Source organism: Phalacrocorax aristotelis, chromosome 11, assembly GCF_949628215.1.
Source record: "Phalacrocorax aristotelis chromosome 11, bGulAri2.1, whole genome shotgun sequence".
NCBI lineage: Eukaryota > Metazoa > Chordata > Aves > Suliformes > Phalacrocoracidae > Phalacrocorax > Phalacrocorax aristotelis.
The window spans coordinates 264,657-335,165 of record NC_134286.1 but is presented as its reverse complement, the minus strand read 5'-3'; the positions used below and the strand labels follow the sequence as shown (position 1 = coordinate 335,165).

The following is a 70,509-nucleotide window of genomic DNA, read 5'->3' as shown; positions in this document are numbered from 1 at the left end:
TTTTCTCCTAATGCTCAATTTTACCTTCGCTGTGACCCTCCAAAGACGTTCTGTAAAACTTTGAAAGTGCCTCTGATCTCTCACAGCAGCCAGCTTCATTTCTGACTACTATTAGACAGCAGATTTAAACTGAAGTCATTGAAAAATATGTGCCTTTGTGATTTCCCCCCCCAATTTACTGCTAAGATAAGTAATCAGGGTTCTGAGTCCTTCCTTTACAAGATGAGGGTTTCTCAGGGACCTTATGCATACAGTTTACCTATAAAAAATCTGTTCGTTTCATGAGGGGAAACCAAGACAACGAATTCTGATACAGGAAGGTTAAAAAAAATATGTAAAAATAATAGCATCAATGGCCTCTGCAAGGATATTAGGCCTGTTTGTCCTGGTATTTCTCTTATGCTTTGGGCAGGTGAGGCAGCGAGCGAGCCAGCGCCGGTTCCTGCTCGTCACACCTGCGCGGTGCCCGGCTGCTCAGGCTCCCAGCATTGCGGGGGAAGGCTTGAATCTTCGCCCTGCCAAACACCTCTTCGGGAGACAAACGGCATCCTGGAAAGGCTCCTGGTCCTGACAGCAAAGTTCCTTCCTAAACCGTGCGTTAACATACGTCCAAGTCTATCACTTGAGCTTAAAGTAAGTCGACGGATTCTGTCTTGCAAATCTGTGCAAAGGCTCTGATTTCGAAGGAGCCGCTCGGTGTGTGTCGAGGTGGGCCGAGAATAGAAGGGGTCACATCCTCACGGTGAAGGTGCAGGCTGTTGGGCTGCTGATCGACATCTTCTTACTGCCCTTTTATGGCGGTTTCACGTGATACTTTTTTTTTTTTTTTTTTTGCTTTTTCTAAGGGGATTTGCTTTGTTTGTTGGTTAACTGACTGTGGGCGAGGGTGAGGATGGCGTGGAGGTTTTGGCCTGGCAGGGCGTTGCTCTGAGCTATCCGATGCTGTGGATGCCTCAGGTCCCAGGCTCACGAAGGCACGATGTCCTGGCACGGACAGGCAGGGCGGGGAGCAGAGAGGAGCACAGGATAGCAGAACGCAGGGAGAAGGCTGTGGGAAGCTTTAATTACCTCGTTGTCCCAGGAGGTCCCAAGCGCCCCAGATACTAATTGCTAATAAATGTTCATGCTGAGTAGCTTTTATTTTTCCAGTGAGATGGAATAACAGGAAAAATATGTGAAAGTCCCTGGACTTCAAGAGTGTGTTTTTCTTTCATTTATATTTACCTAATTACGCTGTCACAGACCGCTGAAAATTATACCCTCACCCCCTTCCCCCACCTCAAAAATGACCCAATAAACAGAGCAGCGACTCCAACCACGCCGGACAACACGGGGAGGTGGGAGGGATGGTTCTGGCAAGCCGGCACCTCAGAGCGGGGACCCTGGGGTTGCATCCAGCCCCAGAGCTCACAGTCCGATGCCCCTTACCGTAAGCAGTGCTGTGCTCCCCAGGCTGCCCAGTTAAGCTATGGAATGAGGGGGTCAGGCTTCAGGTCATCAGAGGAGGGAGAGGTCGGGGACAATGTCGATCACCGGGTTTGTACCTCCGCGGTGCAGGCTCTCGGTGGGGCGCCAGGCAGCCCAGTCACACGAATGTTTCTTACTCGACGAGAGCATGAGAGAAAGGAGATGTGGAGCTGGTTGTTGCCTGCACCGCGCAGGATTCTGTAGAACCAGGAGAGAAGAGAGCAGGACTCGGAGCAGAGCTCTCCATCGCAGGGCTGTGGTCCCTAAGACGAGACCGCACAGTTTTTCAGGTGAGAATGGAAGTGGCCTGATTTTGGCTTGTTTAAATTACTGCTATCTTCACAGCGACTCTAGCAAGGCCTGGTTTACAGTGATCCTAAACCAACGACGTAACTGTAATTACAGCCTAAACTAATCAGCAGGGGAAATGGCTGTTTGTTTATCGTCATGTCTGCAGAACCCATTTTTAGTGTGTTGTGCCGAGACAATAAACTCCAGAACACGGATCTGCTGGGATCTTCTCCACCGGCTGGCTCGGCTGTGGTGATTGAGCTCCGCCAGACGCCGGCGCTGTGTCCGCCGGGGACTTCTGCCTGTAGGCAGACGCTGTGATCTGAAGGAGATGCACGCGATGCTCTAGCACGCTTCAGTTTTCAGATCCGAATGGAAAAGCAGGGGCACGATCTGGCATATCCCGCCTCCTGAGAGAAACGTGTCTTCTTCCAGAACACCTCGCTAGAGTGAGCTGGTTGAACAATGCGCTCAAGTAAGCCCTGTCCCCTCCCAGAGGGATACGGGGATCTCCTGGAGCTGGGCATGCTCTCTCACAGGGTGAGGATGGGGGATGCAGAATATGCCATGCTCCAGTTTGATTTTCCTCCTAGTTTGCAAAGAACATGACAGGGCAAGCCTCTGGTTTTACAGAGACCTGGATGATGGGAAAAACGCAAAAACCCAATCTTGACCGGGGTTTTCCTCTCTTAATTGGGTACAAAATACTGGTTTCACTCCTGCATAGTGTGGATGAATCACAGTTCCAGCCCAGGAGATCGGTTTCCACGCACGAACATAGCCTAAGGTCTCAGGATTTCCTCCCTTTATTGCAGTTCTGGCCAATTTTGTTCTTGAGATAGAAACCGATGGAGAAAGGAAATGTTAAATTTGTGTGGGAGGTGACTAGGGCCTGTTCAGAGCTGGGCTGAGGGTTTTGCAGGCAAAGCCATAATTGCGGTGCCAGTGATAACAAGAGAGCATAAGCACATCACGCTGGCTTCAAACCCAGGCACAAATTAAGCTTGTTTCTAAAAGAGCTCCATTTCATCTGCTCTGTGGCCTTTATCTTGCCAAGACCAGGATGATTGCAGCCCACCTCGATGCTGCATGTATTCCCTTTTTGCTGCGGCGGGTTTCACGTGGGTGACAGCTACCGAAGTGGCCGTGCAGGCGGGCTGGAAAGGGTGTTGCAGGTTCTGCCACGTTGCCGGTGCAGCTCTGGCTTGTCCTGAGAAGGGCCTTTCATTTGGCGAGCTGGGAACAGAGCGGTCTCCTCCTGTTCAGGCTGAGGTATGCAGTTTGCTCTTCTGGTTTGAGATAAGTAGGCATCTGCCTCCATACCTGCATGGTTTTCTTCAATGCAGCTAAGAATTTGTTACGAGCATTGCAGGGTTTTCCCTCCCCGCAGCTGGGTGGGGCAGGGACCGCAGTGGTTCTGCAGGCGACCGCGGGCGGTGGTACCCACTGCATCGCGCTGGTGCAAAGCACCGCCTCGCCCAGCCGGCGCGGGGGAGCCCTCCCTGGCCCCGTAGGGTAGGCACAGCCAGCCAGGCGAGCCACCGCGTCACCCCCCAGCACCGCGCGGATGCTCAAACGCTCCCTCGGTGCTTTTCAAGCGCGTTGAACGGGCAGTTGAGGGTCACCTGGCTGCAGGGCGCCGCTGCTCCGGGGATGCTCTGCACAGCTCTGCTGAAATGGCCTCGTCTGTCGGGAGAGCTCTCCTGGTGAGCCTTCCCAGTGCCACCTGGGGCTTTGCACAGCGGTCAGGGCTGAGATGGAGCCCCTCCAGGGCGGAGCTGACGGCCCCCTGAGCTGCGAGCCAGCCCCTCACCTCTTCCCTCTTCTTTGGGAGCCATTATTGCCAAGGAAATGTGCTGCCCCTCAGCCACGGGTGCTTGGATACCGTCGGCACATCCATGTTATATTGCACGGTTTAAATAACATTTAAATCAGCAGAGTGTGTGGTACGGTAACCACAACTGTGTATATCACATAGGTCTATAAATATAAATGTGTGTACATATATATATAAAGAGAGAGAGAATAGACTCGGTGAGGAAGAGTACAAGCTGCAGCAGGATCACAGTTAAAATCCAGTATATTGAAATCGATTTAAACCACAAAGCGCAACAGGAGGCATTATAAATACAACAGGAGGCATTATAAATACAACAGTTAGCTCTCACAGCCCGTTTTGAGCAGAGCTTTAGGAAACCTTGCCCGGGTTTCTTTATGCCTGTGTGCCGTGCAGCTTAGGAGACGTATATTCATCTCCGAAAAGCCTCGGTATTTTTCCCACGTGCTGCCTAGCACTGCCAGGGCTCAGCGCCGCAGAAGCAGGCCTGGCACCGTATTGGATTACTAAAGCATTCCAGCCCCATTCTCACCCAAAGAAATGGTCTGGTTCCTTGAAAAATTAAAACCACTTTATTTTATTTCTCCTCTTACTGATCCCGCCCCCACCCCCCACCCCCACCTGGCTGGGCTCTGCCACGGGGACATGCGGGTTTGCAATATTGCTGCCAATTATCCGTGCTCGGTAATGACACAATAGGCAAATTACACGTCTCCCTGCCTAATGAATTGGGATTGATGGCGGCGGTGAGCTACCAGCGCCAAAGCGGCAAGAACCCGTCAGGGTTACCGGAGCACTGCTGTTCCCAGGACGGCACAGCGGGGCAGTGACCTGCGGCCCTTCGGGTAACCCTGCGACACCTGACGTCATTTTTCAGGCGCGTACAGTTTCCGAGACCTCATTCCTCTCCACCCTCCTCTCCCTTCCCCTTCCCCTCCCCACCAAACCCCACGTTCCTGCTTCAGCGCTCCTCTACATGAAGGTGCTGCACAGATTTTGCTGCAGAGCTATTAAGTTCTTTTAGTTTCCCTGTGGATCCTATTAGCCAAAGAATTTGCTCCTTTTTCAGGGCTCTTTTTTATTATTTTAAATGAATACGCTTCAAAATATGTACATATAGACTTTTGCTTTGAGATGGAGTTTCGGAGCCGGGGCTACGCACGCAGACTTCTGCCTCTTTCTACCTCAAACATTTTTTTTTATACATACATGTATGAAAAACCAGTTACTGCATTAAACTCCCTCTGCGCACCGACTTCAATGAGCAGGCTGCTCCGGGCGGATTCAGCGCCGCGGCTCTTTCCCCAGCGTTACGCGCCGTTTCGCGCCGATTCTCCCGTACCTGCCGTTCCTCCCCAGCCCCTCGGCGGAGCTGCCGGGGCTCTGCAGAGGCGCGAGGGTGGCTGGCTTGGCCGGCTGCCTCCTCTTGCAGCCCAGGGGCTTGAGCAGAGCCGAGCCTGCTCGGAGCAAGCCTGGCGTGCGCAGCCCTGCCTCGTCGCCGGACGGACCCCTTCCCCTGCTGAGGGGCCAAACACGCCAATCTCTGAGGCACCATCTGTAAAGCATCAATGGATTGATTTCCGCGGCTCTTACGTCCCGGCCCACGTGTGGGGGCTCTCGTGGGTGTCGGGTGAGCTCCACGCAAACCCCAGCGTCCTTCTGCCGCGCGACCTGTGCCGTGCGATCCGGTCCCTCTCCCGTCTTCCACCGACAGCCCTGGGCGTCTTTACACCCTCTCTCCCCATCGCACCTCTCCGTTCCCCACCCTCTCACGTGTCCCATGTCCTCTGCAGCCCCTGCTCCTCTCCCACGCCTCCCTTCGTGGTCTGCCGAGGCTTTGTGGCACAAGGAGGGCTTTGCGCTCAGGCTGACTGCTGCTGCCCATCCATCCACAAGAAGGGTTTGGTTGTGGTGGCTTCACAAAGCTCTCTTTCATTTTCGAGCGGCAGAGGGAGGCTGCACTTGTGGATCTGTCTGGCAAGCCGCTCCAGAAGGCGTTTGTAAGAGGCAGACACGTTGCCAAGAATCTCATTATACATCCTGATTCACGGCGTGGTCCAGCCCTGAGAAGGATGCTCTCCAAACAGCCACCCCATAAACCGCACGCCGGGATCTCGGAGCTGAAAGAGATGCTTCTGTGAGGCTGGAGGGGATGCCAGGGACCTCAGGGCCCCGTGAGGACCCTCCCGCTCATTAGCCAGGCTCATAAATCTCTGGGGGAAGAAAACCCGCTGCCCAAAGAGGGCAGAGAAGAGGCCTGGGAGGGATGCGGGAGGAGGACGGAGAATCCGCGCCAGGCTTTGCGCAGCACTCGGAGCGGGCTGGGAGAGGGCTGCAGGAGTTCAGCCAAGGCAGACACCCAGGCAGGGCAGCCATCATCAGGAAAACTCACAGCTCAGTCTCTCTGTCTTGATTTAAAGAATTTCCACACGGCGAAGGGCTCAAGTGCAGAACTGCGCTCTCATGAACGCAGGTACTGGCAGCCTGACCGGGTCCACTAAGGGGTTAATGTCAGGTTACAGAGATCCATCTCCGTTTCAGTGATTCATTAATAATTTTGTGGTGAAACAAAGCAAAACCATCCAAATTTGGTGACAATTTTCCCACAGTCGTACGCTGCTCTGATTCATTTTCGTCCACAGATTTGAGTGGTAACGGCCTGACCACAGAACATTTCCTGGGGATTAATCATGGCTGGGAAAGGGCTGCGATGCTGAGCTGTGCTCCAGGTGCCCCCAGATTCTCCTTCTTTGTGAAGAATTAGCCGGTGATGAGGTCACTCCTGCTCTGACTTTGCTGGTGCAGTTATAAACCAATACATGCTAATCAACAGCAGCGTTCAGACATCAAGGTGCCATGCTCGCAGCGAAAGCCCGTCTCCTGCCCAGGCCCAGGCTGTCTCTGCTCCTGCCCCGTCGTGCCCGGCCAGGTGCTGCTTGCAGAGTGGGTACGCCCCGGGCACCGGCAGGCATGGGCCTCCTCGGGGAAGCCCCTCACTCGCTCCACTTTGTTCCCTCCCTCTCTTTCTGCTCTGCAACGCCTGGGCACCGAGGTGACCGACAGATTGATGCATGATCAGGTGTTCTTTCTTTCTGAAGCCTGGAGAATATCCCCTGCTTTCAGACACTCCACTTTTCTTCCAATGAATGAGTCAAGCCTGGAAAATCGAGTCCCAGGACATCATTCGAGCAAATGCCTTTTTTCCATGCACGAACAAGAAATTCCTGGTGAGAGCTGGTGTGGGAAGGGGTGACTCCCCTCGCCTGGCTGCCGTGCTGGGGAGCGGGCTGGGCTGGTGCCGGGGCGATGCCGGCTTCTGTAGGAGCCCCCCGCAATGCTCCCAGCACAGGAGCGAAGGTGCTCAGGGCTGGGGCCTCCATCCCTGCTTGCTGGAGCCAGCGGGGATGGGTTTTCCCCCAGCACGGGCACTGGGGAAGGTCTGGGGCCGGTCTGCGTGGGCTGAGTGAGATGGAGGAAGGTGTTTGGGCTCTGTTTCCTCGATGCTGCAAGCTGTGAGATCTCCCTCCACACCTCGCAGGCCTGCTTGCTTTCAGAGACCCTGCGAGGTGGTCTCTCTCTCCTGCGAGGCTGGCTGAGCACCACCGCTGGCTCCCCAGCCCGTCCCCACGCCCCTCCTGAGCTTCACCTGGACAGGCAGCTGGGGCCCCGTGTTCCAGCTGCAAAGCAAAACACATTTCTCCAGCTCAGGGAAATATTCATCCAGGTTCCAGTCCAGTTCATAAAGGAAAGAGCAGCCACTGGCAAAAGAGCTCTCCATCGCTCCTGGGCACTGCGGGACCCCTCGCTGGACGCTCGCAGCTGCCGGGTGGGCACAGGTGTGCTGGGGGTATCGGGCAGCCTTATACGCACAGGTTTGCCATGCTGCCCTTTTCTGCCTCGGGCTGGATGCAACATGCAGAAGTAGCCCGAGAAAGGGAGCCTGCGGGGTATTTCTGAGCTTCTTTCAGGCTCGTATTATAATTTACAAATGCCAGGGGGGAAAAAAGTGGATTTCTGCAGGTTTCCAGCCTGCCGCGGCGCGAGCACCAGCCGCCGCAGACAATGGCCCCATCGCCGCTTTGGCTGAGGCCGGCGCTGGTTGGGGTTCCCCACTGCTGTTCCCATTCCCTGTGCCACATGTCTGCAGCTGGCTGCCGGCCACCGTGTCTGCAGGGAATGAATGCAGCTGAGTTTCCTACCCCGGCTCTGCCAAATATCTCGGGGAAGGGGGGAGCCGACAGATTCCCCCCCTCCTCGCCCTCCAGACCAAGAGCTGACCCTGCCCATCTGCTGCGGGAGCGTGCAGGCCGCGAGATGGAGGAGGCTTTTTGGGGTGTAATTGCTCAGTTTTCCTGCCTGTTTTACCCTGTTTTGCACAGTCACCAATTAAACGTCTGCCTTTCGAAGACTCCTTTTTGTTGCCTGGAAGACTCCCCAATGCTGTGTCCCCTTTTTCATTTCCTCCGGTGGTGGGGGTGCCTCTGATCGCCCTTCCGATTTCCAAGGCATCCCAGCGCACCGGTACGTGCATCTGCCTCTTGTGCCGTGTTCTTGAAGTTGATATTCCATCTCCCTGCATGATCAAATCTTTTATTTCTGGTTAAAGTTGTTGAAGAAACAGTTTCCTGCCTGGTGAAAATTCAGATTTAAAAAAAAATATATAAACCTGCATTGGGCTAAAAAGTAAAAGTATCCTTTTCACTGACCTACATAAAGGGAAACAGCACCGCTACAGGTTGGGCCCAACTTTTCATCTCTGCTGCCACCTTCGCCTTTCCTCTTTCCACTTTTTTGTTATGATTGGCATATTTTTGGAAACGTAAATCCGTGTTAAGTGGGAAGATGAAGACATTTTCCTTTTCAGAGTATCAAAACAAAATCCTCCTGGTAAATTCAAAGGCCATTTTTCCCCCCCCCCCCCCAACTTTTGTAACTGAAATGTCCCATCAAAACCCATCCCATCCTAGGGAAGGAAGGAATAAATGAATAACTCAATAAATAAATAAATGTTCCTGTTTTAATCAAGCAAGGACAGGAATCATTATTAAATTCCCGGATAGCATCACATCACTCAGGGTATCAATAATTGACACCTCGGCAGACAGCACCCTCCTGCTTTGCACATTCTTAATAGCACAAACTTCTCTGCAAACAATAGGACTAAAAGGGAAAGAGGAAAGGGCAAATTAAAAAAGCATGCTGTGAGCCTAAAGTAAAGGCTTGACACTGTCAGCGCAGCCCATATGGAAAAAATAGACCTTTTCCATGGCATGGCAACATGTTTCTGCATAAAAGGGATTGCACACACATGTAAAATATATGTGCAGATGAGGAAAGTGCACGTGTAATAGATACTGCATCACTGCAGTGCCAGGTAGTTTCAAGATTACGAAAGCTGGGCAATTCGGTGCGGGTATTTTATAGACTGTTGCTTCAAATAGCTCAAATATATTGTGTAAGAGAAGATAGCCAAGGCAGTAATGTTTGCAGCCAGTCTTGTTAAGGTAATGAGGAGGGTAACCGAACCTGTAGGCTTTGAGGGGCGAGTCGTTTGTCAGGGGGTCAGAAAGGGGTGTATTTTCCAGGGATGCCTGGCACGGCGGCCAGGTGAGGGACGGGGTGGGGGTGCTTGGCTCCGGCGCAGGCTGCATCGAGCAGTGGGGCCATCGGAGCTGTCCACCCACCGTCCCGGCTCGGATGGTCAGCCTTGCAAAGCCCTTCCCCAGTCCCCAGCAGCAACCTGGAGCAAGCACTTGGAGGGAGGAGAAGTAAAACCTAAGGGGCTCGGAGCCTGGGGATGGAGCGGGGTGAGGAAGCCTCTCCCAAGCCTTCACAGCGCCCGTCCCATCGCCAGCTCTCCCCGACAGGTTTCTTGACCCAGGTGACCACAAGGCAGCGTTCGCAACTTCTGGGTTTAATATACGTATTTATAGTACATGTGCATTTATTTAACAGGTCTGGCCCAAACAGCCGGCGTTTGCCAAAAAGAGACAATCATCCTTCATTTCACAGCTGTGACATCATCAGGTCATATTTCACGGATATGATGTCACTACTGCGCAATACGACTTTTTATTTTCAAAAGGTTTTTATTAATGCTGAGGTTTTTGGTTTTTTTTTTCCTCTGGTCTGGCCAGAACATCTGGAGCCGGGAAACTTCAGAGTCCAGAAATATTCACAAGATGTAGCAGACAGAATTACAACCCACAATATTTCTTTGAGCGAAAGAGAACAGATAACAATGTGGGGAACCAGTAGTCACAACCAACTGCTAAAAATCAAAGCCCAGTGGAGCGCGGGAGGGAGGCAGGGGGTGCGCGGGGCTGAGGACGGATCCCCACCATTGATGCACAGGTTGCGTGACCCACCTGGCTGCGGGAGCAGGGCGGGACACCTGGCCGGGGAGGGGACACCGCAGAGCCCCGCGGGCACCTGGCGCAATGGCAGAGCACGACTGTCCCTCTGCTCTTCCAGAATAAAGGCATGTTTCCTCCCCTACAGCTGCACAGGTAGTGGAGAAACCCAGAGAAGCCGGGAAGGAGGGAGGGGAAAGGATGCTGGGGGGAGAGGGTCCCCTGGGCAGGCAGAAAGAATTGGGGAGGTGGGACAAAAGCCTCGGCGAAGGCGCCGTGGGTGAGGGCAGGGGTTTGGCTGCAGGGCATGGAGGCAGCTCCCGCGGTGCTCAGGCGCAGGGTGTGGGGGTCCATCCTTCGGGGCTCTGGTACCCTCGCCGGGAGCCGGGTTCCGCACCCCGGGCTCCGCGGCGGCGGCAGGGAGCACGTGCCTTCCTCCCGCAGGGCCTCCCATCTGCAGCGAAAGTTGTGGGACGTGCGGAGCTGAAACAAGGTGGCAAAAGGACTTGGGTGACTATTCATCTGGAAGCTCTAATTAATATATTCCAGCTGCATCCCTTTTCGGGTTCCCTTTCCAGCAGCGCTCGTGCAAGCAAGCACAAAGAGTCCCAGACAATAGATGTTAAATGCTTTTTCCATAAGCCTTCGCAGCAGAAGCCGGAATGCACAAACGTTACTGTCAGGGGAAAATACCACGTAAGTGATGTGACCAGCCCGTCTCAGACTCCAAGCAGTGGGTCACCTACCACGTGCCAATCCCGATAAATGTCATTGCCTAATTCTGAACAATAAATAACGGCCTGGAAATGGCAGCCTTAGTGCCACTCCACTCCGTTTCGCCTTGCCAGCAGACAGGCTTGCTGTAAACCGTTTGGCCAGCTGCACCAGAGCTCTTCAAGCATTGCTGCGTGGGTAGATGGTTGCCACCTTGCTAAATACCCCGGGAGCTACAGGGGATGCGCAGAAAACCCACCCGCAGGAGGACTCGGTGCCTCCTCCGAGGGAGCCAGGGCAGCTCAGGTGGCTGCTGCCGGGGAGAGGAGAGAAAGGTTGCAGAATTAAGACTGACAAGCTGACGAGATAAACTGGTCAGATAAAAGGATGACAGAAATAATTTTACACAGCATTACTGTGAAAAGCTAATTTATACACAGATGAGTCCATGACAGACTCAGTGGAGGGTGGCAGACGAGCGGGGAATGAAGAGCACTTCATTTATTCTCTGAAACAGGAGGGGGAGTATGAGGAGCTGGCTGCCTGGGACATCTCCTCGCTGTCTCTCTTTCTATTTCAAAGTTATCAAACTTTATCTGGTTCCTTTTCTGCAAGTTAGCAAGGCCAGAAGAGAAAGAAAAACACCGAATCCATCAATGTTCCTGCCTTTTTTTGAGGCCAACGGGTAAGAAGTCAGGATGATTTTTGCAAAACAGAGCCTTGATTTTCTCCTGCAAAAACCAGGAAAACCACTGAGTTTTCGTACCTCGTGGAGCTTTTGCTCTGCTTTTAAATCGAGCCCAAGTTGTCATTTCTCCCTTTTCAGCTTTTTTCAGCTTGGTTGGATCACTGGGAATTGAATGAGTCTCCTTCTGGTGGTGTTCAGGCATCGCTGCTGCCACTTTGGGGCTCAACAAAGAAATCCTCGCCCCATTTCTCCACTCGCTGTCCCCGCTGCCCTCCCCGTCCCCAGCAGTGCAATGCCCCATCAGGCAGGAGCCTGCGAGGTGCCCGGGGCAGGCAGAAGCCAGCCCCTCGCTGGAGGTGGCTGCAGGGAAGGTGCAAACCCCGTGTCCTACATCCACCATGTGCACCAGGACAGGTCCCCCCTGGGCACGGTGGGGTCTGTGGACCTGCCCGAGCATCCCTGCCCCGAAGACACCCGCTGCCTGCAGCCGTTTGGGGCAGCCCCTGCTCCCCCGTGTCTGGGTGCCCGCTTGCAGGGCTGGAAGCAGCGGGATGCAGGCACCGGCATGGGCAGGTGCTGGCAGAATAGGCAGTAAATGATGGGGGAGGGATTTTCACTTCATATTTTATGCAAAACTGACACTTTCAGCCCAAGGAGAAAAGCTGTGTCCCGCCCTCCCCTACAACACAGACAAGGGGAGAGCGGGCAGGATCCTTCCCAGGGGAGAAATCTGCTGCAGGCAGGAGGAGCGCACCGTCCGTCCGTCCGTCCGTCCGTCCTCCTGCCGTGGCCGGCCCAGCAGCCGCGGGGAGCGCCTGGCAGGGAGAGCCGCTCTCCTGCACCCTGCTCGCTTTCCTTGGCCATGGCAAAACACGCTGGCTGTTCCGCAGCTGCCAGAACAATAGTAATAATACTAATAAACCCCCTTCACGCTGAATACTGCGGGCTGTTGGCAGGTCCTTCTCACGCAATTAGCATTTCTCCTCAAGCAGGGGGTTCACAGATTGCACATGCTGCTTAGTGTTTTGCAGAACAGACTGAAACCAATATGGCCCTCCCTGTACCATCAGCTAAAAGTGGCTTCCCACCAGGACGGGCACAGCACGGCTTCCACCAGCCCAGCCGGAGGGAGAAGCCCCCCCCAAAACCACAGCCCACCGGGCTCCCCCGAGCCCAGCCCGTTGCAGCAGCGGCGGCCAGGGAGGAGCTCTCTCATCTCCCCAAAATACACACACGTCTTACAGCAGCCAGCTCACGTGTGGGTAGCACACAGAGGGGGACAACTCCTGCCGGAGAGTCCCATGCAGCGCGGGGGCACCGTCCCCAGCACGCGGACACGGCTGGACTACACGCAAGCTGCTCTGCCTGGTTGCAGTAAGGACATTTGGCAGGACTGGCTTCTCTCCCTTTTAGGGACGAAGATGGCCTTGCAGGCAGCAGCAAAAAGGCAAAGCAGGGCGGGGGGGGAACACTGCCCCTCCTTTGGTTAGGGTCCGGGACAGACCCTTCCCTTGCTCAGGGAAAAAAGGAATGAATATTGGTGGGGTGCAGGGTTTGAAAGAAGGCTCGTGGCTTACAGAGAGCTCAGGGGTCAGGTCCCTGTGCACAACAGCCCGCGTTTGGAGAGGGCAGGGTGGATCTCCGCAGGCTGCTGCTGCTTATAATATTACTGCTCATCAGCCTGACGATGACAAGTAATCCTACGCAGACTCTGAGCCTGCTGCAAATGCCAATTCAAACAGGTAAACCATGCTGGGGGTCTGTATCGGTGCCTTTGACTGCCCAGCTGCAACCGGCTCGGCACACGCACGCAGTTAGCACGCCTCAGCTGATGCGTGGTGACTTGTTAAACCAGAATAACCCAAAGTCACACCGCATCCTCAAAGTGACACTTGAAAGGAGCCTTAAACTCGTGTCTCCCTGTGTAGGCTGCACTTGTAAATCTCACAGTGGATGCTGGACTCACATCCATGCCCTTAAACCAATATAAGCCCATCCAGACAATAGCATGCACCATGATTAATTGCCTTGCTTTAAAACTCCTATTTATAGACAAGAGCTACAAGCACCGTGCCAGTGATAACATGGTCAGCACGGCTCCTCCTCTGGCAGCTCGGCAAAGCTCAGCAGCTAATGCCATCAGCCTCAGGCCGTCCCCGGGGGCTGCGGAGCAGCGTCAGCTGGGTGCCCACACCAGGGTGTTACCTTGGCTCCTCGCCCCACCTCACCCACGGCCCAGCGGGTACCACAGCAGCCTCCCTGGGGCTCGGCGGGGGCTGCCGGGCTGCCGTGTTAGATCACCGCAGGGCTAGGGAGCATTAGCAGGAGCTCGGTGCCTCTTGGAAGCTGGGAACAGGACCCAAGGGCACGTGTGATCCTTGAGCTGGCATCACCCCGGAGCCGACACCGGAGTCCGGCAGTGGTTGATTTCCCGGGAGGCTCAAGTGCCAGCCGCGGGCTTCTCTGGGGTTTGCCTCGAGTCAGTGCTCAGGAGACGTGCTTGCAGAGATGCTAGAGTCCTATTACAGATCCCGATTGCAGCAAGCAGCTGGGTGTGCTGTTTGGGAACAATATGTTTGGGTAGCAGTGCTCCTCATCAAACAGGTTTCTACCCTACAAACATTTTTCTTTACCCTACATTTTTCTTTAAAACAAAAAAGAGGAACACGAAAGAAATCCGTTCCACCCTTTGCTTTTATTTTCTCGAAAGCCCCAGATCTTATCAACAAAGCCTCCTTCCCTTCTGATGGCCTGTGGGATGCTGAGTGACAGCACGGGGGATGAAAAGGACAGGTCCCTTTGAATGCCAGCAGCTGAGACGCACCACAGTCAATCCCAAGTTGATTTATACAACATGGGTTTCTTCCTCCTTTCCCACTGGGCTGGGTCCCGCTCCCGTGGACTGCGCTGGCGGGTGCCCACGGCATGTGGATGCCAACATGAACCTGCATTCCCGGCCGAGGACGTGGGCGGGCAGCCCGTGCCAAGGGAGGGCAGAGGGGTACCGCTGCCGGAGAGCATCCTGCACCCCCACTCTGCCCGCTCCTCCCCTCTGCCTGTCCCAGCACCGGGGCAGGGCTGACGGCGGGGAGGGGAGCGGCGGCTGCTTCACCGTGTGGGACTGGCCAAGGTGGTGCAGAGAAATACCTGGCAGACCCATCTGCCTGCGGGTTTGTCTCCAGCAGCTCCTGCCAGCAACCTCCCACCCCTTCCTGGGCAGCCGAGGTCAGGCAGCAGGCAGGTCTCCTGGCTGGGGGGCTGCCGAGCCTCCCCCAAAGCTGCATTTCCACCCTGTGGGCTTGCGGTGAATAAATATCCTGTGTTTATGCTGTTTGGCTTCAGTGGGATATGAACGTGTTCGGTGGGGAGCGATCCCCCCCCGCACACACACACACAGACAGAGGCTGGGGAGAGCCGAGGGGGAGGGAGCATTTACACACGCACGCAAAACAATCCCTGTTTGTCTCCGAAGACAGACCCCACTGTTGGGTTTCCTGGGGTCACGCAGCTGCATGAACATGTGGAAAAGAAATGTATCTCTCCTAAGCACTGGACATACATGTAATTCAATATATTGCTCCCATGTGCAAGAAATCCACCAAACTGGCCCCATTTCAAATCACAGGGAAATACAGAGTATCAGGGATGGAGGCAAATCCACTCCTAATTCCATTCTTTATTTTATTTTAATTGGGTTGGACTGCAAGAGGCAATAGAGGTTGCATGGGGGTCTCGGGATGCCCAGCTCACCGGGGCGGGGGGACGCAGGCACTGCGGGGTGGGGAGCTCCCACCGTCCCTTCCAGCTGCCGGTGCTCGTGGCCGCACCTCGCCGATGGGGCAAAGCCATGTCTGACCCGCCAGCGAGGTGCCACGGGGACTGCCAGGTCCTGAGACAAGCTCTCCTGGACCCCAGAGCGGGGGTGCCCGCAAGCCCCTGCCTGCATCCTGCCCGTCAGAAAACTGGGGTTCACCCTGGCTTTTGGCATGGGCTCTCCCTCGAGCACTAGGTAGCCTTTCCCCAGGATTTGGGTCCCTGGATCACCTTCCTCCTGCAGATCTGCACCCCAACACCTCCACTTCGCACCTGCGGCTCCCTCGGAGGAGGCTGGGCCGGTCTTGCCAAGCCGGGAGGAAAGCCTATTTGACTTCCACAAACAAAGCATGAGGACGTGAACTGCAGTTACCTCATCTGAGCCTTAAATGGATTTTTCCATTAAGAGAGGATTTTTTTTGTCTTGTTTTATTGAAAAGGAATTTGCAGTAATTAGCTCTTATGGGGGATTTCACTGTTCTCCCTCCTCCTCTAAAGCATAAAACACTTATTACTACACATTGTTTAAGCGATGTCCACTCCCTGAGATTTTTCTTTCCTCGTGCGATGATCAAGCCCTGCCTTTGGACTTCAAGGCCCTAAATCTTCCTGCAGACCTGAGCTGTGCCGTGGTCCCCTCTGGCTGGATCTGCATTTATCTTTCCCCCGCAGCCCTCCAAGCAGCTGGAAACAAGAGAGCTTGTAAAATGAGACTTTTGGTTTTTTTCATTTCCCTCTGCTTTGTCAGATTATTGTTGGTAGGAACTTTCCGTACCCACTTCCACAGTCACCGGGAAAGCAGCTGCCCATCACTGAGCCACAGAGGGGGAATCTTCCCTATGGATGTCTACTCCTCCCACTGCCTTCGCCTTTGTTAGGCTGGCCTATATTTAGACTGTTGAGCTTCGTCTTCCTCCTTGGAGAGTGGGCTGGGAGCGAAGCAACCCATCCCTGCCCGCGGCTCCCGCTGCCCATGCCGCAGAGGGGAGGCAGGCGCTGGCACAGGCGGGACAGCCCCTGCCTGGGGACGAGAGGGGCTGGGGACAGCACCGCACCGAGCAGGAGCGCTGGGGCTCGGGGCATGCGGCCGAGCCACCTCCTGGGGCTGGGCCAGCAGCAGATTTGGAGGGTAGAAGTGAAGGGCTTGGATCCCTGCACCCTCCAGAGGGGGTCTCGCAGGAGGAACCCCCGGGCAGGGGACAAGGGCTGGCCCCAGCATCCCTGGGAGACCGCGGGCTGTGCCGCCCCGTGCCCCGCCGGATGGTACCGCTCGTGGGGAGTCAGGACAGCAGAAACACCCTTCGGGGGCTGCTGGAAAGACACGGCAGAGGGACAGTCCTGGTTTTAACTCCGCGTATGTTTCCATAACTCTTCAGGTGCTCTTCCCCTTGTCTTAATTAATTTAAAATAAGAGGCCTCGGGACACTCGGCATAAAAGGGCTCCCTCCTCTTGCTCCAGCTCCCACGGCAATTTGCCAGCTCAGCGTCTTGCCCAGGGTTGCCATGAGCTGGTACCAAAACCCGCGCTGGAAGGAAGAAGCTGGTGGTGCTGGCTCTGGCCGCAGCCGCAGATATTTATCCTTTACAACCCACAGCCAAGAGGACAGGGGACACCACGTACACGCACCCTGCGAGCATGGCTGTCTGGGACCCTGCTGGAGGCTGGTGACAGCGCCTGTCCCTGCAGCTGGGCATGAATGGGGTGCCCAGGCCTCGGCTATACATTCACACCCTCACGGGCACCATCTCTGCATATCCAGCTCGTGCCCAGCAAGAGCCAAACCTTGCCTGTCTCTTGCCAGCAGCCTCTGGGACCCGCAGCTGACCACCCAGCCCACACCAGCATCCCCTGAGGAGACCTGTCCTCCTGGAACCCCCCGCTAGGACCCACCAGGCTGTCCCTCCTGCTCCGGGATGGCAACAGTCCCCCGCTCACCATGCTGCCCTGCCAGCAAAATTTCCCTGATATCCAGCCTACGTTTTCCTTTTCTATTTCCATGCCTCTATATCGCTCCTTACAGCCCCTTGGCCTAACCTAAACAGCTCCCCGCCCTCCTCGGCATTTCGGCTCTTCGGAGACCCGCAGATGGTTCTCGCATCGCCGCCGCTATCGGCTGGCCGCGCGAGATGTGGCTGAGTTGTTACTGCAGTTGGGTGTAGCATGTGTTAGCTTCGTTTGAGCGCAAAGATGAAAAACACTATGTGCTGTGAGCGCTTATTGTTGCTATTATGCAGCCCTTTTAAACTTGCCATATAAATCATGCCCTCCAGCTCCTTGACTATGTTCCTGGTTCTCCTCTGAACTCTCTCCAATCCATCAGCATCGTTCCAGGAACGAGTGCAGTATCACAGGTGCAGCTGGGGGAGCCTTTCGCCAAAAGCCTCTCGTCCTCCGCAGGTCCCAGCACGACGGCCGGGCCCAGCGGTGCCCGCGCAGCCCGAGGGGGACGCGGGGACCTTGCCGGGGGTGACGCCGCGGCTGTGGAGGCACCCGGCCCCACGCATGCACCACGCCTGCAAAATGACCGTGTTGCCAGAGCGATTTCAGACAATGCTTTGACGTTAACAGCTTCTCTGGTTGCACTGTCATTTCCCATTAGAGGCCTTGGTAACTAGCACTTCATGAGGCTTTGCAGAATAATTTGTATGTTTAATACACCTCGAAAGCCCGTGTTGGGCTGCAATTAAGGCAGGGGGGAGGGAGCAGAGAGAAGAGGAAAAGCCTACCTCCCGCTGGTTGCAAAGAACCTGCTGCTTTCTGCAGAGGGCTGCTTCGACTGAGGATGCCAGGGAAGCTGGAATTAGAGGCAAAAGCATAATTTGTCATTTGCAAGTGTAAGCCAAACCCTGGGCTGGTGAGAAGAGAAATGAGAGACCTGGGAGCTCCTCGTGGGAAATTGCCATTTAAAGAGCTGAGCTGGCCTGGCCTGCCGGCCGCTGCGGAGCCAGGCTGGTGGCCGAGACCCGGGGACACGGGCCCTGGCGGGGTGGCGAGAGGGGAACAAGCAGCTGGGCAGAGCCGTCGCGCAGGTCACTGCGGAGGGGATGCTGCGGCCTGGGCTGAAAACCAGCTCTGGGCTCCGTACGGGGAATAGGAAATCCGTTTTTCTGTGCACCATTAGGCAGCTTTCCTTTGCCTCTCTTTTGCTTTTGCTACATGCACATGCTAGAGAAAATAAACAATGTTAGAGAAAATTAAGCGGTTAGGCAAAGACCAGTCCGTCCCCACTCCAGCCCTCGCAGGAGCCAGGTTTCAGAGGCGCGCACCGGCGTTTATTAACTCTTCCCATCAGCAAATATAAAACCACCCAGCGACCGTCGCAGGGAGCCCACAGAGCTCTCCTTATGTCAGTAAACACAAGCATTGCTTCACGTGAGGAATTATGAACTGCTGGGAGTAGAGAAGTCTTGAGTGAATTATGCAGTGTGATTTATTCTCTGAGCTGCCCATGGAAGGGAGTTTCCACTCGTTTCAGCTCACGCAGGACCGGGGCCTTGGCTCGAAGGTGGCAAATGCTGAGCACGTCGCCGTGGGCAGAACCAGGCCCACGTCTCCTCCCCCGGCGAGCGTCACACGTGGACCTGCCAGATGTCCGCGGTGCAGGAGCGTGGGGAGGACAGGGGCCGGCATCTTTGGTGACGGGGATGCTGCAGCTCACCCGTGCACCAGGCAGGGGGGATTACTGCAGGAATAAAGCCGAATCCCCATTGTAAAATAGTGAAGATTAAATATTTTAAAAACCTAATCAAAAATAGCGACGTGTGGGAGCCAGGCATCCTCAGAAGCTGTCAGAAATATTCCCTCTTTCCTTAGGGGCTGCATCAGAGGGTGCCAGCTCCTTCCTCAGCAGCCTCGTTTAACTGTGTGGGAATTTGCCGTAGGCAGAGCTGGGACACAGTTGTTTCAGGAGCACATGAGCCGTCTTGCAGAGTCCATCAGGAAGCCCATCAGCAGCTCAGGTGGCTCCTGAGCAGCATTGACATGAGACTGTTTAAAGTCACGTTGCCACCAAGCCCTGCAAAACCATCCCAGCTTTTCCCCCTGCTCCTTCCAGCCCTTCCAGGCTCCCCGGGGAAAGGTAACACTGCCGTTACCTCCGTAATGTGCTTGTCCAAGTTAACCCGGGACTCATCAGGCAGAGGTGTGGCGCTCCTTGCCGTGGTCCTGTGCGACCCGAGGTGCTGCCCCACGCCTGCTTTCGCTCGGTGCCCCCTGCTCAGCCGGGCCTCCAGCTTTGCGCGTGAGCAGGCGCTGCTCGATGGGACCGGCGGGGGTGAACCCCGGTTCGGTGTAGGCTGCACCACGGGAAATTTGGATGAATGTTTTAACATGCTCAACGTCCATCGTGCCCCACATCTTGAACTCAGCAGCTGGGTGTAGAGGACTTAGTTTCCACAGTTCATGTTTTCTTTTGCTTTGCGGTGGATGACAGTAAACGGGGCGCCTTTGCTGAGTCCGTGCCACCTCCCCTTTCCACTGCAGCTGCCCAAGAAACACAGCTCTCTTTACTGGGGCCATATTTTACTGACGCAGGCATGAACCCCCTTTGTTGCCAAATTCCCAGCTCAGCTTTCCAAGCCTTTTTCAGAAGATGATGGGGACCCAAGTACCCCAGTCCCAGCTAGTCCTGCCTCCCCCCCTTGCTGCAGGAGCTCTCCCTGTGCTCCTCCTGAGGCCTTTCCCAGCAGAGCCTCCTCCTCCAGCCCAGGAGTCCTCACCAGATCATGCCTAGATGATTTTTTTTCCTGTGCTCTACTTATGTTTGTTCCTCCCAGTTAATCTCCCAGGGTTGCCCCCCACAAATCCCCCAAGCTGATTTATGCCCTTCATATACTTGTAGATAGTTATCATATCTTGCCATGGATGCCGGCGAGCCCAGCTAGGCAGATTTAGCTCTTTTAATCTCTCTTCATAAGTCAACCCCTTCAGCCGCTTAATCATTTCTGTTGTTCTCCTCCAAATTCCCAACGAGATGGTTTGTCTTGCAAGCACCTGATGCATGGTCATATATTTACCAAAACTTCAGCAGCTTAACACAGAAATAACACTGCACGGAGGTTGTTTACTCACCTGCAACCCAAAGAGTCGTTAAGCTCCTGACGAAATGCCAAGCGGCTCCGCGTGCTGCTGGCGTGGGTCAGAGCCCGTGCCCGGAGTGCTGGGGATGGCTCGGCTGAACAGTGTGGAGGCGGGATGGGGGTCGGATGGCTTTTGTGGGGGACATCTATGAAAGGGGACCTGCCCCAGGCTCTGCCAAAAAAACCTTCCAAGGCCAAAAAAGCTCCATCACTGCAAACACCCACGTCACCCGTGGCGGCAAGGGGGTGCCCCTTGGCATGGCACGCAGGCGGATGGATGGCACAGCCCAGCCAGGTGACGGCCACCCAAACGCCCAGCCCCGTGCCGCGCTCGCTGGGTTTGGTCACTCTTTCCTAGGACAGCCCGTGATGAGATGCGACGGGGAGCTGCTTTCCAATTGCTTCTCTGGCACAGCTTTATTGCGTTTCTTTTAGAAGTGGGAGGTCTGCGGGTAGTGTGTGAAGGCTGGGAAAAGCCACCTGGCTGAGGGGCCCATTGGAGAGGAGCAGGGCATATGGAAAAGGTTCAGGCAGGCTTTGATCCTGGCCGAGTCGTTCGGAGCAGGACAGGCGGGCGGTGGGAGTAGCCAGAGCGGGGAGGGAGCACGGACGGGCTCTGTCCTCGCTCCAAAACATCAGAAAACATATTTAAGGCTTCACGATCAAAATATTCCTGCTGGCCCTGAATTCCCTGGTTAGCAAACATGCTCATGGATGAGTGTACAGCCCAGGGGCCACAGGCCGTGGGCTGACAGCACGTGTACCTGCTATTTTAATGGAAAAGCCTTCACCATTTTTCCCAGCCTCCCAAATGCAGAGACAAAGCCACTGCCACTCTTCAGACCAGGTCACAGGCACCCAGGCTGTGGGGCTGGGGGAAGAGTGTGCATCTCCCAGCACGTTACCGTATCGGAGCCTGGCTGGGTGGCAGAGTTTACATTTTTTAGTAACGTTCCCCTCCTTCTTCCTTCCCTGTTCCCTGATATTTATTATTTCCCCTCATAATGCCTTTTTCATCGTGAGATAAACAACTCTCCCACTCCCCCTAACTGGAAACAATAGCTGCCCAGCCTGCCAGCCTCCACCGACGGCCTTGCTAAAGCCGAGGGCTCGGTTTTGATAAGCTCCTGTTACAGCCAATGCACTCTGCTCCCTGTGCAAAGCGGCTGGTTTCGTGTCCCTGGGGATGCGGAGGGGAGTCGAGGAGGGCGCCCGAGCCCCCCAGGCTGCTTGAGCCCCCCTGGCTGCCCCACGCCGGGGCAGGAGCACCGTCTGCACAGGGGCTGGGCTGCACCCACCATGGAGCATCCTCAGTGCCGCCCTTCCTGGGGTCTCAGCTCTGCGCTCCCAAATCCACCCCTGCTTTGGAGAGACAAATGATAAGAAAAGGAGTTAAAAAACCTTCCAGTCCAGAAGACCTGCTGGGTTTGCTGTAAAAGCTGTTAGTGGTGGGTAATCTCCTCTTTTCCTGGGAGGCCAGAGCGCATTAGGATGAAAACCCTCCTGGAGTAAGGTGTGTCCAGGTGTAATCTGGTAAATCATGTACCACAGCCCTTCAAATGTGCTCCTCAGCACTCAGGTCTCCAGAGCTCTGCAAAGATCATTCGGTGGGGGAGCGATGGAGGTCTGGGGACGAGGAGCGGTGTGTCCCACCACCGCCAGCACGCGCTGGAGCTTCTGGCCCCAGCCTGTCCTTGGGACCAGGCTGCACGCCCGGGACTGGGACCAGCCGTTGGACGTCACCGTGCCAGAGCAGAGGCCCTGCGGCTCGAGGGCCCAGTGGGGGATGGAGAGGAGCCCTGGCATGGTGCACGCTGGGCTACCACCAGCACCCGTCCTCCTGCTTGGCTGCAGCCACCTTAGACAGGAACAGGCGGCCCCGAGCAGATCCCCTGCAAATCTCGCTGCTGGCTGTTTCGTTTCAGCTGCCGAGCTGTAAGCCTGGTTGTCCCCCTTCCAAACATCGGTTCAAAAGGTGTTGCTCTCCCGAGGGCAGGGGAGAACAGCCACAACAGAAGCCTGACATCGCGGCTGGACCCGGGCTGTGCGGGTGATGCGCCGGGTCGAGGGCTGTGCCGCCCCCAGCACAGCGATCCGGACCCCCCAGCGCCTGGGGTTCGCAGCCAGGGCTTCCTAGGCAAGTGGCCAAACTCCAGCGGGAACCCAATCCAGCTCCTCCTTCCCCCAGAGCCGGCAGCAGCAGGCAAGCCTTGCCCGCCTGCCCCCAGACCCCGTGTGCCGACCCTTGGAGAGCCCAGCGGGGGCTCAGGAACCTGCTCCTTCCCGACACCGAACAGCCCCCACTTCCCCAACCCCTCCGTCTAAAGGAAACTCTATCTCTGCAAACACTTGCTCCCTTTATATCTTTCTCCTTTTTTTTTATGGGGAGGCCTTGGAGGAGAAGGAATGGGAGGGGGCTGGCACTTCCCCCCTCCGCCTTGTCTCTCCAAAATAAAGGGATGCAGCTGGTGAGGCAGCAGTTTCTGGAGCAGTATGGATGGGGTGAGAAAGTCATTACCTGCCTTGGGTTTCACTGTGGGAATGGCTGCACCTTTCACTGGGAAACGCTTGTGTCTGGGGGGACTTGAGAGGGGGAAGCGTGGGGGAGGTGGGGGCAAAGGGGCAAAAAAAGGTCGGCAAACCGAAAAGGGAAGGGAGAAAAAGGAAGGGATTTCTTTTTTTCTTTTTTTTTTTTGCATGTAGACATGTAGAGTCTGAAATAAATTACCTGTCTCCAAAAACAGTGCATTAGGGGGAATAATCGATTGAACACGCCACAAACTCTTATTTTATGGCTCTGTAAGCCTGACTGGTGCTGGGGAAGTGGGGGAAGAGAGAAGCTGTAATACACAACAGAGGGGACACTTCAGGGGTGTATTTTTTTTTGTCTTGCCTTTTTTCTTTTCTTTCTTCTTTTTGTTCCTCTCCCCTCGCATTTTGTGGCCTTTTTTTTTTTCGTTTCACTTTTTTTAATCTCCCTTTGGGGACTTTCCCCTTTGTTCTGTTGTGGGGAAGAAAACTGGATTGTGTTTCTCCTGCTCCTGACTAAAAGAAATGACATCAGCCCGATGTGTCTAAGCATCTCTTCCCTTCTGCAGTCCTTACCCTTCCCTTCCCCAAACTGCTTAGTAATTTAGAGGTTAATAGGGATTATTATTTTCTTTCCCTTATTTGTGATTTTGAAGGATGGAAGCTTGGCACGGTGCTGGCAGAAGGGAAGCAGCGGGATGCACCCGTCTGCAAAGCACCGGCTGGTTTCCTCCCCCCGGCTTGCAGTGGTCCTCGTGGAGCATCCCGACCCCTCACTATGGCTTCTCTGGGACCCCCGGACACCAGCCCATCCACAGGGATGGCTTTCCTGCATCCCTTCGCACTGGGGCTACAGACTGCACCTGGAGCTTTCCCTGGTGAGATGGCAACGAGACGGGGTCCTCAGACAGTTTGAGGGCCTGGATTCAGCATCCCCCATCCCAAGAGCCACGCGGACGCCTCACCGGCATGTGGGCGAGGAGCCCCTGGCAGCCCCGAGACCCTCCAGGCTCTCAAAGTGGCCAGAGCCAGTGGAGCAAGCGCAGGGCCGAGGCAGAGAGACGTGAGAACAAAGGGGCAGAAATTAAAAGACGATTTCCAGAGCCCAAAATAAATATGTGGAAAAAAAGAGCAAGAACGCGGCAGCAACTGGGGGGAACGTGAGGATTTCTGACAAGTTCCCAGCCTAATAGTGACATTCGCCAGGAGGGTCATTAACTCCCCCAATGGAAGGAGACATTCAGCTTTTTCAGAAGCCCCTGGGTCATTTCCTCGGGGTTTTCTGCCTCCCTGATGCTCCGTTCCAGCGACCCGCGGGGCCGGGTTCACAGCCGGCTCGGTCCTGAGGGGGTACAAGCTGCAGGAGCAGATATCCACACTCCTTTGCGGTTTCCCCCATGATTTCCAAGCCCTCTAACAGCCACCTGAGGCTGAAGAGCAGGGACCTGAGAAAGCAGTGATGGACCCTCTGAATCACCACAATCCTGCAGAATTCGCAGCTGCACAAGTGCTAAACGCAACTCTCAGGAGCCAAGGCTGAGGGAAGGACTCCAGCCTCGGGGAGAAGCAGGTCTGGAGCGAGCTTGCTGCCGCTCTCCGTAGCAAGCAGCGAGCTGCACCGAGCAAGCCCTGTGTGAAAGCGATTTCTTCTGCGGTCAGAGCACGGTTCTTCCCAGTTTGCTCAGACCAATGGGCACGAAGTGACCAGATTTCGGGGGAACCAAATGTCAGGCAACTTCTAGTTATTCAGCTCAACGTGGATTTAGGGCCACACTCTCTCCCAGTCGGGAAAGTCCCTCCTGCTGCCTGTGCAGCGCAGGGGAGGCAGAAGCCCTCGGCCCCCCCGAGGGGACCGCAGCCAGGCAGCTCGCCAACCTTGGCAATGTCTTCCAAATGCCCTAAATCTCACTAGAAGAACTCGACCATCTTTTCGGGGCCCAAAACTCAAGGTCACGTTGCGTACCTGGAGCCAGACACGCCAAGCGCAGGTGAGTCAGCAGCTCTGGGAAGATCCCGTGCCTTACCCGAAGGTGCTCTGCAGGAGACATCATTAACCTTAAGGATTCAGCCGACTCAACTGCCTGCTTGTGTTGTCCATAATTAAAGTTGCGCTGAGAAAATAAATCTTGTTCCCCACTAATATGATGGAGGAGAGTGTTAAATTATAGCTCGGTTTATCAAATGATTGCCCAATGCAACTACCTTCTTTAATAACTTATGATAAAACATGTCATAAAATGATTTGGGAATTAATACCTACTGGATGATGCTGTGACAAACTGCTATAATATGTTTCGCTACAGGAAGGTGCACGTTCTTGTTTTATTTAAAGAAGCTGCAAGTGGATTTAGTGTTCATGTAAATAAGGGGCTGATTGACAGGCAAGGGCTGAAGAGAGCCCGTGGGTGGAAGAAGAGAACTGCCCTCGCAGCTTTGCCAGCATTACTTTCCGATGCTCCCCACTCCCAAGCTTTTCCGCCGGTGCCTGATGAATACCTGCACCATTTCTGCCCCGTTACATCCCTTCCTCCCGCTTTCCCCCTTCGCCCTCTCCTGCACACCTCCCCCCGATAACCTCTGGGACGGCAGCATCTGAGTCCAGCCCCCCCAGCTCCAGGCAGCTGGGCTCCGGGATTGACCTACTTCATCCTGAAGTCACGTTAATAGCTGGAGGTGGGCACCGTGGTTTCCACCTCATCCTCACTTGGAAGCGTTTACAGTGGTTTGAGGATCCTCGCGAAAATGCCACTGTCGGGAAATGCCAAAGACACCAAATGGAAATCGAGAGAGGAGAACAAATAAAAAAAAAAAAAAGAAGAAAAAACATCCTGTAAAAATATCACTCTGTTACACGGGTCACATTTGATTATCTCCTATGAAAATTGAGCTCTCAGCAGGAGATGTAAATTTTTCACAGTGCAAATCTGCTGTCAGACTCCGCAGGGATTTCCCCAGAGGAGCTCTCATCGCAAGCCCCCTCCTACTCCTTCCTAAACCCATCGGCAGCACCCCAGGGCTCCGCAAAGGCGCTTACAGCCACCCCACGCCCTCCCTGGTACCCAGCACCGAGGTGGCACCTCCTGGCAGGAAGAGCAGGGCAAAGCCCCGTCCTGGCAGAGGCAGCGTCCAGGCAGCCCACCCGGCACGGGGCAGCGGGCAGCACGCTCTCCTGAGCAGCAGCAGCAGCCGCCGCCGAACCCCAGGCCCGGGCACAGGAGCGAGAGGGAGCATCATGGGGAAAAGGAAAATCATTATTTATTTTTTTTTTAACCTTCCACCCAACTGGTTGTTTTAAGCGTCACATTTACCTTCTCGCTTAGACACCGGCACCACACAGCCCATCGGCAACGAGCTGTGAACTGTGTCCACCTCCCTAAGGCAACCCATAGATGATGCCCAAATTTGCAGCTGCATCTGTCCAGCTGACTGAGTGACCCGTGTCCCTGCTGACCCCCAAACACCCACCCAACTTCCCTCCGTGGGGCCGGAGGGGCTCCCAGTGTCCCACAGGTCCACGCTCGGCTGCTCTCCTGGGTTTTGCAGCCAGCAAACATTAAATAACCCGTGGGGGCAGACCCTGCTGCGGAAACCCAGCTCTCCATCTCCAGGATGTGATGCTCACCATCTGTTCTGCCAGCCTGGCTCGCAGGAGGAGGATGAAGGCAGGGGGCTGTGGCTGGGCGAGCTGCTCCCGAGCCCCCAGGAGCTGCAGCCCCCAGCGCTCCCCAGGGTGCTGCTGGCTGCCAGTAGCACCCCTATAAAGTCGCAAAGCAGCTCTCCTAATTGGCCCCTGTTTTCCCACTCTCATAAATGTCCAAAGCGTTCTCATTTTAGACTGAAATTCCCCACGTTTAATCCCAGCCCAAAGGAGAATGTCTGCGGGGAAAGTCTCAGCAAATTTCCTTCACCCATTTGCAATTTATCAGCAAAAAAGGGAGAAAAACCAACTCTTTTTCTAAAGTAAAAATAGTCAAACCGCACTTTTATAAAAAAATCATGGCTAAAGCAAAACAGCAAAAGTTTGTAACTTGACTCCTGGGTAGAACCACAAGCTTTACAAGGTTGGGGGGGGGGGACGCACGCTTTAAATATAAATAAATAAGTAAATCTCACATTGTAAACGATATTAGATAAATACCACAGAACAAATATTGCGTGTACTCGGGTCCTCAAGCAATCAGCTCAGACCCTGCCCAGTGTCCTGCTCTGTCTTTGTTAGCCATGACAATTCGGGTAATTGTGCTTGCTGCCAGGAGCCTTGGCAGAAACAGCTAGATTTAAGTAAATATTACAGAATATCCATAGGAAATGCATTTCAAGTCGATAAGCACAAATATATGCGCTACTAACCTCACTCAACAGGTCGTGTTCATCCACAGGCGACGCAGAAACGCGCGGCGTGACTTACTCGCCCAGCAAAGCGGCTTGGATTTCGGCTGCCAAATTCTTGAGGTAAATTGCTTACAAATGGGCCCTGAATGGATAAAAGTTACTTGCTACAATCACTCAGTTAAATAAATAAATAAAAAATAATATTCTTGAATAATTGCTTTCATTAAAATCACGCTCTGCAGACAAATCACGGGCGAGGAAACCCCCACGGCACAGCCCAGCTGAAGGGGACAAGTGAGCTGCTCACCCAGGCAGTGGTTTCTCACGCGCTTGGGCAGTGGCTCCCAGCACGGCGCTGGCAGGAGACCCCCTCCAGCGTGGACCGACTTCTGCCACCACCCGCGATGCTGCCCAAGGCCGCGCTCTTTCAGTTTGCATCAAAAAAATTCAAGGGAAACGTCTGCTACCCTGACCTGCTGGCTTGGATTCATCTCAGCCAGCCACGGTGATCCAACCCAACCTTTCGAGGCTTGAAACTCATCCCCCGGCGAGCGCCATGACGGGGGTCTCCCCGTGGCCCACCAGGTGCCATCGGGTGTGACATCCGCGGCTGCGGGGGAGAACGGGGAGGGGAGGGTCGCCCACCCGCTGCTGCCGAAGGACCCGGAGAGAAGCCACGATGCTGAAAGCTAAAGCGGGGCTGCAGGAATGACCAGCACGGCAGCAGGGGGCCAGGCTGCAGAAGAAAAAGGCAGCTGGGAAGACAAGCAACCCCTTTGTTCCTCGGGGGATGTGAGACCTTTCCTCCAGCAGGACCCACGGACCACCCGTGTCCCGGCCGAGCGGCTTGGCCTGATGGAGCAGATCCTGCTGGTCCTGCTGGCGGTGACGGTGGCTTTTTCCAGGCTCACACACGCTGGATTCAGCGGAGGATGTAAGATGCAGTTGTGCAACCAGACCTTGGTGCGATTTGCAAAGTTAGAAACGAAGAAAATCAGTAACTTTATTTTACAACTTCATTTGCCAAAAAACCCTCTCCCCTCTGTTTCTCATCTGGGGAGAGTTTTGAATTTCCATGTACTCGTTTCCTTTTTACATTCCAGTCTCCTCTCTCCAGTCTGTGCGCCGGTGCTTGTTGCCCAGACGCTCTTGCAGCCCGTCTGACACACGCGATGCCTTCCCAAGGGCGATGCAGCCCTGCCACCTGCCCCGCTGCCTCGGCTCGCCGCAGCCCCTGCCTGTCCCTCCCCTCCCCACCCCGGCCCTGGGGTGAGGCGGGACTGGGGACAGTGGGAAAAGGAGGTTTTGAGGGGAGGGAGCTGGGGCCTAGCAAATTCCCCGCTCCCCGGGCAGGGTGCGGGTGCTTGTGCCCTGCATGCCCCCTCCGTGCCAGTGCCTCGGTGCCAGGAGAGGGTGGGCGCCCGCGCTGTGAAATGGTGCTGGAGGGAAGAGAGGGACCCCCAGGCAGGACCCTCAAACCCCGCCAAGAACTCATTTCCCCACCGTCGCTCTTCCCTGCGCCCAGCCAGAGAGTCTGGCGAGCCTCCGCGTGCCCACCCACCCGCCCCACACCATGGGGGTCACGCCATCCCTCCTGCTCCCGAGCCGGGTGGAGGAGGCAGCCAGGGCACCAGCTCCTCGACCCAGCTAATTTCACCAGAGGACATTTGAGCATTGCCTAAGCCCATTTAAAACCTGATATGATCCCATAAACTCTGCCTACCTTAACTCGTATTAAACAGAATTGGCTGAAACGGTTGTAACCGAGCTGTAAGTCAGTTCATCTAGCTCCTTCCCCATCTCTTCTAAATGGGGGCTTAGGGGAAAAAGAGCCATCAAGGAGCTCAAACTAGTAATAATGGTGTTATGTTGCAGTAGAGAAAATTAAAGTTAAACATTAGGGGAACCTTTAGAACTCTAACTAGAGTTCAGACGGTGGAACAAGCTGCTCAGGGAGACTGTTGAATTGCTTTCCCCAGAGATATTCGAAGATAAGGCTAAGTACCCATCTGACAAGGATGGTTTACCAGCCTGATGCAGAGGATAAAATGGAGCAGGTGAGCTGGTAGAGGTTCCTTCCAGCCTTAATAACTCTGTGCAGTCGGTGAAGGGCCCCTCCACACTGGAACACCATAAAACATATCCTCGTTTTTCACAGCCTCGTGCACAGAAATGCGCCTGCAGAGCACTTCCCAGTGCTAAGTGACACAGAAACAAGGCTCCGGCACCCCGAGTACAAGGTGGCCAGTGCTCAGGAGCTCAAGAGGGCTGCAGGAAATATAAAAGCTCAGAACAAAGAAATCCGTAGTAACATGTGTCCAGGGAAATGGCTGGACGACCGGAATGCCTCCAGGAGGACTTTAAACCTCTCAACCAGAAGGCTGCACTGCTGGGACAGCGGGAGCAGAACCAGCAACCCGGCATTTGAACCGCTGAAGGTTTTCTCGTGAAAGCCCTTTGACAAATATACAGTCCATCTGCCTTCCCGTCTCGTCTGTTTTTAAGCTGCAAACACACAGCACAGGCCGAGGTCTGCTGGAGCCCGGGCTGCGGCAGTGTCTGTCGGGTCTCGGAGGGTCTCTGCCCCTCCGGTCAGCCCTCCCTCGAGTGCCACCTACTTCTTGTGCCAGCGAGAGCCGGTTCTCTGCTGCTCTGTCTGTTGGGACGGAGGACATGGGAAGCCCCCCGGCCTCCGCTGTGGCCCTGGGTGCAGAGCAGGGATGCTGGCTCCCCCATAAAGCCCCAGAGGGCTGCCGTGTCGTGCCGAGCAGGGGCATGGCGCCCTGCAACACCCAAAAAAGTCCTTCAGCTAGAAAGAGAGGAAAGAAGAGGAGGAAGGAGAAAAGGATGCTTCCCAGAAACTCACCGAGGAGGCGTGAGCGCAGGTTGGGGAGCTCCCAGCAGCTGGCCGGGCGCACCAGGAGGGGGCCCCAGCTCCCTTCCCCGGGACGGAGCCCCTGCTTCAGCCCACGCCATGGGGAGAGGTGGGGGTTGAGGCTGGAACCAGCAGATAATCTCTCAATCAGCCCTAGCTAATTTGTAAGGCATTACTGAAATGTGGACTGTACATATGTTAGTGTTAAGTCAAGTGGAAGGTATGCTCAAAATGTGATAAAGAAGTGGCTCAAGGAAAAAGGAGGAGCATGGCCGATAAAGAGAAGGACCAGGGCCACACCGTGCCATGACTGCAAGTGCCCGCTGACAACGTGATGGGGGATCTTATCGGGGAAGCGGTCGGGATGTCTCTCATTCCTTCGCTGTCCCCAGCACGAGCAAACCCCTGGGTGCTCCCTGGACATTGATACGTGCCCGGAGTCTCCTGAAATTTCACCCACAGAGAAGCATAAAGGGCAGCTGAGATGTGACACGCGGTACAAGTGTGCAAGCAAGTAGAGGTACGGCCGAGGTTTTCCCTTTCATGCTGCTTTGGGGTATATTTCTTCCACTAGGACCTCCCTGGTCCCTGCAATCCCCAGCCCAGCTGGACAAACCAGTGGCCTGGGCCAGGGCGTTCTGCCTCCACTCCCCTTCGCCGTGGCTGTACAGGAGCCCTCTGCTTGGATTTATCCCAATGCCGCAGCTTTGAAATTCTGGGGGGGAGAGAGAGGAGAAGGCTTTGCCTGGCCAGCAGATCCCTCCCAGGACTTCAAAGCCTCTTGGATTCATCCCAAAACAAAATAAGATTTCTTTAATTTTCCAGCAGGATAGGGGGAGAAGCCTCCCTGCCAATCTCTGCTGAGCACCTTTGCAGAGCCAGGGAGCTGGGCAGCCACGTGCTCCCCTCTCCCCGCATCTCAGAAGGGGAAAGTACCTCGTCTTCTCCTACCTCAGCTAAAAACAGACGCAGAAGATTGAATGCCAGAAAGATTGGCAGGAGGAAGCTGGATTTCTTCTTCGTTCCAGCAATTTGATATATACACGTGCAACCTGACTTCGATTTCGGTAGCGCCGGGATCCAGAGGTGGGTGTGCAGCCCAGCTTCCAGCTGCTACGGAGGCAAGAGCGCGCTTGTGTTTAATGGCTGTCATATTAGCAGTTGCTATTTAATATTTGATGTTTAGTCTGGTTTGTCTGCTTTTCCCTTTAGGATCCGGTCTATTCCAAACAGAGCCAAAACAGGCTTAAAGAGGAATCAGGTTCAAAGATAGACACAAATTGATTTCAGACTGGCCAAGCAGCTAACGCGCCTTCCCACCCAAAGCAGGGTTCAGCTTCTGGCTGGCGTCGACTGTTTCTGGGATCCTCGGACATCTGCAATGCTGCTGGAGGGGACAGTAGGCTCTGAAAGATGGGAGAGTGGGATCTGAGTCCAAATCTGGGATGTTTCACTTCCCCGTCTGAAGATTCATGGCCCCAAAGAGGCACCAGATGGAGCTGCTGGTGGGAAAGGTCTTGTTTGCCTTGTCCTACCTTTGGGATGGAGTGACAGCCACCCAGCTTGGGGAAGGCCAGCAGAGCCTGCTTCCTGCCAACAGCCACATGCTCCTGCAGAAGAACCAACACTACCAGGGATTTCCTCTGATTTTTAGATACTATCTTTTTTAAAAAAAGAGAACCAAAACCAATCCCAGCATCACTGGCATCTCCTTGGCAAGGCGTGGAGGTGTAACACTGGTGTGTGTTTTACAGCTCGTGAGCTACACACAGCTGGAAAAATAGTTAACGTTCCTGTTTTACATGCTCCAGCCTGGTTTTGCGGGGAGCAGGTCTAGCAGCTGAACCTTGCCAAAACAGGCAACTGCAGGTATTTAAACTTAAGAATGAGATTTGGACCGTGATGCGCCAAGGTCTCTGAGGTTTCTTGACACCCTGGAAATCACAGGGAGGATCTGGCATCCGTAGGTTCAGCTTTATGGAACAGATGAGTCTAGTGCTTTGTGGTTTAAAGTATGGCATGGGAAATAGCATGAGTAGGAGAAAATACATTGATTTAGGAGGCTCCTGGACAAGGTTACCTTCTGCCTCCTAGGCTAAACTACCCCTTGCTGCTGCTCTACGGCGTATCTGCAAAAAACTAAAGGGCAAGAACAAGGGTAGACGTGCAGCGTGGAAGGGACGTATCCACCATCTGGGCCCTTTCTTCCCCCCCCCAGTGCAGAGTAGGCACCCCGGGATGGTGGCTCAAGCCCCAGGATGTACCAAGGCTCCCTGCGACGCTGGCAGCCTTTCTCTTCCCAGGACACATGGCCTCAGCCCAAACCTGTGCATCCGAGGGTGGAGCGGGACACACCCCAGCCTGGAAAAAGACACCAGCCATTTGCAGATCTGCTCAGCCCCCTCTTCCCTACCCCTGCATCCTCAGACCCCAGGGGAAGAGCGAGGCAGGCTTATTTTTTTCTTGCCTAAATGAAGAGCAGGGTAACCCTAAAGTGACCCCAGATGCCTGCGCTGACCTCCTCACCCAGCGAGCCTTCCAGAGCTGCTGTTAACCAAGAGCTCCACAGCCAAGGCCAGACACCCAGGAGCCGGGGGTGGCTGAGGGAGGATTAGGAGCCAAAATATTCCGATTCCTCCGGCGGTAACAATGCAGCGGGGACGCGGCCGGCTGCCGGGCTTCTCCGGAGCACGAGTCCCAGGAGCCGTGCCGGCCTCACCCTGTGGTGTCACCAGTGCCCCGGGGCTCAGATGGGGGACAGCTGAGCGGGCAGCGGGCTCTGGGCTAAACACGATGCTTTTCAGCTGGTCAGCCACCTCCGAACCTCAGACAGCTCTGACTTGAAATGCAAAATCCATCCGGCCCCTGGCTCTCAGGACAGATCGGGCAGGATGGGGGTGTGATTTTTTGGTCCAATCCAGTATCTAGCTCCCAGTAGTGCTGAGGAAGAGGGTTGGGGAGCCTGGGGCACAACGCACATTCTCACCTGATCTCTGTACATGTAAGCGACTTGTGCGTCTGGAGGTGATGCCCAGAGCAAGGTGGGAGGGAAGCCCAGGGCTAGGGTGCTTTGGGCACCAGAGACAGAGGCAGTTCCTTACGGTCTCCTTCAAGTGACAGATCCACCGCAGTGGCCCTGTGGTCTCACAGCTGCTTGTCCCAGTGTTCCTCGTGAGTCAGGCTGGGGAACTGATCCAGCTGGAAATCATCCGGGGTGGGGGGAAGGATTTGATGAGATCAAATGCCTGAACCAGTTCACAGCTTGTCTGCTCACTCCTGCTGCTGCAGGGAAGCAGGAGAGGGGCTGGGGAAAAGAAATAGGTGGGACCAGCGCTTTCAGCAAGAACCATATGTCAGACATGCATGAGCAGAGGTTTGTGCCCTCTGGATTTTAGCTTTGGCTCCTGCTCGGCTGCTCTGGGCAGCGCTTTCGGAGCCTTCGGTGCAGATGGAGGTGGTTCGCCTACCTGGCGAACGGCAGATGTGCAGCAGCCTCTGGCGCGGGCTATGGCGGGGGACGCCTCCAGCCCAGCGCCTCCGTGCCTGTCACCGCCGCCGGCCCCGCGAGGACACAGCAAAAGGAGAAGGCGCATGGGAGGTTGAATTCGTTATTAATATCAAACACATGGGCAAACAACGTTCCTCAAGCAATATCACAGGCCCAATCAAAACCACAGCGTGGACAAACAGCACAAAAAGCCTTACAAGGCTTCAAAACCTGGCTTTTTTTAAAAAAAAAAAACAACCTAAACTGGGAAGCAACAGTATGAATCATGCTGCGTTTTAAACAAGGAAAGGATATATTTAATTTCCAGTTTATGAAACCAGTTTTATTTATTTATGATTATGCTCCAGTGTTTAGCTTATATACAAAGTAATGACTCATTTCTGAAGTAGCTACAAGTCATATTTAGAATAGTACATTTCCTCCATGAGGAAATGAGAAAAGCCAGTAGAGTCCTTTTGGTCCCATCATCCCAGCATCAGAGGAGAAGGGTTTGATGTTTGCATCAGAAGATTTCCCTTGCTACCGTACCTCCTTGCTGTGGAAACAGCCTGTCCTCCGGGGTAGGAAACTCCTGTGTTGTTAACTAACCGCGCCGGGGAAAAAATGTGTCAGCAGTAAAGTTTGGCTTCTGAGCATTAAGGCTACAAAGCAGTCCCTTGACACAGCACCAGCCACGCCAGAAATGGGGCATAAATAGAGATTTCAGCAGGGAGCAGGCAGGTTTTGCTGGAGCAGACCAAACCGGCAGCCTCCTTTGGGCCAGGGTCAGCCTGCGGGGCTGGTCTGTCTGCGCTGGCGCAGCACGAGCGGGAACATGCCCCATCGCTGCCCCGTGCTCGGGTTCACACGCTACACATGCTCCACTGCCCTGCTGCCTCAATGCACTCCTTGTCTGCAGGATTTTGAATTTGCCCCTTTGGTTGCAACAATTAACGACATGATTTTTCTGCTAATTAAAGGTCTCCATTATGAAAAAATACTCTTTTAATGAAAAAAAAATTACGTCCCGTCACAAATGATTTTTCCCCGCTCAGTGCCACAGCCCGCGGGCCGGTGCGTGTCCTGGGGCGATGTGATTCACTGGGCTGAGCCCTCTCTTCTCAGCCCTGTTTCTACCTCTTTTACCATCCCTGCACCATGGCCCGCATGCCCCAGATGACGGACATCACAGCACAGACCTCTGAGCCACCCCAACGAGCACTGGTTTTCCTTTTTTTCCTTTTTAGTTTTCCCCCAAATGCAAAGCAAGGAGCCAGCAGCACTCTCCCCCCACGCCGGCATCCCCACCGGCGACGTCCCAGGGCAGGGAGGTGGGCTCAGAGCCCCTGAGCACAGCTTGGTCCACTCTTCACCACAGGGCATCACCAGGAGGCTGTAAAAGAGCCGGTGCGCCCACCCCACCTCAGCCAGGTCCCAGCGCCAGGGGTCCCGGTGGCCCGGAGCCCCTCGCCTCTCACCCCAGGGTGGGAGGGAGCCGTGGAAGCCTCTGGAGGAAGCGCAATCAGGCTGCTATTTAAGGCCTATTATCTCAGCTCTGCTACAGGCTTCCTGATAATTCCCTGAATTAGCCAGGCAGCTTTGTTCTCGAGTGTTTTTGTCAGATATCTTGGACTACACCGCAGGGAAGGGGGGTGGGATGGGACGGGGCAGGAGGAATGACGGGCACCACTGCTGCATGTTTACAAGTTCCTAGGCAGGAACTACAAGGCTAATTAATTTCTCATTAAGGAAGAAGTTGAAGGATAAAGAAGCATAAAACCAGAGCTTTGGGAGATGCTGTGGAGTCCAAAGACGTGCGTACGTGTCTTTCCCTTTCATCCACGAGAATGGGCCCCTTTCATGCAGCAAACACCTTGTTTTCTGGTTCTCCCTTTCATCACGAACACTCTGACTTCCCAGAGACTTCCTCCTCACCAGCCGCTTCAGGGGCTGTGGGGCAGGGCAAACCGCGAGTCACCGCAGCCCCGCAGGGCAGGCAAAACCAAGGGATTTCTGGAAAAAGCTCAAAGTCCCAGGGTAACACGGTACCTCTAGCTGGGATCCTGTCCTGGAATTCCCAAGATGGATCCCCATCCATGGAAACATTCAAGATCAGGTTGGACGGGGCTCTGAGCAACCTGATCTAATTAAAGGTGTCCCTGCTCAGTGCAGGGGGGTTGGACTAGATGGCCTTTAAAAGTCCCTTCTAACCCAAACCATTCTGTGATTCCATGATTGTCTCGGGCACCACTGCAGCTGCCTCCATCCCCTGGCCATGGCCGGAGCACAGCCTCACCCAGCCCCATCCTTCCCTGCAGAAACACATGAAACGGAGAGTACCAGGAGAAGAAAAGCTGATATTGCTTCTCTGCCCCTGCAGAGAGCCAGGGGAGAGCTGGGGACCCTTCCAGGTGGTGTCATCCCAGGCCCTGCTGCTGTTATAAAGATGAAGGAGCTCACAAACCTTGCATGACCTCCATGAGAAGTACCTGCTCGGGTTTGCGCTTAAGCCCCCCCTGTGCTGTGCTTGTCCCTTGGGGGATGTGCTGGCCCCGGGGTGCTTTCCTTGGCTGCCTTGCAAGGGCACCAGGAAACGGGGTGGGAAATGGCTCGGGTAGGAGCAGGTTCTTACTGCTGGACAGGGAAGATTTGGGAGCTAAAAGAGCACCCAGAGGTCTTGAAGTCTGGATCTCATTTTAGGTTAGATTGTATTATGGCCTCACGGGAAGATCAAAGCCCAGGGTGAGCAGACCTCAGCCCCCTCCCACCAGCCATGGGACCTGGGCAGGCCACCATGAGCTGCACCACAAGCAGACTCCAAAGCCAGTGCGAGGGACAGGCCACCCAGCAGGCAGCAGACCCCCAACACACCCAGCCCCAGGGACTGGTCCCCTGCCCCTGCCAGCCACCCCGTCTTGTCCAGGGGAAAAAAGAAAGCCTTCGCCAAGGTTTTATTTCACCTTTCTGTTGCAAATGCTCCATAAACAACCCAGGACCGCCTGGCTCGTCTGATGTGGCTGGAGGCTGTGGGCTGACACAAGCGGTTCAGCGAGGCATCTTTCTTCTAGATGGGATTTGCCTCACGCCATAGATTTTAAGTACTGTGAAAACTGGCCCATTTTGCCGTGTTCGACAGAGTGTGTATTTTATAACATACCTTGTCTCAAGCACATTAGCTAAGCAAACATTACATTTTATCAAGCAAATAACGAATGAGAGGATAATGGATACATGTTTCTTACCTACGCTTCTTGGAACACGAGCGAGGAAAGTGGGTGTTTCCCAAAGACGGCAGGGTTGTGAGGAGCTGTCAGTGATGAAGGTCTCCCGGGACTGTGACGGTGGCCATGGGAGCCCTGAGGAGCCCGTGGCTGCCTGATGGGGTGGAGGAGCATCCCTCCGCAGGGCTGAGGGGCTGCACAGCGAGATGGGGCACAGCCAGCACTGAGCAGAAGGGAGGACTATGGGGCTTTCTCCTTCCCATCGGCTCCAGCCCCTGAAGCTCACGAGCGCGTATGCAGAACCCATGAAAATTTCTTCTCTCTCATTTACAGAAGGAATTTTTTCCCCCCAGCTTGGAATTCAGTTAGCTGCAGTTTTCATGCACAAAGTGCCTGAATTGGCCAGAGTTAGGAGAGGTCCAGCCCTTCCCCGCTCCCCCAAGGTGCTGGGGGAAATCACACAGTTCATTTTTTCTGGCTGCAGAATGCCTTTTCCTTTGCATTCTTCATCTCTCAGGTACTTAATCACCATGTTTCCTATTCACATGTCTGGTCATTTCACTTGTGTCAGGGCTCCTTAACTAGGAAATATCAAGATGTTTTCACCCTAGAAAACTGAGAAGCATATAATTAGCCACCCAGGTAATAAATTACCTGTGCTGGCGACAGCCCACTGGGGGAACCTTTATTCTCCATCTCATCCTATTATGCTGAGCCAATTTAGCACATCTGTAGTTGTTTTAAAATAGTAATTTAGATGGAATCATAGCAAAAGGAAGCTTATTAACAACTTAGCTGCCAAGAGAAAGATGGAAGGGACAGAGGCTGCCATGGAGGGAGAAGTTTGTTCCTGGCTGCAGGACAATGCTTCAGGGGAAGACAAATCTCACTGGTGCCTCCAGTCCCTTTGCTTGGAGAGCAGGCATGCTCCACGCTCCCCCCTCCAGCCCACCCTGGAGCCCCCCCCCAAGCCTTGCCTGCGGGACCTGCCGCAATGCTGGGGTGGGGAACCGCACAGGCACTTGGCTGTTGCATGACCCATGTCTCCTGCATGTGGGAGAGGACCTGAGGATGCCACCTCCTTCAACGGTTATGTTACTGAGCCCTGGACAGACCTGTGACCCACCCCCTCAACCCCCACCCCAGCCTCAATCACCCTTGCTGGCTTACCATAACAGATGCAGGACAGCAGTGATATTTAGCTGGGGAGGTTTCCCAAGGTCCCCAGCTGGCAGAGTTGTTCCCCAAGGCTCTTAGTGCATGGTCCCCAGCTGCAGGACCTCAGGGCTCTGCTCCTTTGGAGACCTTCCAAGCCTGGCACTGCTGCACGGGCACCAGGCTCTGCAGGTGAGAATTACAGTGGACAACTGAGACCTCAGGCCACTGGCCAACTAGAAAATGCCAGGAGCAACTGCTGGGAAGAAAAGAGCAGCTCCAGCCTGGAGGGAGAAGAGACAGAATTAATATCAGTGCATGTGTAAATAAAAGCAGCCAGTTTCTGCCTCCCTACTGCAGAGCTGTAATCCCAGTGCAACCATCTAGGTCAATGTTTGTGATGAGATCGCGTTCTCCAAGCTCCGCGTAACAGCCTCAAACAGAGAATCACTGAAGTGCATTCAGCAGCACCAGGGTCTGCTCAGGCGGGCCCTTAGCCAGCCAGCACCCTTACCTAATGCACCCTGTGCCTCATCTGGACGAGACTTGCTTTGACTGCTCCATCACGACCAACAAGAAGGTTTGCTCAGTGGTAGCTCAGGTTCCCGGCGCCGGCCACTGATGCCAAGCGCAAACCAAGGGGTTTGTGCTTTGGCACCATCTGCTGAGTAGATGAACCGTTCATTTCACCAAGCGAGCCTTGCCTCCTTCCTCCTCATTCTCTTTGCTATCCATCATCCAAGCCCTGTGTTAGACACCCTCAGTCTTTGTTGCAATGGCCAGGACGCTCGAGAGCTGCGCAAGAGCTCTCCGCTTCAGAGGAGAACGAGCATGCTGCTGTAAAGCTTCCCCATCCCACCTTCCGTTTGAAATTCATCCCCTCCCCATGCTGCTATGGGATATTTCACAATTATGACAGGACGAGGGGTAACACACATCATTTTTTAGCCTAGACTAAGAGACAGAAGAGCCCTCAGCTCCACTTTGAATTCCAAGCAGGTGTTCATCTGGACATCACCACCCTCACGTGCACCTACACCCGTGAACAAAGTGGGCTAGAGACCTTCCTTTGGCTCTGAGACCTCTCCCCACAACTCAGCTGGGCTCCACAAGGAGCTGAGTTCTCATCCTCCTCAGCCAGGTGGCTGCATCCATCTCCTTTGGGAACACGTTCATCCCGAGCTGTGCCGGTACAGAGCCTGGGGCTTCCTCACCAGCGGAGTGAGCTGAGCATGTGGGCCCCACCACCATGGCAGAGGGCCGTGGGCCATACCCTGGGGCTGTCGATGCAGCCAGAGCACCCAGGTCTCCTCCAGACTTGCCAAGTGCCTGTGACCTCCCTAAGCAGAGGGACTGCAGCTGCCTTTGCAGCCGAGACCCACGAAACTCAGGGTCTGGTCAAGGGCAGCAGGACGTGGAAAAACAGGCCTGGCGGAGGGAGCTCTGCCCACCCACACGCCAGTCCATGCAGGGGCACTGGGAACATTGGAAAATATGCCCGAGTCCCCCCTCCTGCCTCCCTGCCCACACGCAGCTGGCTCCAGCCAGGCCCCCCAGCCGGGGAGCTCAGGCACCCTGCAAGAGGCTGTTCCCGTGGCCCTCTTCCAACAGGACAGTTAATCCTAGCCTGACTTTGCAACAAGGACCAAAACCCACATGAAAGAGACTATTTTTTCCGATTTCCTTCCTCATCTGGCAGCCTGGAGAGCGCATCTACTTTGAATAAAGCATCCTGGCATTCTCCCTGCCATCACCTAACCACCGGTTGCTGCTTCAGCTCCCTCCCTGCCTCTGCTTGCTGCTGCTGGAAGCTCATCTGTGCAGGAGGACCTGGCCAGCACCAGCATTAGCCCTTCCAAATAAATGGGCTACCAGTCACTGCTCAGAGCAGACAGGGCTCTGAACTTCATGCATCCTCACAAGGCCACATACTGATGGTCATTTTCTTCAAAACCAAGCCTTAGCATGTTTTAGTAAACAAGAAATAAAAAGGATTTGCAAAATATTTCACTGTAGCCTTCTCCAGAGCACTGCTCTAGGATGGCATGGCCTGGCCACTGCAGCAGAGTACTTTTATGAAGGGATCCCCCATGCCATGGAAATTGGATCATCCCCAGGTGAAAGCCTGAGCACGAACTAGTTCCTGGCTTGCTGGGACACTCGGGCTTAGGGAAAGCTTGGAGGTTGTGAGGGTGAGCAGCAGGTTTGCCTAAAAAAGGCAGAGCAAAGCACATGAGAGGAAGCTGTTCCCTGCAGTTTTATTTTTCCTTTCTTATTCCTTATTTACACAGGTTTTTCGAGCTCCGCTCTCATATTTTTGCCCTTTGCAAATGGAAAAGAGTAACACAACATGCCAAAGTCCTGACCCTGAATGTGCGGTATCCCTCTGTATCAACTCACCAAGCTCATATCTAGTTAATCAGCTCCTGGAAAATCAAGTCACACACGAACTCTTGCGGCTCCAAAGACTACTTTTTTCATACATTTAGATAGAGGCCAGCAATGCCTCTCTTCCATGTGATTCAGATGCCTCGGCTGCGTGCGTCTCTGGAGCGAGGCCCCATGCAGGGGACAAGCCGTGCCTGAAGCCTCCAGAAGCTCACCTCCCATCCCAGAGGTGCCCGTCTTGCAGGCTGGCGCTCCCACTCGCTCCTCTGGCCAGATGGCTCACTGCAGCAGGCTGTTGTCAAATTACCACTTTCTGGAACTGCTCAATGTATCATTTGCCTTATGCTTTCATTGAATGGATCATTGACCCCACTTTTTCCTCATTGTCTTTGATTATCTGAGGACATCCCATTCACTGCTGTATAGAGAGTTCCCAAGAGGATCCCACCCCTTCCATGCATAAAACCAAAGCAAACATCGTCGTCTTTTTCAGAAGTCTGGATCCGTCCCTCTGATGAATCATTCCTCTGTATCCACATTTCACTAAAGGATGGGGAGTGGAGGAATGGTGGTGGGTTTAGTCAACTGCAGATTCACGAAAACAGGAACAAAAAAAAAAAAAATCTACTTGCATCAAACATTAGTTAGCAAATCAAATTACTCTCCACTTCATCTATATTATTTAGGCTTAATTGTATTACTGGAGCTGTAATACAGTGAAAATACAATTATTGGCAGACAGATTGCAAGAATGGCATCTTTAGGAAAGCAGGAAGAAAGGGCGCTTGGCTGGTATTGATGAAGAAGGGGCTGAGAGCTACCCTGTGCTGAGACAAAAGCTTTCCTCCTGCAGGGATTCCAGTTCATATCCTAAATTAGGTTGCAGCTGACGTGAGCTGAAGGCTCTCCTTAATCACCAGATTTTATTTGCTATTACTAAGCTGCTGCACAGCCACTGGTGAGATTTGGATGCTGCAGAGGACCCAAGCGAGGACAGGGTTTGTCTTACCCATCGGAGACTCTACGGAACACCTCGCTTGCCGTGCCAATAAACATCCTGCTCTTTCACGGCACGCCGAGAACCAGGGAACGTGCCGATCGCTCTTCCGCGTACGGTTATTGAACATACCATCCTAAGCACCATCACACAAACCTTTCTCTCTGCACAGTCATTACCCAGGGGACAGTCTCCATCTCTTACCACTGCTTGGATGCCAGCAAGCCCAGGGCTGGTCCCTGCTCCTCCTGCCGTTACCGTGGGACCGGCACGCTCCATGCCATCGCACTGAACAAATCGCCTGCCAAGGAGCAACGCGGCTTTACTGTGGAAAAGGGTTTTGGCCCTCGGACCTGCCCAACACGGTGCTTGCAACACCTGCCTTGAGACTCTGCTAAAGTCAGAAGAGAATTTCCTCTTCAGAAGTTTAAAGACAAGTAAGGCTCAGAATAATTAAAATCCCTTCTGCAATGCCATTAAATATAAATACAAATGGTGTTAATATCTCTGGTTACTACGAGAGCATTCCCAAGCACCCTCTAATTGTCTAATTAAATCACCAAGGGCTTAGGTTAGTGACAATGTAATCCTTAATGGTGCCTTGCTTGTACATTTATATAAGGTACTGTACAAGATGGTTGTTTATCTAATTAATCCCCAAGGTCAGATTCAGAGCTGGTGTGCAAGGTAATGTAATTTAGGTCCCTTGCATTTTGTCAGGCTTGCTCAGACCTACTTACACCCATTTGCTGCACTGGAGGAGGCGAAGCGGTGCAGCGCACGCGCCGTGGAGTGGAAGGGCGGCCTCGGAGCACGTTCAAGGAGGAGAGATGCCATCCCCTCTGTGCCACTCTCCTCCAGGCATTGCCCATCTCCAGGCTGCTGCTGCCCTTGCAAAGGGTCAGCGCCAGGGTGGTCTGTAAGGAGAAGGGGCGAGCAGTGCGTGGTGCAGGTCGGGGCAGATCTCCCAAGCCAAAGGAGGGGTTGAGTGGTCGCAGAGCCACCTAAGGAGACCACCGCCTGCTGCATGGATGGAGCACGGCACACTGCATTGCTCTTGCATGCGATCGTGATCTGGGATAGAGAACTTTGTCCTGCAGGATGGTTGAGAGCAGGAACAGATATTGTCTTCCAAAATGAGCTGGAGAGGATGAAGCCACTCCTGCCCACATCCCCTCCCCATGACAGGACCCCAGGGTGCCTGAGCCCCATCCCCAGAGAGCACGGGGCCAGGAGGGGACACCGGAGGAGGAGGAAGAGAGCCCCTCGCTGCCTCCCTGGCCATGCAGGCAGGGAGCAGGGCTCGGCAGAACTGTCCAAAGAGCTGTGGCTGCTCCAGGAGTGACATTTAAAGACACGGGGAACATCTGAGACCAACACCCTGCCCTGCTTTGAAGCATACCAGCTCCTGCTGCTCCCGCTCCCGAACAGCCCTCTCACCAGATGAAGGGAGGCTTTAATGCCACTCATCACAAATGCCAAAAGAGAGGCAACTCTATTTCTCTCCCTTTGAAATTATGATTTCCACCCCCCTTCTAATGCTGGATCAGACAACATTGATCGCTTTGGATAGTAACTGTTCGGTCTGAATTCCTGGGCAGGCTGTCAAGTTGTCACAGATCGTCCATGTGCAGCGAGTGGATGGTGCTCCATTGTCCACAAATCAGGAACAGATGTGAACATCCTGACAGCCATGGGCTCCTGCTGCAGCCGAAATAAAAGAGAAGCCGAACTCCCAGAGACGATTGCTTCCCCCACTCCCCACCCCATTTCTCAATGAAATATGTAAAATGTTAAGAACAATGGGCACATTATGAATAAAGATTTGCCCAGCTGGGCAAATAATCACCGCTTCCCCAGGGATGCCAGACCTGACCCCAAAACGATCCCCAAACTGGGCTGGCAGCCCTGCTGGAAAACCCTACCCAGAAGAGGGGAAGGGAAGCTCCTTCCCCCAAACCCTCCTAAGTAAAAGGGCAGTATTTCCAGCACATGCATATAAGCACACCCTAATCCTAGCTGAATCCTGGGAACAGCTAGAACAGATTTAAGAAACAAGCCCTGCACAATGCTGTAGCCTCGCTCACGGTCCCAGGAGCCCTGCTCGGAGACCTCTAAGACTACTAGTTCAAACGTCTGGCCCTACCCAGCGTGAGTCACCGACTCAGAACTTGGCCCAATATAAACGTAGCTCCACCGATGCTTTTAAGAGCTGCGGTGCCAGGGCCGCGTCTTCATTTCCACGGTCAGAGGTGTATAATTCCCTCTTACATTCCTGGCTTTTCTGCTTTCTTTTCATTTGCACCACTGTAAATTTGTATTCACTCTGCTGGAGCAATGTAAACACTATTTGCAAGAAGAGGGCTGGCCTTTTTAAAAACTTCAACTGGTATCTTTTACCAGGACACATAAAGCAGAGAGCAGATTTCCGCTTATATTTGTTGTATTTCAAACAGAAGCAAATGTTTATAGCTGGGCTGTAAACCACGATAATGTGGGACAGATACTTTACAGAAGCCGCACTCGCAGACAAAGGAGACGTACAACCCGTGGGTTAGCTTGGAAGTTTGGCTTGCCTCTGCAACCCTGCTCCCGCTTCAGACGCACTTACCGAGCATCAGTCACATCCCACACATTTATAAAATTACACACGCACTGAAGTCATGCACCGACAAAAATACACACGCACTGAGTCACACTTCTGTGAAATTTAGTTTGCGTCCGGTCCCACATTTATGCGATTTCACACGCTCGGATGGAGGTGCCGGCAGCAGGGAATCCGTCGCACAGGAGCTGGAGCAGACCTCGTCACGCTGCTTACCCCTTGTGCATTTACAACCTTTAGCTTCAAGCATCACCTCAAGCATCACCTCTGCGAAACGGGGTGTGCGCTTACTGTTGCCTCTCCCAAACCGGCACCAAAACCTACGGTGAGATGGTGAGATCTCGCTGCCATCCCCGGTTCACAGGAGACGGCGACAATTCTCCACGAAGGGCTAGAAAGTGCCAGCACCCCCTCACACCTCCAAGGCTTGAGCCGACACATCACTAATTCCTGCTGTCTGTTTGAGACCTTCCCTGACAAACAGTTTCGGTGACCCAGGAATGTTATCTTAGTAAATCAAAAACATAAACATTTAGGTTCAGGACTGTGCTGAATGGATTTGAAAATGAGTTATGGTAGGAACCCGGTGAGGAGTCTGAGTTTGGCTTGGCAGTTGCCTCCTTTGCCTGGAACCTGCTTTTCAAGATTAAATACGATACTCTGCAATACATCCAAAATGTCAATTACTCCAAGTCTCTCAGGTTTGCAATTACAGAATGCAAGTCATGTTCAGCATTTTATGAAACTGCTTTTTTTGGCATGGACCATCTTTCTCTTATTGTAAAAAATAACTTTCAAATCAAAGCATTAAATCAAGGCACATACGCTAGGAAGGGATGCTGGGCTGAGGCTGCGCTGTAAACCCTTCCAGCACCGTAACTGGATGGGAGCTGACCGAGCTGGTTTCTGGTCCGGGGAACGAGAGCACCGAGTGGCAAATCAGGGGGAAAGAACATGGAACCATCTCAACTGAGGAACGCCTAATCCCAGCATCATAGACTTAAATCCCACAATCTCCTTGTTATAACCCCCCACGGGGCAGGGGGAAGCAAGCCTCAGGAAAACACCTCTCCCATCCCACCGGAATCCAAGAAATACTGTCATGGCTTGGGCTTTAGCATACTACAGCAGCAGCTGCAGGCAATTTCTTTCAGGCTTTTCCAAGCCTTAGGTCTCTGCTGCCAAAGGCACTCTGACCCTTTTCTTCCTCCGCATCTGTAGGGTGGGGAGGTGAGTGCAACGGATTGAGAACACTGGCCCGACCTCATACTTACAGCGCTGAGCCGGGGCAGGATGCTTGTTTGCAAGTTGTTGCATCCTTTGAGCGCCTGATGCGCTGGGAGCAAGGTGTGATTCCCTGCAAAGGTCAGGCACCGCTTCGTACAGACGCTACCTGCGTTGTAAAAAGGCAAATTCCCTGGCAAAGTTGTGATTAGAAGGCAGTGTATTTGTCTCTGAATGGGTGAGTCTTTACTGGGAATCGCCTTCTTTCTATTGTGATTTTACTTACAGCTTCCCAGACTTTCAAGTCACATGAGATCCTCCAAGGTCAGGGGAAACCCTTCAGCGCAGGATCTTTAAAGGTGCTTTAACTTGTGTCACTCGCCCTAAACGGAAGAGCCAGCAGACCTGGTAAGACCTGTGCTTCAGGAGGCACCTGAGCCAGAAGCGCCATCGACCTCATCCGGGTTTTAATGAGAGTACGGACGCTGACACCCACCCCGCCTCCCAGCAGCCCAACCGGATTCCTGGCTGGGCAGGAGATTTCCCTCCTGCTCTGGTTTCGGTCCTGTTGATGTTCCTGTCTCAGCTGCTTACACCCTGTTGCTGTGTGGGGTTAAGCCAGGGAGGGTCCACGCTGGGGCTGGGCACAGCCAGCCCAGGCTCCGGATAAGCCCTTTTTCATCTGCGTAACACATTTATTTCTTTCAACAAGGAGCTTCGGCATGGGGTAGCCAGAGAGCTGTGAGATCCCAAGTTTGATTGTTCCAGACTAGATTTGGTTGCTAAAAGCCCATCAGCTGCATCACTCTCTCCAAGAGCCAGCCTTGCACCAGGCATGAAAAGCACCAGTGCTTTTGTGCAGGGCACTGAGATGCTGTCAGCATCCCAGGTGGCCCCCAGCTTCCAGAGCTGCCGCCTCAATACTTTTCAACAGCATCGGATTCATTTACTGTAGGGTAAGGGAAAGGGAGAGCGCATCTGGCAGAGGCACTCAGAGGCAGGAACCAGAAGCTAAGCGAGGACTGAGGCTGGCCAAGGAGTCTTAAAAACCCCTGCAGTTGGACTGGAGCACCATTCCTGCCGACCCTGCCGCGGGCTTGGGCCCCTTTTGGATGCTCTTCCCAGGGATGCAGGTGCACGGTGTTAAGAGATCATTTCCTGTTTGCACCGCGGCTTCAGGGATGGATTTACCATTGGGCTAAGTTCACCCTCCTTTGCTCTCTCAATCTCTTCCCTTTGCTCGCCACCTCCTTTGTTCCCCACAAGCACCTAAAAACTGGGCAGATCTGCTGCACCACTGGAGACCCTCGCGTTCGGCAGGGAAAAACCCAGATGGTCTCCCAAAAGGCATGGTTCTCATCAAGGGAAGAGACAAATGGCTCCGTGGTGGGGCTTTTGCAACAGATAAGGAACTGAGGGAATACTAGAAAATGCAAAAGGCAGAGCAAGCTAAAGGAGTGAGATACAAGCTGAAAAACAGGCAATAATTCTCCCTTGGCTGAAAAGGGCTTTAATTACCAATCACACAAAGGTGATCAGTAAAACCAGCCTGAAGTGGAGAGTTCATTTGAAACACATGCAGTGACTGCTTAAGTTGCCAATGGAAGTGCAATTAAGCACAGGAGCTGGGGAATGAGACCTGCTGGAGCCAATACAGATGGCCCCACATTACCAAGGCTCAGAATAAAAACCTCCCTAATTGCACCAGTTGAGGGAGAGATTTGCCCTCTGTTGTGTGGTTTGTTTTTTTTTTTCCCCTGGATCAGCACGAATCTTTCCAAAAATAGGCCACTCTGAAAACTTTGCTTGCAAAAGTCAAGTGAACAACTCGACTCAAAAATTAGCGGACCCTTTGTCTACCTCTCGGCAGCCTGATTCCCTGCATCTCACCTGTTGCACATGAAACAGGAAAGTATTGCTTATTCCAAAAGGAAGACACTTGCAAGAGCAAAAAAAGGCCTTTCTGCACCAGATGGACAAAGTCAGTGCAGCCACACACTTGGCGATCTCTCCTTTCCTCTCTGCCCTCTGATTTAACTCCCCTTGTGTACATTCAGTTCTCCTATTGGGATCCATTTTCATTTCTAATTAGCCCGACATTTGGAATGCTTAGGCCTGGTCACTCATCTGCAATAATGTCCGCGTTGCAAAAGCAGTGTGGTTTTATAACTAATATCTGATAGAAAAAATGAATAGCATAGTAAAAACAGATAGTATCTATCTTTTCCATCACACTGTAATTTAGGGTATAGGTTAAAAAACTATGTTAAGAAGGGATACCGTAAAAAGAAAGAAGCATTTTTGTAGTAAAACTCACCTAAGAGCTGTTTGTGTGTGCCAGATGAGGAAGGGGTCAGCCCAAGTTCCCATTCTTGCTAGGGAAACTTGAGTGAATGCAGGGTCACAGGGCATCCCCTGGGCTTTGGAGATGTTGGTGTCTCTCTGTACAGCATTGCTGTCCTGGAGAAAACATTTACTGCTGCTGCCCTCCGAGAAGGAGACAGGGCTGTGACATCCTTGGAGCCCTGCCTGCCTTGCCAAGCTCCGCAGCGGGGCCCCCGCAGGAGCAGGACCAGACCTGCTGGCCATGAGCATCAGGGAAGGACTGGTGCTCCAGTTACCTTCTGGAAATTGTATATTCTTGTGAGCTCAGTCTCCCTTTATCAGCAAGGATTCTGATCTTAATGGCAAAATGAGTCATGCTCAGAGGAAACCGAAACCGCGGTAAAACACAATGTTATCTCGCTGAAGACCAGCCCTCCAGCAGGGCACAGATCAGCGAGCCCCCGGTATTTGCAGGCACCACGGGGTATTTTCCCCCACGCTGTCCTTTCTTTCCTCTGGGCAAGAAATTAGTGCCAGTAAAAGGCGACAGACCAGTGGTGAAGGACAGGACTGGCACTCACTGCTCCTGGCCATGAGCAACCAGGTGCAAAGCACGTAGACCTGCACAGACCTACGGCAAAGGATCAGATGTCATGGATGCTTATCTTCTTTTTTTGCTAAAATGATGAAAAGGGGCTGTCTTCAAGTCCCCCTGTCACCCAGTGCTGCACAAACCAGAGGGCACCCATCCACCTTATTTCAAAAAGCCTCCCCGATGCACGGCTGGTGACAGGGCACAGCAGGAAGAGGAGCTTTTGTCAGGAGACACCTTCTACCTCCACATCCTTAATTTATAAATCTGGCTTTCTCCAGCCCAGCACACAGGACAGCCCTGTGTCAGAGTTTCCTCCAACTGCAGCGCAGGGAAGCAGCGGTGCCTTGTCCACCTGCAGTCACAGCCTCAGTGTTACAGGGAGGTGCCTGGGATAACCTTTTTCTTTGGCAGGTGTTCCTACAGCGCAATTGGACTTTTAAACCAAAAAAAAAATCAGTTCCTGTTCCACGCTGCATGTCCAGAAAGGCTGCTTACACAAAACCTCCCGCCTCAAAGCAGGGCTGAGACAGCAAGGCCGTCCATCCTACTGCCGCACACGTCCTTCCACCGTCATTGCCATTAGCTGTTGAACATGGTCCAAGACCGCTCTAAGAGATGCTGAGAGCCTGTCACTTGCAGCATGTGCTCTTTCTCATTCGCTCCCCAAGAGAGATAATTGTGGATGGAGTGGAAAGCTTTCCAAGTAAGGCTGTCGGCTTGTTTTCTGTATACATGTTGCTGTGTGTTTATACTGGGCTGGAGAGGGTGTATAAAAACAGGGGAATACTGTATGTTCTTTAAGCATGTAATTACTAGGAAAGATATTGATACGCTGAGAAGAATTTAAGGGTAGGCTATAATGACATAGAGGCTGGAGAAATCCAGGCAGAAACGTTTTAAGAGCAGCATCTGCCTACTTCAAACAAGCGGCAGCTAAGGGGAGAGATGACAGCATCCTGCAAATAGCTTGAGTACATAAACACTGCAGAGGAAGGAGGCTTATGGTACAGGCTGCTAAGAGCAAGGGGATCATGTTAATAAAAGAAAACTTAAGCTGAATATCGTTAAACTTCCTGACAGTGAAGTTGTGCTGAGATACCATCATGTCAGGCAAAGCCCCATGAGAGGGGATGTTTCGAGGTTTGCTGAACAGCGCGCTCCGTCTTCGGTGCCTTCGGCGCGAGTGTTGGCCTCGGCAAGGGACCCCCACCCCTAGGCAGGGAGGCTGCAGGTCTAGGAGGGAGCTGGAGGATTTCGGCCGTGCTCCTCGCCTGCAGCAGTCCTGCTGCTGACATCGGAGAGGGGCTTTTGTGACTAAAGTAATAGCTTAAGGAGGTGGCGTCAGGTGAGACCGTATCATTGCAATGCATGGAGGGATGCTCTGTTCCCTCTGAAAATTCACTGGTAATCCCACGGTAATCTCCACTGCCAGGGCACGTCTTGCATTCCTTTGGCTTTGGCATGTAGGAATAAAGTTAACCCTTGAAGTGAACCTTTGCTTCTGGCCGGGCATTTCTAACATCCATCTCCCTCACAGCTCCTAAGGAAGGGTAAAGCCAGGCCACAGCTTTTATGAGCAGTCAGGAGCTCTTTTCTTTCTCTCTTCACCCAAACCTCCCCTTTTATAAAAAGGTGTAAAAGCCTAATTATCTTCCACTCTTCTAGGCTGTTGAGGGTTTTGTTCCGAATCCGCCACCTATTGATTGGATGTTAATGGCCAAAGCTGCAAAAGGAGCCAGGGCGGAGGGAGCGCCCGAGGGCAGAAGGTCCTGAGCAACAGCCCAGAGACACAGGTAGAATTCCAAGTGCTTGAAGACCTGGAGGCTGAGGCGACCACGTTCCCCTTCCCTCTTCTGCCGACTTGTTCATTTTCAGCCCCAAATTATTTCAATAAATTACAAGTTCCATTTAAAAAGAACGAAGGGAAGGTTTTTCACACTTGTATTAGAGCATCCCCACCACTTCTCTGAGGCCATCAATGGAAACTAGCGATGCAAAAACGTGCACAACAGTAAACCTGCATTAACCCATCATCCTCATCTTCCCAGGCCCTGCTGTCAGAGTCCTGGGCTGGGTTATCCTTCTGCTTTGCAGTCCTACTCAAACTCTTTAAACACCATTAAGCACAGACAGCAATGCTGATACAGCATCACTGATGGCACCAGGGAGGGATACACAGCCGTTTAGGACACTTAAGTAAATACAGTGAAATCAGGCAGTCATAACCAGGTAATGAAAAAAGCATCACTTTTTTTAATAGTTAGAGCTACCAGAAACTTGCTGTTCATCCCAGCACAAGTATTGTTCCCTGATGGTGAAAAGATTGTTTGGAAAGGAGGGACAGCTGCTCTCTTTCATGATTAATTATGAAGATGGGTTAAGAATTAATCAGGTAAAGGGAGGGATGTGAAAACAATCAGGGCAAGGAACTGTTACATTTGTCCCTTAAAATAAGTTAACTGGCTATTGAGACTTGTCAGAGACCAAACACACACCCCCACACAAATCCCCAGCTCCCAAAAAATGTTAATTTGCAGGTCACTTTCTAACCCTAGACATGCAAGTATGTAGGATGGATTAAAATGAAATTAGGCTACGCACCCAGGCAAAGCTGTAGGGCAGGAGAAGGTTGCTCACTCAGCCCCTGCCCTGCAGTGGGAGACGCTCGGGCGTGGGGAGGGAACCGGACCTTCCCCTCTGGGAGGTGGCGGTTCAGCTGTGCCACCCCCGGCCTTCGCCGCAAGCTGCCACAGGCACAGCAAAAATGCAGATGAGAAGGGGTCTCAACCATCTGCGAAGGCTGTTGGGGAGCTGGGCTGGGGTATGGCATCCATCCCCCCCCTTCCAGGAGTATCATCCTGTACCCGAGGGGACCCCGATGCTCCTCGCTCAGCGCAATGGCACACAAGCGTGGTGCACTCTCCCACCCCCACGGGGAGGTGATGCCTGCAGATCCCTTCCGCCCTTGTGTATTCGCTGCAGGGATTGCCAGCTGTAGCGTGAAAACTGCTCTTCCCCAGCCAAAGTGCCATGAAGCCAAACACAATTTCCATCATCATCAGCAAAGAATCAAACCCCATCTAACTGGCAGCCGTGCTCAGGAGCTGCTGGTCTCGGAGATGGGATTGATAAGATCCCTGGGAGGCGCTGGAAGATGGGAAGCCTGCATGCCAAACACAGCCAATTAATGTCAGCCCTTTCCCATGCCAACCAATTAAGCTGTGTATACTTGTCACCAGCACTTGGGAAGGCGTGGAGGGCAAAGAGAACACAATTCCAGAGAAGCCTTGAAGATGTAAAACCTCCTTAATTTATGGAGGGAAGGGTGAGGGCATAGACACCCTACACTAATCCAAATGGGATCTGATTAATGTCTTAGCTAATTTAGGAGCCACTTGGCTCTCATGACCTGGTGAGGCTCCATTTAACATAAACCAGGCTGGCATCGGAAGCAGGGAGCAGCTTAATGTACTAAGCAACAGATGAGGTCTCCAGTCGCCTTGCCAAGCACCAAAACGGTTTTCCAAGCACTTTCTCTTAAACCTCCTCCAAAAGGGAAAAAGCAATAATCACAACCATAAAAATGTGTGGCTTACCCACTAAGCGGGCAGGCACACAGCTCCTCTCTCCCAGCAGCGGCTGAGGGCTCCCTTGGCCACAGAAATGATCCCCTGGCAGCAGGAGTGGGGCTGAGCCACCCCCAGCCCTGCTCCTCCCCACCTACTACAACTACAGAAACAACAGCAGGAGGAAAGACAGCTTTTGACCCACTTGTGCCACTAAAAAAATAAAAATCACAGTCTGTTGTGAGGCAGAGGAGGGGGAGAGGCGGGGAAGCACTTGAACAGCTCAGGGGCATCTTGTAGCGTCAGCAGGGCTGATCTTGGACATGAAGGTGCACTGACCAAGCTGCTGTCCTGGAAAACCCTCAGTCTCTCTCCTGACATGAGCAATGCTTTAAGGTGCAGGGGTGACTTTGGAACCACTTGCAGAAGAAAACTTCACTGACAGTTTCGGGGATTTTCCCAATACCCAGCAAACCCACTTCTTGAGGGCAAATCATCTCCAGCTGCCTCCCCAGACATGCTGCTGTAGGTTTGCTTAATTGCACGGCAAGGAGTCTTTATGCACAAGTTGGCAGGAGGCAATCAGCATGTGGTGGCAAGTTACCTGGCTGACTGCAAGGTAGATTAAAAGATTAAAACCATGGAGTTGTCGGTTATTTGCAGGAGGAGGAGGATGTGGGTAGACATGCAGCAAGCTGGGTGCAGATCCGGGCAGGATCACTTAGAAATGCACAGGAGTGGGAAAGTCGGGAGCACCCAATTTAAACGTTAGACAATCCATTTTTCAGGCAGGGTGAGCAGAGGCACCAGTAAAGCACTGAACAAAGCAAGCCTGGCTGTACCCAGAGCTTTTTTAATAAAGAAACAGTAAAAAACATAGCAGAGCAGCACCACTAACTCTTGCCAAGGGGCTTGGGGAGTTGCACCTGGCAGAGGAAAGCAGCTCAGATACAGCTCGGTCTCCTTGGAGCATGTGCTTTGAGGGAAAAAAGGTATAGTCGTCATACACCGCCCATATCAGGGTGTAGATGCAAAAAAACCCTAGTTTTTTTAAGAAAAAACCTGCCTACCTTTTCAGCCAGGAAACAATATCTTTCTCCACAGATCCTGCTGCACTGTGTAACTGGGATCCTTAGTTTGCATCCAGATCAAAATAAGGAATGACCACTGACCATCTCCTCCCTTTTCTGTTTGCATTTACAAAGAAATGTTCCTTAGAACCAGATTACACGTACTGCACTTCCTTGCAAAGCTTTCCTGAGACACCACCTCGCCTGAGGAGCACAGCAACAAAAGCAGCTTTCAAAGCCAGGTCAGACACTCTTGCCTCTATTTGAACAGTGGGTTTTTTTTTTCACCTTTTCATATGAATGTTCTGGGATAGACAGAACAATGCCTGACATTTCCAAAGCCAGCATCAGGTCCCTTTCAAAGCCTAGTCTGCAGATCCCCAAGTCTAAGCCAAGTCAGGAGAGGAAAAACACCCAAGTTTTTCTTTTTTCCCCTGGATGCAATAGGCCCAGCAAGGCCAGGCAGCTTTCTCCTGAGCTTTCTGGCAGGGCAGGCACAGCCGTGCTGTGGCCCCCCGACAGCAGTGCTCACCTCCATCAGCTGCCTGCCAAATTTCGGAGGCAGGACGACTCGAGGGCTGCCAGGCTGCAGGGAACCACATCTAGGACTCCCTGAGCTTCAGTGTCCAAGCTGCTGCTTGGCTCTGCTGATAGACGTGCTGAGCCCCCTCCCAGGCCCGGGAGCCGCAGTTGCCCCCTTCTGTTAGTCTAAACACACCTTTCAGGCTCTTTCAAATCCATCCTTGGTATTTACCTCTTCCTTCCACAAATGCAAGTCCTTTGGCCTCCAAGGTCCTGCCACAGCTTGAGCTGCTGCATTTCAAAGGCTTGGAAAAAGTGACAAGCAGCAGCTGCCTCTGCTGGGTTTGCTAAAAGCAGGGAGTGACATTACCTAATCCTAAATGAGATGTTATTTTTGTAGAGCAACAGCAAAAATACAGGGCTGCCTGATACACTCCCTTATAAAAGGGCTTCGTCTTTGCTGGCTGGCTGGGAGATAAGGATGCTGTGGAAAGAGGGGAGTGTTAGCCAGGAATGAGGAGTGGGCTACCCCATCCCACTCAGCTCCTAATTGATGAGCAGCTCCTGACAAAGAAGCCCTCCCTGTGAGTTACAGACTTACCAACAGATTTATACGCAGTCTGGATAGCACACGCCAACGCAGACATACCTGGCGAGTAATTTACAGCAGGGAACAGTCAGAACACATCAACAAGCCCTGTAAATGAATTTATTCTTTAAGTGTTGCTTGTTTCATCATGAATGGCTTATTAGAGAAGTCAGTGACATTTCTCAGCATAAGTAAAGTAGTTTATTACAAGCGATTTATTAAACTGCTCTAATTTGTCAGCAGCCACTTGAAACATTCACTTTCCTTTATTCCTTCAGGTTTGCTAATAAATAGCTGAATAAATAGATCTCCAGCACTTATACCTGACTGTCACATATCAAAAACCCAATATCAGCAGATTAGGAATGAGGCAAGACTGAGCCCTCCCCACTTATAACCAGCCCCATCTGTTGAGGTAAATTGATGGGAGTGCACTTCCAAACAAAAAGATTTTTTTGTTTGCCTTCTCACAGGAAAGCTGGACTTGACAGTTCCCAATTTCCCCCAGTTATGGCCTGTTCTGTGGGTGGCGGATCCCCAGGTGATGGCCGCTGCTGCAAGGCTCCTCTCCTGCACCCTTTCAGCTGAGATGCTCGCAGGCAGACCCTGCTAAGCTAATAGAGTTCAGATGCTTTCAGCTCCGCTCCTGCTATATGACTCTTTGCAGGACAGGACCCCTTTCTATCATTATTTTAACCAGTCTCAGCTCATCAGCCTTAATTTATTTGCTGCAGAATCACTGTTTTAATAGTTTGCTTAGAGTTTAAATTCCTTCTGCTCCCTCCTGAAATGTTTTTCCAGGACAAAATGGCCTGAGCACTACTTCTGCTGGTGCCAGCCCGCAGAGCCACCCCTGCCCCACATACCGTGCACAAGTCAAACCAAGGGTGGGGTTTTTTCCTTCCCTGCCCCCCCGCGAGAAATCCTTAAAGAAAATGCACTAATATCACCTCATCACGCACACACGTTTGTTCCCAGCTCACAATCAGCCAGGGCAGAGCAGGCACCCAGGGCCCGCTGCAGCCACCCTGCCATGCAGCCCATGGGTGCTCTCCCTGCCGCAGCCCAGGGCTCCCCGCAGAGCTCTTCCATCCGTCCATCCTCCCGCCTGGAGGACTGAGCTCAGAGTTGCAAACCACATGCTCTGGATGTGCTTCTCTCCTCTTGCTCTGGCTCCTGCTAAAGTCCAGGGAGATTCTATGGGAGAAGCCACTTTTAATTTGTAATCTGATTAAGCCATTAGAGGCGAATAGAGCAGTAACTAACACAAATTGCCGATCGTTTCCATCAGCAAATCCCCCCAATTAATCCTGAGATTAACCCTGATTACACGCAGTAATGGTGATCAATGCACCCTAATGGGGTAAATCCGCCCACTCCACTTTCTTCCACATCCCAGAACGATCAATTTTAAATCAGCATGATTTATCTGGCAGGATCCAAGCGAGGCCAGCAGTGGAGATGGGGCACTGCCTGCATCTCCAGAAACAATCAGAGGAGCGTTAGCTCATTAAGCTAACTGCCTCCCTTGGGGAAAAGAAAACCAAACTCGGAAAAAGAGCTGGATGCAGTGAAACAAAGAGCAGGGGAATGCAGAGGGCAGCAGGAATGCGAGATTTCATCTGCCTGCTGCACTCCCTCCCGTTTCAATCCTCCTAGTGCTAAAAAGCTCCTGTGAGGTGATCAGACCAAACGGCTCGGGGCAAGGCTGCACTTCTCAGGGATTCCTCTGTCAAAGAGAGGAAGTCAGGCTGCAGAATAGCTGAAAAAAAGAAAAAAAAACTTCCTACTTTGTGATCCGAGCCTCTGTTCTTTCCTTTCCTTACTAAAATCGGAAGTTACCCCAGGACCATCCATTTCCAAGGATCCCAAGCACTTTGCAAGCTTCAGAGCCTGGCTTAGTTTTCACTTAGTTCTGTGTTATTTATAGAGCAGCTGATACCCAAACGCTTGCTTCAATGGGGATTTTGCCTTTGTACGGACTAAGTAAGAACTAAGTCAGAAGCTCAAGCTTCGACCTTTGGTGTACAGAAATCAATTCATCCTGCACTGAAATGCAGCCATCTCCAGGGTGAAATGCAGCAGTAGTTTAACAGTGCATGGCAGTAAAGCAGGTTGATTTATAGACCCTTCTCCAGTGCCGCTTCCTCTACTTTAGGAAAGTTTTAAGAGAGAAGAGAAAACAAACTGCTGGAGGATGTGCTAAGCTCCTGCCAAGGCCTCCAGCACCTTGCTGCAGCCCATGGGGCAGCAGCTCTGGTGGCTCCGGGCAGCTTTGTACCCAAAGGCCGGTGCCAGGAGGGAAGAAATCACGAGTGATGGCTCACGGGGTCCCCAGCTGCCACGGGAGTGTGTTTGCAGATTACTGTGCGGCAGGAGGGACCACCTTGAGGACTACAAGTTCCTTATGCTTTGACCCACACTCTGACCAGGAATATTTCAGGTGAATCCTTCCCAACATTCCCTTAGCATCTTGCTCCGTGTTGAGACAGCTGTTTCCCTCTCATTGCAGAGCAGAAATGCTAATCCCCATGTCGCCTCATCCCCAGAGCTGGTTGTATTTTGGCAACAAGGTGAACCCTGCAGGACTGAGCTTTATCAAAATCTCTGGGAGCATTTGAGACTCGAAAGCTTTAAAGGATCATAAACCATCATTAACACTGAAAGTTATTTAAGCCCTAGGTTCAAACCCTGCCTCGTACCCTCAGTAGGATTACAGGACATCCTGGTCTGGCAGGAGCAAGACTACTTTCCTGTCCTTCATCTGATGGATGAGGGGAGAGATGCAAAGGGACGCTGGAAAGCTGCCACCTCCCCTGCTCAGCTCTTCCCACAGAGAATTAGGGAAGTGAGATGGGAGCTGCTCTGAAGCCTGCTGTACCCCCCCCCCCCGAGGCTGTCCTCTCAAGGTTTAGCCACGCAAAAACTGAGCTATGTTTTGCATGGGAGCAGAGGACCTTTGCCAGCTGGTTGCCTCTAGGTCCTAGAAAGCCAGAGATGTTGGAAGGACTTGTGCAGTCCTGGCACAAGTGACATGGTATGTCTGGACCTGGCTAACCCGCAGGACTGCACTGAAGGCACGGTGCACAGCCCCTGTGGCTCCATTCCCATTGCGGGACCCACATCTTGCTGCACAAACCCTGCTTGTCGTTTCCCTCCGCAGGGAAAACAAGGTCCCCCTCCTCTCAGAGACTCAGTGGGGATTTCTGAGCCCAGGCTGGAACTCAGGAAAAGCATCTGGTTTGTTCCACAGCTCCTGCCTACGCCGCCTGCTCCAAAAATGCTGTCAGAGAGGAGAAAAACGCACAGCGAGAGGCTGCCTAAGTATCAATCAGCGGTACAGTCCCCCGGGGAGGAAAGGTTTAGTTCTCCGGCAGAAGCAGTGGTCAATAAACATGGCACGTGCTTTATCTCCTGTCAAGGCTGCCCTCTCCTATCGACAGACCTGACACCAACCCAGAGACAGAAGAGGAGGCAGGAGCCTAAAGCCTATCAGCAACGAACCATTCCACCTTATTTTAGTGGGAGCGGAGTTGCGAGCAGGTCCTGCCTCCTGCAAGGCAATGGCAGATGTCAAGGGGAGGAGAGGCGCCTGTCCTGCATGCTAAGGAAAGCAGCAAAGCAGATCCCTGAGCTGATGTGGCACAAGGGCGTGCTGGTAAAAAGACCACCTCGCACAGCCCAGGCCCTGCTTAGCCAGGCACAGCTTCACACCAACCGGCTTTAGTGTCTTAAGCGATGCAGAGGGGTTTTCTTAGCACCTTTTTCTTGCTAAGCTAAGAAATCTGGGGCACCTCACTTCTTCCCATGCAGCATGTAGGGAAGACAGTAGCTCTGATGTTCAATAATTCAGTGTAACACACATGGGAACGGTGACATGTCAGCCCAGGGTTGGTGCCCTGCTCAGCCATGCCCCTTATTCTCCATAAATCCACATGACCTTTTGAATCAAGCTGGCAGGACACAAACACCAGTTCCGAGGGTAGGACGCTGCAGCTCCCTCGCCTAGAGGGACCTTCCAGTTAAGGAGCAGGCAGGGCTGACCAAAGAGCTTGGCCACAAGGTTGTCACTCGCTGGGGCACAGACATTTCTCCACGGTCCTGCCTCTGCAGCCAGCAGGCTGGGTCTGCATCTCTGCACGGGCAGGAAAAGAACATGGTACAAAACACACCGATGCCAGCAGCGTTTCCCAGCTGGTGCTGCAAGACCTGTCATCCGAGGCACGGAACAGGCACCAGGCACACGTAGACACTGCACATCACCAGACCACAGGGGATCTGTTTTCCACCACGGCCTGTTGCCTGCGAGGGGGTTCAAAGCGCACATGTTTCGGGGTGAGGTGTGGGGGTCCGGTGCCTCAGCCATCCCTTCTCCCCCCTGACTCCTGCAGCCTCACCAAGAGGCTGTTGGCCTCCTTTGATGTGCAGATGAATCAAGCCTCAGCCATGAGAAGCCCCATGGATTTATGAACTCCTCCTCTATGATGTCTTTCCAATTGTATCCCCCAGAAGAGCATTTGCTCTCCCCTTCCTCCCTGGCTCCACCAAGCCAAGCATTCCTTTCTCCTCCCTCATCCCAGGCCCCTCTCCACTGGCCTGGGGAACAGTGCTGCTCACCCAGAACGCGCTTCGGAGAGAAAGCTCCACTCTGCAAACTGGGCCACTTGTCAGCTTACTTTATATATTCCAGCAGGTTTGATGTCTCCTTGCTGTCAGCCCCACAGAAGGTAATGCAGGCTCACTTGACAGCCAGAGATGAAATACTGCAATTCAATCTACTCCCACCCCAAATCATGCCAGGTCTGCAATTCTATAGAAGTTGCGGTAGACTTGAAAAGAAAGGGACAAATAACTGTGATGGAAACCATTCACTAGAGACTTCCAGGGGAAATTATACACCCGCAAGGGGAAAAAGGATCATTAAGAGGTGACAGGAGAAAACATTTGCATTGCAAGTCAAACCAGCTGGAGGCTAGGAGGGAAGCATTGTGGTCACTGCCCTCCCCAGTCCAATTCAATCAACTCCAGCAATTGGTAAACCCTCGAAGACAGGCCCTTTAGCTATTTGACCCAGATCCCCCAAACACAAAAGTCAACCTCTACCTATAAACAGAAGTGGAGCATTGCAAAGGTCCCCCGAAGTTCACCTCCTGCACCAAACCCATGCATGCACAAAAAAATTGACGCATCTGTCTCCTTTTTAGCAGTCACCTCCACCTCAGCAACTTCTGAGAGCCATAACTGCACAGGGAGATTGCTTTGCTTGGCAAACAAACTGAGATTAAAGTGAATTCGCTGGGAACATCTCTATTTAGTTTCTGGGCTGAGCACGCTGATAATGCAATGGCACATTTAACTTTTTGCTGCTTGAAACAAAGCACAAAGAGGTGGAGGAGATGTAAAAATAAAGGAGGCTTTACCTCTGGTCTGAGCATCACAGCAAAAACTCCCTGTCCCTGAATGCAGCCCAGGCTGGGCACTGCAAACACGTGGGACCTGCGCCACAGAAACAGGAGCAGCGGGCAGGGAGGAGAGCCAAGGCAGGCTCCAACAGCAAGTGCTCACCAGAACCAGAGAAGGGGAACACACCCCCGGGAAAGAAAGCCTTCGCACCCCACCCCTCATTTTTCTGCCAGAGCATTAGCACAGACTTCCCCAAAACCCTTGAGAGGAACAGGAGTGATGAAAGAGGGGCTGAGAAGGGTCATCTTCCAGCCAGCTGGAGAAGGACTCCTCATCAGCCCCTGGGGATTAACCAGCCTCTCACTGCATCCACACACAGGATGTGCTCAGAAGCTTTTGCTAACATTTATACATCAGCTTGAGACAGAAGTGCTCAATTTGCAGCTCTGCCTTCCAGTCCCAGGCTTTGGCTCCTTCGCACAGGCTGGAAGTTTGCAAAGCTGCCTCTGGTACATCCCCAGATAGCCACACCAGCAGTGCACAGCCGAGAGGGCTGGGTGAGAGCATTAGCAGTCTCGGCACAGCTGGGCCAGCCTGGAAGAGACAGTTCTCCCCGGTGGGCAAATAACAGGAGAGGGAGGAAGTAATATACTCAAGTGACATTTGCGCCCGGGTGCAATGATGTGTCACTCATCGCAGCCAGACCAAATAGCATCTCTGGGGCACCAAAATTACACAGCCAAGTAAATCCTACAAAATCCATCTGCCCTTTTCAATATTTGGAGATAATTAACTTCTCCAAGCTGAGATATTACAAAAGAAAGCTGTTAGTGAATCTGTTCAGCCACAGGTCTGGCTGGATGTGGAGCTTGCCAGCACTGGGGACACTCAAAGGGCAAGAAGGACATTTCATATTTCCATACATTCCCAACTCCCTTGGAGGAAGATTACAGAAAAACACACGTAATGCAGCAGGTCAGAAGAAAGAAAGACTGAGGGCAGACTTACCAGGACAGGCAAAACACCTCTGCCCCTCCATCGGTACCATCTGAACTGCAGTCGCCACTGCAGCTGTACGCAGCCTCTGCTCATCCACCAAGAAATCTGGCTGCAGGGCTAAACAGAAAAATCAAGCTAAACCCACACCTTTATCTAAGGGCAAAGCAAAGCAGGCCGAGCTCGGTCAGCCAGAGCAGAAGGCCAGGCTGCCTCACCTGAGAGGAGAGGAGCTCACACCGATGCTGGTCCCAACATCCCCCCGCTATAGCCCCAAGGGGACCAACAGCCAAACCAGCCCCCAGCCCCCTCCCTGCAATAAATACACAGCCTGCAGCTGGCCCAGCCCCCCCCCCAGCAAATCCCAGTTGGGCCAGTTGATTGCAGCATTCTTTAGCCAGAAGGAGGCAATTAACACTTTCCTTTCCACCATCGCCCCACAGCTACATATCCCCCCCCCCCGAGTGATGCCAGGAAAAGCAAACAGGAGCGCCAGTTCTGCTCTCCTGTCTGACCTGCTGTTCCACGCTCACCTTAGAAAGGGGGGAGATGCTCGGAGGCGTGATGTGCCTGTGGCTCTCTGGGGGGCTGGCACTGCTCCCCGTGGGTAGGTGAAGCCACGGGCCGCTGCGCTCCCCTGTGAAGCTGGGCAGCCTTATCTTTAAATTAAAAAGCAGGCCACTGACCAAGAAATAGGGCAGGAGAGGAAACACATGCCCACAGTGACCGAGCGAGGGGGGAACACGTGCGGGCCGAGGGAGCGAGCAAGGGGTGATGAGACGTGCAGAGCGTGGGTAAAACTGAGCGACCTCCCCGGACAGGGACTTGTGGGCACATCTGCTGCTACGAGTGCATTGCTTTGGTTTTGACAGATGTCTCCCACCCTGTGGCTCAAGGGATGTGAATCATCCCCAGGTTCAGCTCTGGGGCTGCGTGGAGAGCTAATGTGCTTTACCAATGCAGGCGCTGCCGGAGAGAGTGCTGCCCAACACCTGAGCTGGGGAGAGGGCGGTAGGAGGCTGCATGTCCCTTCTGTGTGCTGTGCTCCTTCATCAGCCCACCGGTGTTCCTCTCCAGACCCTGTACCCTGGAAAATCACAGCCTAAAGTCATTAGGAAAGAATCTGACAGACTCAGGATGAGGTCCTCAAACCAGCCAGCAAGGTTTTAGTACTCTCTGCTAACCGCTATAGTTGTGCAAAGACTGGAGATCCCCAGGACCAGAGCAAGGCAGATGCCTCCCACACCAGCAACCCCTCGCAGAGTCGCTGCTTCCCGTCTGCTGCTGCCTGTGCTGCCTCCACGGGTCATGGGGGCAGTAAATATTTGCACAGGGCTGGACAAGGAGAAAGCAAACAGGGTTCCCTTATTTATAGGCCTTGGCAGCAGATTCCCGGGGCAGCTCTGCAGCTTTTCTGTCCTCTCTGCGCCCCAGCTGGGGCTCAGCCCCCGCCGTGCACCCTGGCCGTGCCGGCTGCTCTGTGGGGTGCTGCTGCATGCCAGGGAGAGGTGGGGAACAGGCGGGTGGGAAGCAAAGAAGCAGGATAGGGATGTGAGGCCAGAGGCAGGGAGGGCAGGGAGTAAGTGTGAGTGACAGAGAGAGGGAGAGTGTGAGAGTCTGAATTTGCAGGAGCAAGTAAAGTGACATTGCATGGGTGTTTTTGAAGCTGTGTTTATTTTACCTGCAGGCTAGAAGTAAGAAGATGAATGAATCTGCTGGTGTGGTTCCCTGGCAGTCCCGAGGGCCCTTTCGAGCAGTACATCAGTGTGGTGAAGCCCTTAGAAGGGTTAAACGCTGTTACTGAGCCCTTCTTTTCAGACGGGGAGAGTCCTGGCTCAGGGGCAGCTTGAACCCTGCCTGCCCGGGCACACGTGCACCTGCCAGGACATACACACACGCATGCACACGTGTGTACATGAGATGAATCCTGCACAGACCGAGGTTTGCTCCCCGCAACTGCTGCTGCTGCCCCGGCTCTGCACGGGCCAGGGCTGGGAAGAGGCACCCGGGAGGCAGCAGGAGGTGCAGGAGCGCTCCCGGGGTCTGCGGGTGGGAGGTCTGTGTCTCCTGTACGGGGAGCACCCGGAGCTCAGTCCCGCCCGGCTCCTGCTCCAGAAACACAGACTATGAACATACCTTGGAACAGCTGGGTGTCCCAAGCGTGCCTCATCTGCTTCCCATCATCCACCCAGAGACGGATGGCAGGAGGCAGAAAGGAAGGAGCTTGGGGATCACTGACCCCTCTTCGTGCTGAGTGTCTGGGTTTAGGAAGGATTCAGACTTATTACAAACCTCCTGAGTTGTTGATTTCTTGGATTTCTGTCACGTCATGAGAAGCTTTCTTTGGGATGAAAAGGGCAAGGGTATGTGTCTTATTCCATAAACTCCCCTGAGACGAAGGTAAGCCCATGAGGCCAGGGGTTAAAAAGTCCTCAGCCAGGCTGGAAATAAAATGAAAGAAGAGAGAAGGAAGGAATATGTCACCAGCAGCATCCTGATGGCTCTTCAGGAGGGGTCAAGCCAGTTTGGTGGGTGTGGACAATGTTTGTTCTTGTGCTGATGTCCCAGCTAATAGCTCAGAGGGATAATCTGTCCTGGCCTGGTGCTGCCCATCAGTTTCTACAGCCCGGCTGACAGAGTGCTTTATTTACAAACCATGACCAACACAGGCACTGGTCAGTCCATTGCTTGTGCCGGCAGTACAAGCAAGAGAGCTTCTCCTGGCAGAGGGATCAATGGCAGCTGGCTGGAGGTCTCTGTGTGCTTTAGGATTCCTCTCCCAGGTAAACCATGGTGCAAGTCGCTTCTTTTTCAGGCCACCATTTCACTAGCCAACAAATGCATAAGAGCTGGTTTGTGGGAGATGAGAGTAACCAGGGCCACGCTGCAGAGGTGAAAGGGAAAGCCAAAGCAGCGTCTGCTCTGCAGTGCACACAGCGGGGTCACCTCGCAGTTCATGTGAGTAGCCCACGTCTTGCTGCCGTGGGCTTTTGTGCATCTGCGAGGTCCCCACAGGCTGCGTGGGGATTGCAGATCAGTCCTCCAGGAGCGGCCTCTCACCCAACACGGGCTGAGAAACACAGAAAACAGTCTATGCTCTGCATAAAGGCACAAACCATGCTGGCTCTCGTCCCTCAGAACCTGCTGGTGTGGTGCTACCCACCCAGAGTAGATCCCAGCCAGGCAAAGGGCTCAGGGTAATTGTCGTGAGGATGGAGGCTGGTGTTTCCCTCAGGGCTGAGGGACGTAACATCCCTGAAACAACAGCAGGAGGAGACAGGTTTTGGGATGGAAAAAGTCCATTTGTAGAACCTCCAAACCGGCAGCCCTGGCAGGGTCTGACTCTTTTGCCTTGCTCCTTCTGCCATAATTTATCCCGCAGCAAAGTGAGACTAAACGGTTACCATATGGATTCGATAGCACGCTGCACCTGTTTTCCACCGTCGATAACCACATGTGGTACAGCGTGATGGAGAGGCAGGGCTGTGTGTAAGTGTGCGTGTACAAATCAATCACAGCGCCAGCCTCGGTGAGCCTCGGGGGTGGCTGGTGCTCCACACGACTCCCCCAGGCTGGGCCAGCCGGCGCTGCTGGAGCGATGCTTCTCCCATATGGAGCCACTGGACCTGGAGGGGTCCGTGCTGGTTTGATGCCCCAAGGAACAAACCCTAAGCCATGCAGAAGTCAGCAAGCGGACACGGCCAAGTCCTGCCCTGAGCTGCCACCAGGAGGAAGGCAGCAGCCTGGCTGGGGTGCCCCACGGGGACAGGGATTGTGCCTGCTGAGGGGAACCTGCCCAGCTCGGGGAGCAGAGGCCCCTCTGCCACATCCAGCAGCAGGAGAGCCAAGCGCCCATAGACTTTGAGGGAAGAAGGAAGGAGCTCGGGAGCCATTTTCCTCTTGCAATCTACACATTTTCTTATGGGGAATGTAAATTTCCATATGGAAATAAACTGTTGCTGACCTATAGAAACCATCTGACTGCAGCCTGGGGAACCTCTGGGATGAGTTTACAGAGCTCTGCATAAACATGGCAAACGAGAGGCAGGCTGGGGTCAGGACTGCTGCCGGCCAGGGAGAAGTTAGGGGTGCCACTGTCCTAAGCATGTCTCCCTGGCACGGAAAAGCCGCCGGCGGTGGGCAGCGATGCCGCTGGGGGTGCTGCTGGAGGACCCCGCAGCAGGCAGGCTCCTGCCCTGGAGCCGAACCTGCCTCGCTGGGGGGGCTGCATGCAGGCAGAACCCCCTTAACCCTGCCGTGCCTGAGGAGGGTTTGCTGAGGCTCGCTCACACTTTGGCTGACTTTTTGCAGTCGGAGGTCATTCTTTTTTAAAGGTTTTGCAGAAATAACGAGCCAAACTGATTTGCTTAATGCTGAAGAAAAGCCAACACCCATTTGTTCTCCTGGTGCAAGCTCCCGGCACTGACAGAAATGGAGCACCTGGCCGCCTCCCGGGGCCCCACTCTAAGGGCAGGGGTAGCAGAGCAGCAGCACCGGGGTACCCCCAGCCCTGGCACCAGGCAGCCCCTTGCGCCATGCTGGGGGGCTCTCAGCAGCCCCAGGCAGGCATGCCCCTCCGCCCGTTCACCGGGAACCCCATGCAATGCCTGCCATCCCCCGGACAGGCTTCTCCTTACACTGCCATGCAGCAGTGTGCACGGAAGGTGCAGCAAGCGATGGCACGGATTAGGTGCTGCTAGGAAGGACTTCATGCTTGGATGTGCCCTGTGGCTGCAGCCAGCCCTGCCCATGCAGCCCCTCCAGCACCCACAACGGGGAATATTCCAGGGGGCTCTGGGGTCCCAGCCTGCCCCAGCAGCTCGTACTGGTTTTACAAACCAACCCCAGGTCAGAAGGGGCTTCAGGTCCTGGATGTCCCCAAGCCCCAGGCATCTGCCGCTCCTGCAGGGGTAGAGAAGTGGATGTTCCTGCTCTGCAGCCTGAGGGAAAGCCCTGTGGTATCTCCTATCACCCGTTTCCACTTTGTCCCTCCCCAAACACTAAAATATTTATGTCAAAAGTAGACATTAAAATTTAAGGAAAGCTAAATAGAAATTAAACTTGTGTATTTTGAGAGGAAATGAGTCCCGTAAGGTGATCATGCTGCTATGCACAGATGATTGATGTTGGTTTATTTATCTGCTACCGCTAAATGCTTGCAAAGGAGAGAAGAAAGGAACACAGCCGAGCTCTGCGGGGCAGGCGCAGCTCCAGCAATTTTGTCAGTGTCCAAGACGAGAGCTGGGCAGCCCTGATCAGCCACGGTGACTGGCCTGTGCAGCACAAACCTGGAAGCAAAGCTTTTGGGCTTCCACAGTGCAGATACCCAGCTTCTCCCTGTCCCAGCTGGCTCGTGCCTCCTTGGCTCGAAACCACCCATGAGTCTATGTCCAAGTGCAATGACTTTAGGCTGTGATTTTCCAGGGTGCAGGGACTGCAGAGGCCTGTGCTTGTGCTTAAGTACCAAAGTGATTGGGGGCCTTCTTTTTCTCCTTTCCTTTTCCTCTCCTCTCCTCTCCTCTCCTCTCCTCTCCTCTCCTCTCCTCTCCTCTCCTCTCCTCTCCTCTCCTCTCCTCTCCTCTCCTCTCCTCTCCTCTCCTCTCCTCTCCTCTCCTCTCCTCTCCTCTCCTCTCCTCTCCTCTCCTCCTCTTTTCTCCACTTTTCTCCACTTTTCTCATTTCTTTTTGTTTTCTTTTTCCTTTTCTCTCTTCTCTTCTCTTCTCTTCTCTTCTCTTCTCTTCTCTTCTCTTCTCTTCTCTTCTCTTCTCTTCTCTTCTCTTCTCCTTCTCCTCCTTCTCCTTCTCCTTCCTGTCATTTTTTCTTCTTTCCTTTTACCATCACTGCCAAGAAAATCACTCTTACCCACCAGAAGCACCTTGATAGCTTCTCTCACAGCCCCTGCCCTGATGTGGGTAGCACCCCACTATTCTCTCTCTGGCTGTGTCATTATGCAGGGAGTATCTTGCTCTCCCCTGCCTGGAGATCCCCGAGCCACTTTTGCTGGCTCTATTCCCCTTTCCTTATGAGGCCGCTTTGTTGGCCTGGCTGCTATTTGCATAATGGTGCCCATAATCACTTGAGGAGGAAATCATTTCCTTTCACTGGAACTGGGGACCTTTTCATTGCATTTATTTATATATATACATTCCTGAAAGCCATGCACTGACAGATGCTGGAAGCGGCCGCCCCCTTGCAATGCAATCAGACACCCCTCCGCCCCGGCCTTGCCGCTTCCTTTTAACAGTCGTCTTTATTTTTTCCCCAGCAGAAAACAAGGATTGCTGATTGAACGGTGGTGCTTTTGCAAACGCCGTCCATTGGGTCCCAGCCATCTGTTAATGCGTTCAAGGTTATCCAGGGGCTGACTCACGCTCATGTCTCTTTCTCTCTCTCTTCAAATCCTGCTCTTCCTCATTTTACACTTCCTTGGAAAGAGATCTGTGCCATGGTATGTTTGACACCCAAGGAAGTGTTAGTCATTGCTTACTAGTTGCTAGGTGACAGTGTCCTCCTGCTGCGCTCGGCCACGCGTGTCCCAGGGATGCCACCCCTCCTGCCGGTCCCCTGCTCCGTGTAGGGGCAGCTGCTCCGGGGACGGGGCGGACGAGGCTCCAGCCCTCCCTCTGCGCTTCAGCTCGGGGAAAAGGAGCTGTTATGTATCACCATCCTCTTCCAAATCTGTTGCTCCAGCATCCTTGTTTGGTGGGTAAATAAATATGTACATGGTAACAAAGCCCTGAGACAGGGAGACCTCCTGCTCCGGTAACGCACAGTCGGACAGTGCAGAAAAAGCAGAGCAGGGGAGAGGGGAAGAAGGGAGCTGAAGAGGGGTGAGAGGAGCCGTCCCAGCAGGACGTAAAAAGTGAAACGGCAAGGCCACTTCTCAGCACAAACGTGGAGCCGGCGGAAGGAAAGGTGCCCGTGCAGTTTGCAGGCCCACGCTTACCAGCGAGGGTCTGCCTGCCAACTCTGCAAGAAAAGCCTAGCAGGAATCCAGCTGAATTAACCCAAAAGCACGTCCCCCGAGGGCCCTGTGGGACCAGCCCCTCAGTCAGAGCCTCATGGAGGGCAGCCGTGTGCTGCAGGCGGGCGCTTGGACCAGACCTGTGTCTAAGGACAGGCTCACCCCAGCAGCACCGTGTCTGCCCGCAGAGCTGGGGGTGCTGGAAGGCTGCTGCCCGCCCCGGGACAGGCAGGGGCCGAGGCTCCGGTGGCCCCTGAGGGTCCTGCCCTCTGCTTGAGCACCGAGGGCACATGCTGCCAGATCCATCCCAGTGGGCCAGCCCAGGCCAGCCCAGCCCAGCCCAGCCTCCTGCTGCTCCCAGGATAGCAGAGCAGAGCAGGGAGGCTCAGAGCAGGAGCCGGGCCTGACTTTTCCAAAAAAGCGGAGAGTGTTAGGAGTTGGTTTTGTTGTGGGCTTTTTTTTTCCCCCTTGAAAAATGCTGATGTGTCAAAACAAAGTTTTTTTTTTACAGGAATGTGCTAGTTCTGGCTTAACTCTTCTCAGGAATTGCTGCTCAAAACTGAGAAGCAAGAGGTTGCTCCCGTCCTGCCCTACCCCATCCCATCCCTGCTGCCCTGCCAGCCGTGCCCTGGCCCCGTGAGCTGCCGGCCCCGTGCGAGCACCGAGCAGGGCAGCGAGGCCGGGTGCCGCCGGGGCTGGTGCCCTCCTGGCTCTGCCGGGAGCCCGGCTGCCCGGGCACGGGGCTGGGGGCAGGCGAAGGGTTGCTCTCTCCAGATGTGGTTTTGATTAGAAATTTTTGGAATAAAAATGAGCAAGTAAAGCACAAACCAGTCTCATTGACATGGCTCTACACTTCCTGTGAATGTTTCTGTTTTGATTAATCAACATTCCTCATGAAAATCATCTCTTGCTCCCCCCTCCCCGTGAAAAAACCCCAGTTGGAGCTGTTTGAGATTGCCCTCACCGCAGAGCAGGGCGGTGGGTTTAACTTCCCCGAAAGGAAGGTGTGGGTGTCAGCACATGGCTTTTGTCCAGTGAAATACAACCCCTGCAGCATCTCAGACCACAGTCCATCGATGCCTTGGATCCCCCCATGCTTGGAGGAGCCGGGGCTGCTGCAGCGTGGGCAGCAGAGACTCGTTTCAAAGGGGTTTTGCTGCGAGTTATTTGCAAAGGGAAGGTTTAATGGTCAGTCCCAGCAGAGGAGCATCGCGGAGAGTTTGGGGAGATGCCTCACAGCGGCTCTTGCCTGCATCCAGCCCAGGCGTCGCCCAGGTCCGGCAGGCAAGGGGACCTCCGTGCTCGGCGCTGGGCTGGCCGCAGCAGCTACCAGAGGAAATCTGCAGCCCTTCTAACTCCGCTTAAGAGACTCAAATCCTGTTTAATGAATGATCATTAACTGGGGACATTTCAGATGAGAAAATTGTTTTAGGAACGAGCAATTAAATCCTAATGCTTAGATCACGTAACTCATTTCTAATTAAACTCACTGTAAATTATAGCAACGGTATTTATTTTTAATGAGAAATAAAACAGAAAAGAAATCGCAGCCCTTCAAAAAAATGAAATGAGTGGGGGGGAGGTAGAGAGGGAGCGAGCAATGGAGGGGAAAGGAGCAGAGAGCAGTGAGAGAGTTCAAGAACAGGCTGAAAAAGGCTATTAAAGCCCTCCCCACCGGACCCGAGCAGCAGCCGAGCAGCGATCGCCATTCCTGCTCTGTGTCTGAGGACCTCCTGGCAACAGCTATTTATATTTCTGCCCTTTCCCAAAGGTGGGTAAACCTCCGGAGCTGTGGCTCTTGGGGGTTTTTGCCACTGGGAAGCAGACTCGCTTCCCTCTCTCTCCAGATACAGCTGCAGCGTGACAAGGAAAAATGGTGCCCATATGGAGACATTAATGATCAGAGGTTCAAAGCAAGCACGGAAGGATCGACTGCTCTCCGAGCATATATTAATCACATCCATCACGGTGCGGCTCTGGGCAGCGGCAGGGGAGTGGCGGGTGGTGGCTGGCAGGGAAGCCCAGCAGCAGGACGGGGAGGGATGCCGACGGGGACGGAGAGGGATGTAACGCTGCAGGTTTGGGTTTGATGGAAGCTGGGCAAAGAAATTTGGGGGTTTCCTGGGGCGAGGGGTCACGAATTGTCCTCTCATGGCCTCAGAAGTCTCCAGGGGTTTCTTAACCCCGTGCCGTGGGACCTTGTGTACAAGGCATGGAGGAGGAGGAGGAGGGAAAGCATCGGCATCTGAGTGTCTGTGGCAGGTGGAACCTGCAATTAACTGCATAGTTAGGGCAGACAAAATACATTCCGAATGATTACTGCAAACTCAGCAAGGATGTGTAGCTGCATAATAAATGTCCACGTGCGAGCATACATCTGTTGCTAACTCGAGTAAATAATCCCGTCCTACCCAACACACCAAAGCCCTCTGGGCCGATTGCACAGCGCCGTTGCAATCACACTCCATTGGCGTCTTTCACCCAAGGACCTCAAAGGACTTTACAAACAACAATTAATTGGAATCACTACCTTTCCGGTACCTACCTTTTCATTTATCCTTCATTTTCAGATGGGGAAACTGAGGAACAGGGCTGAGGTCTGACTCACCCACCGGCACCCGCAGGAATGGGGGTAGAGCCCAAGCTGCTGCACTGGGCTGGGTGAGCCAGCCATCCTCTAGCAAGCTCCATCCAGCCTCCCAGACTTCCCCGGGCACGCCGGCAGCCCCTGCACGGCACCCTGCGGCACCGTGCTGCGGGTGTAGGAGCTCTACATAGGGACAGCCCTGTTCCTTGGGCCAGGAGTTTATTTTTAGTGGAAAACATGCTGGCATGCATCCAGTAATGATGGGCTTAACCCCACAAAGTCGAGTTCACGCCAAGCCTGCTTGGAGATTCATAAAAGTTTAATGTTTTTCAGCAATGTTTCCGCTCTCCCAGTGCCGTCTGCGCCTCGCCGGGACGGAGCCGGCGGTGCAGAGGAGTGGGCTGGTCTCCGGCTCCCCGCTGCAGCCAGAGCACAGGCACATCGGGGCTCACCCAGGTTCCCACTTCAGCTGAGACCAGGCAAGCCCTGGGGGACCACAGGGTGGGGGCAGAAAGGGTCCAGGCTGAGCGATGCCTGCCTGAGCCCAGCCCAGATGCAACCCCAGCTCTTGTGCAGTGAAGGCAATGGTGCTCCCCTTGCTGGAGGAGAGGTGTGGGTCCTGCTTCTCACCCCTGAGCTGGAGCTGGTGCTGCAGAGGGGAAGGAGCAACAGCTGCTCACCCTCCTATAGCTCACCATCCCACGCCGGGGCTGTCCCTCTGCACTGACGCAGAGGCGAGGGGTGCAAACCTCCAGTGCAACCCCTCCTGGGTGCAGGACAGGGAATGCATCACCGAGAGCATGCTGAATACGGAGACAGAGCTTGGAGCAAACAAGC

At 53.5% G+C, this 70,509-nt stretch overlaps 1 long non-coding RNA gene across 1 annotated transcript; it reads right to left on the bottom strand.

Annotated features, from left to right (window-relative positions):
• Positions 1-34,012: 34,012 nt before the first annotated feature.
• Positions 34,013-60,234, bottom strand: LOC142063119 (uncharacterized). The gene is made up of 3 exons (XR_012662644.1): positions 60,134-60,234; positions 37,857-38,125; positions 34,013-37,301 (listed from the first exon to the last, which is right to left on the bottom strand). It is a non-coding gene; the product is annotated as an uncharacterized LOC142063119 (long non-coding RNA).
• Between the last annotated feature and the right edge of the window lie 10,275 nt (positions 60,235-70,509).